At 53.1% G+C, this 58,883-nt stretch overlaps 3 protein-coding genes across 3 annotated transcripts; 2 read left to right on the forward strand and 1 right to left on the reverse strand.

Moving 5' to 3' along the window:
• Nucleotides 1-18,331: 18,331 nt before the first annotated feature.
• ORMDL3 (ORMDL sphingolipid biosynthesis regulator 3) lies at nt 18,332-23,683 on the reverse strand. Its single transcript, XM_038754558.1, has 4 exons — nt 23,649-23,683; nt 20,668-20,871; nt 19,267-19,418; nt 18,332-18,794 (listed from the first exon to the last, which is right to left on the reverse strand). Exons 2-4 carry the CDS (start codon nt 20,839-20,841, stop codon nt 18,659-18,661), a joined length of 462 nt encoding a protein of 153 aa, XP_038610486.1. The 5' UTR covers nt 20,842-20,871; nt 23,649-23,683; the 3' UTR covers nt 18,332-18,658.
• Nucleotides 23,684-24,584: 901 nt separating this feature from the next.
• LRRC3C (leucine rich repeat containing 3C) lies at nt 24,585-34,744 on the forward strand. The gene is made up of 2 exons (XM_038754234.1): nt 24,585-24,983; nt 33,935-34,744. The coding sequence occupies exons 1-2, from the start codon at nt 24,585-24,587 to the stop codon at nt 34,742-34,744; spliced, it is 1,209 nt and encodes a 402-aa protein (XP_038610162.1).
• A 16,931-nt stretch (nt 34,745-51,675) lies between these two features.
• GSDMA (gasdermin A) lies at nt 51,676-58,038 on the forward strand. Its single transcript, XM_038754713.1, has 11 exons — nt 51,676-51,892; nt 53,986-54,166; nt 54,304-54,469; nt 54,947-55,043; nt 55,450-55,497; nt 55,660-55,686; nt 56,306-56,335; nt 56,785-56,939; nt 57,247-57,358; nt 57,444-57,517; nt 57,793-58,038. Exons 1-11 carry the CDS (start codon nt 51,676-51,678, stop codon nt 58,036-58,038), a joined length of 1,353 nt encoding a protein of 450 aa, XP_038610641.1.
• Nucleotides 58,039-58,883: the final 845 nt, after the last annotated feature.

Consider the following 58,883-nt stretch of genomic DNA (forward strand, 5'->3'; position numbering starts at 1 on the left):
ATATTTTGGCCTTCTTGATTCAATTTTGTATTTCCAAGTAGATAGTTCAAGAAATATTCAGACATTTCTTTGGCCCCACAAAAGGGCAGTTGTTTCCTTCCCATGGTTGAAGCTGTTTTTTGGTTTGGTGTGGGTTTGGGTTTTTTTACATTTTGAGTCTGGTTTGCAGGCAGGCATTCATTTGCAACTGAAAAAAAAAAGCCCAAAAGTAAAGGGGATGTTTGCCTTTTACTTGGTTAAAATGTAAACACAGTGAAAGGGGTGAGGAAGCCAAGGCACGTCACCCTCCACATTGCAATGGCTTGGCTGCAACTTTAAGGGACACAGAAAGCCAAGCAAAACCACCACTCATTCAAAGGAAGACATTTAATTGACTCTCTCAGCAAGCTGTTGAGAAGGCAGATGTCAGGCCGATTCTCCTCTTGCTTCTGCTCAGGTACATTTTACGCTAGTGGGAATCAGACTTCACGTTGCCCCCACATCAGTTACCAAAAGCCCCTTTGAACAAATTTGACGTTTTTTGCTGCTCCGGGAGTATTTTCCACAACCTCTGAATGATTAACAGAACAAACTCATGAACATTTTGTTCTCCATCTGTTTGCTTCCCTAGCTATTTCTGTTCTTTGTACTAACTGCACTTGAAGCATTGTGCTTTTGGTTGCAGGTGCTGCGCTTTTATGCTCAGAATTATCTTCTTTTTACTGCAGTTGAAAACCCCGATGGCTTTACTTGATCAGAAAACAAATTAGGAAACAAATTGTCAGATCCTGGGGAGGTAATAGAAGCATTTCACTTATTGGAAAAAAGAGAATCTACAATAATCACCTAATCTTCCAAGAGCAAACCAAATTTTCTGAGGTTAAATTGAGCCTGCCTGCAATCTTAGTTTTGCAAAACCTTCACACTTAGAATAAATGGGATGAAATTCAGATCTGCTAAAGTTTTTTAAAAAGAAACCCAAACTATAAGACAAATCAACTTTTATTCTTTTTTATAGTATTTGTTAAGTGCTTACTATGTACCAGGTGCAGTATAATTCTACTTATTCTGATGGTATTGATACCTGTCTACTTGTTTTGTTGTCTGTCTCTCCCTTCTAGACTGTAAGCCCATTGTTGGGTAGGAATAGGAACCATCTCTATATGTTGCTGATTTGTACTTCCCAAGCGCTTAGTACAGTGCTCTGCACACAGTAAGTCTTGAGTGGTGGTTAGATGCCTACAAGTATGTCCCAGTTCTGAGCAGAACACAAAGGAGTTCTAGTAGAACTAGGCCTTTTTCTGTCCTTGGGGTGATTGGGTGGTACTGTCAGAGGGGAAGCCCGTCCTGCTATGTCTTTGAGCCGTAAGATTCTGATCCCAATACTATTGAATGAATCAATCGATCCGTGGTATTTATTGAGCACTTACTGGGTGCAGGACACTGTACTAAGCACTTGGATCCCATGGTTCCTTCCCTTCGGCCCCAACCCCTCCTTTACCCACCTTCATTCCAAGAAAGTAAAGAATGGCATATGTCTGTTCAGAGATAAAGTTCCCTGCAAAGGCAAGCAGATATTTCAGTATAGTCCCCTCCGCCCCCAAAACTGGCAGCTCTTCAGTGTATAACACCTGATCCATCTACAAGTGGGAGAGGGTATGGGAGGGCCAGGCCTCTTCCCCTACTTCTGCAACAAGACACACCCTAGACCATCCCACACATACTTCACACACATCAATCAATCAATCATATTGATTGAGCAGTTACTGTATGCAGAACACTGTACTAAGCACTTGGGAGAGTACAATATAAGAGTTGGTGGACACATTCCCTGCCCGCAACGAACTGCATCAATCTCTCCCACCTACCACTTCTGCTTCCCCCTAATCATCCCACAGCCCCCCCCCACCTCCCCAAGCCCTGGAGTTATTAATAGTAATAAAACTATGGTATTTGTTAAGTGCTTACTATGTGCCAAGCATTGTTCTAAGCATGGGGGCGGACACAAGCAGATCAGGTTGGACATAGTCCGTGTCCCACATGGGAATCTCTGTCATAATCCTCATTTTCCAGATGAGGAAATCGGGGCCCAGTGAAATGACTTGCCCAAGGTCACACAGCAGACAATTGGCAGAGCCGGGACTAGAACCCAGAGCCTTCTGACTCTCAGGCCCATGCTCTAGCCACTAGGCTACACTGCTTCTCCAGGGGGGTCCATCCGTTTGGTCTCTCACCCGGAATACCAGTCCCTCTGGCCCTGACTGGCCTTGCTCCTACCTGAAGAGTTTCTTAAGGGAGCAGCACATAATCTCCCACATTGCTCTGCACACAGTAACCACTCAATAAATGTTATTGCTTGACTGACTGATAAAACTGAAACGTGAGATATGTTCCCTGCCCACAAGGAGCTTACACTCAAAATGGGGAAGACAGACACAAAAAATAATTTAGAAAGAATGGGCAAAGTAAGAAGAACAAGGATCAGATAAGTACTTGAGCAAATATGCCAGGATGAAGAATCAAATAAAAATGGAATGTGTAGATGAATGTGTATATATACACACGTGTTGAAGATGGGTATAAATAAATCCGTAAGGAATGGATGTTGGGTTAACATGTCCGCAGAAGCAGAGAAGGCTTCCTGGAGGAGCTGGGATTTTAGGAGGGCTCTGAAGGTGGGGAGGACTGAGGACTGACAGATTTGCTGGGGGAGGAGTGACTCCCTGTGACTGAGAAGTTATTTCTACCGAGGTCCCAACCCCACAGCTCATTTCACTGGTTGAAGGGTCGTAAGGGAGAAGCCCCAATTGAGGGACAGTTAGCAGGGTTGGATAAGTCCACAAGCAACACCTTTCTAGGTAGAAACTACAGGGGCATCTGTATGACCCAGTAGAGGTAGAGTACTTCAAACCATGTAGCGTGTATCCTACAGTGTGAGGTACTTCTTGGTGGTTTGCCATCCCCCTACCTGAAGCTGCCTTTTTTAGGGGACCAGAAGCTCCCGATTGTCCAATTACACCCTTCAGTGATGCTTGGGTGAAGCTGCTGGGGGGCACAGGTTAGGGTACCTGGGGATTGGATTAGGCCTGCATGGTCCTCAAGGTGCCCTTTCTACTCAGTATCACTATGCTCATCATCAAAAATAAACACTCCTTCACACTCCTTCAGGAAGTGCCAGCTGAAATGATCAGTTTCATGAAGAGTTGAGATAAATTCACGGATGAGAAGCGCAAAATGGGTTCCTAAAGGGAATGTCAGGAATGTAGAGGGGCAAAAGGGAGAGATGTTAAGAGGATCAAGAGGGACCTACTCGGTCCGTGATGGATTGTTAAAAGGAAAATTAGAACAGAGGATGGATATCCAGGAAGGTGGCAATCATTCCGTTCGCCTGGCATCTTGGGACCACTTATCAGAGACAGATTCTGAGCTGAAAGTTCTCATCTAGTAATACATTTCTTATGTTATCGTCAGCACTGACATTGTTTTTAAAGGACTTACCATAATAATAATAATAATAATAGTATTTGTTAAGCACTTACTATATGCCAAGCACTGTTCTAAGAGCTGGGGTAGGTACAAGGTGATCAGGTTGTCCCACGTGAGGCTCACAGTCTTAATCCCCATTTTCCAGATGAGGTAACTGAGGCCCAGAGAAGTGAAGTGACTTGCCCAAAGTCACACAGCTGACAAGTGGTGGAGCTGGGATTAGAACCCATGACCGCTGACTCCCAAGCCTCGGGCTCTTTCCACTACTGTACTAAGCTCTTGGGAGTCTATAAATAATTAGATTATCTCTACCCTCAAGGAGCCTAACAATCTAAAGAGAAGGTAAGCAAGTTTAGTTGGTAAGTAGAAGGTAGTTCAAAGAATTTGAGAATAGGGAAAAATTTTAAACATGAATGTGTAAACAAAGCAATGAGAAATCCCAGGAAAATACCTATATATCATTACCTTGCATTTACAAAGAAGAATCCACTGCGGTTGAGTTCCACCTCTGAGTTCATATGTGTCTGAAAAAAAAAGAGTTCTAACTAAACCCTGCATATAATCAAAATAGCAATCATAATCAAGTTTTTTTTAGGTACTTACTATGTGCCAAACCCTGTACTGAACACTGGAGTAGGTACAAGGCGCTTAGAACAGTGCTTGGCACATAGTAAGTGCTTAACAAATACCAACATTATTATTATTATTACAAGGCAATCAGAATGGACGCAGTCCCTGTCCTACAAGGGGCTCACAGCCTAAGTAAGAGGGAGAATGGATGTTTAATCCCCATTTTACAGATAAGGAAACTGAGACACGGAGAAGTTAAGTTGAGAAGCAGTGTGGCTTGATGGTTAAAGCACAGTTCTGGGAGTGAGAATAACCTGGATACTACTCCCAGCTCCACCGCTTGTCTGCTGTGTGACCTCATGGGCAAGTCACTTCTCTTCTCTGGGACTCATCTGTAAAATGGGGATTAAAACCGTGAGCCCCATGTGGGACATGGGTTGTGTCCAACCTGATTAGCTTGATCCACCCCCATAGCTTAGAACAGTGCCTGGCACATAGTAGCACTTAAATGCCATTTTTTTAAGAAAAGTGACCTGTCCAAGGCCTCACAATTGACAACTGGTAGAACCAGAACAAGGATCCAGGACTTCTTACTCTCAGGCCTATGCTCTTTCCAATAAGCCGCACTGCTTGTTGTGCTAATATGTTTGCTGTTTGCAGCGTGGGCTGCTGTTTTCACCTTTGCCTCCTGATTATCTCAAAACTTCTGCTCCAGAAGAGTTGCTCCTTTCTTGACCGTGGAGTACCGTACTGATCTATCTGAGGCAGTTGACTCCCATTTTTCAGCAGGGACGCCAAACTGCCTCAGGTTCCGTTTCAGTGTGTTCTTAAAACATTTCCTCTGTCTCCCTTGTTTTTGGTTGCCTAATTACAGTTCAGCAGATTAGCAGCTGGTTGACTGGCCTGTTATTGCTAACCTTTCTGCTCACAAGTCCCTCTCAGTGAAGCCGTGCTGCGGTAAGCGCAGCGTCAGTGCTAAGTGACTGGCTTCATTGTTTGTGATCCCGTCCTACCGTTTGATGTTGAGAACAGCCCATAAGTGACAGTGATGGAGCGACTCAAGTTGTTGGATGTGGTGTCCCTCGGGGGTTCAAGGCTCACAACCAGAGAAAAGACTGGGGAGCTCTACAGCTTTGGAGAACTTTGGTTTGTCTGAAACCTAATACCTCACTGCCACCACATCCTGTTTGACAATCTCTTAAAGGATGTGCTGAACTTTATGATTCAATTTTCTACTTCCTCCCTTATTGTAGTAGCAATTATGTTTATTGTGTGTTCCCTGCAGCACACTGTATTAAGCACTGTTCTAAGATGCAAACTCTCTGTGGGCAGGAAACGTGTCTACCAACAAGTTTGTAGTGTACTCTCCCAAGTGCTTAGGACAGGGCTCTTGCACAGAGTAAGCGCTCAATAAGTACCACCTGGGAAGTACAACAAAAGCAAGAGGCGTGTTCTCTGCCCAGAGGAACTTACGCTCTAGTGGGGAGACAGACATAAAATATTTAAGAAACAGAGCGTTCAGAATTGCTGCATAATTGAAGTGCATAATTGGCTGCATAATTGAAGATGCATATGTAAGGGCTTCATATTCAAAGACACTATTGATGTCACCTTTGAGTGCTTGTGACTAAAAAACCCAATGCAGGATCCACAGTCCCGGCCACAGTGGGCACACAAAAACACTGCCCCTTGTTGTGTTCCTATGTTTGTAGCACCCGGCACTATTTTTTCCTTTGCGTCCTTGTCTTTCTTTCCATACAGATCTTTTGCTCAAGCAGAGTTACTCCCTTCTTGATATCAATGTGCCATGCAAGTCTGTCCTTGCCAATTGACTCCCACTTTTCAGCTGGGACTAGGCATTCTCTGAGGTTTTGTTTTACCATGTCCTCAAAAACGCTTCCCCTGACCTCCTTGCTTTGTGTTTCCTAATTGTAGTTCTCCCTTCAATAACCGTTTGGGTTTCCAGTTTATACTCATTCTTCTACATGTCCAACCCAGAATAACTGTGTTAAAGCGAGCACAGTTTGGATGCTTGGAGGCAAACGACCTTCCAGAGGTTCATTGTTTGTGATCTTGCTTTACATCGGGCATTGAGCATGGGCCCAAAAGTGATGCCAACTGAATAGCTCAAGGCCGAATGGCTGAATGCCTCTGGGGGATTCAGGTTTTACAACCACGGAAGAGCTCTGTAGACCTTTAGTTTGGTCTGGAGCCTGAGATCAGGCTGTCCACCTCACTCCTAAATGATATGCCAGCTTTCTTAATTCTGTTTTCGATTTTCCTGCCTTCCACCGTCTCTCGTTCCTGGAGATGTCTAGAAATATAGATTATGTAAGTGCTACAAAGAGTGACTGGGCTGATCGGACTAGAGGGGTTGGGAATTCATCAAGAAAAGCTCAGTGGAGGAGGTAGGATTTCAGGAGGGCTTTGAAGTTGAGAAGAGCTGGGTGGTTTGTCAGATTTGCTGGGTGAGGGGTTGGCGGTCCAGGTCGGAAACAGTGTGACCAAGGGGATGGAGACGAGGTACATTGAGAAGTTTAGCTTGGGAGGAACCAAGTGTGTGGTACGGGGATAGTTGGCGAAGATTAGAGGCCCGGATTGTCATTTTAAAATGATATGTGCAGTCATTAGCAGAGTACAGAGGGAAGAGACTGAAGAAACAGCACGGCCTGATGGGCAGAGCACAGCCCTGCGAGTCAGAAGGACCTAGGTTCTAATCCAGACTCTACCACTTGTCAGCTGTGTGACTGTGGGCAAGTCACTTAACTTCTCTGTGCCTCAGTTTCATCTGTAAAATGGGGATAGGCTGTGAATCCCAAGTGGGACACAGACTGTGCCCACCTGTCTTGTATCTACTCCAGTGCTTAGTACAGTGCCTGGCACTGGTAAGTACTTAAGAAACACCATTAATAAAAAAGCAAAAAACTGAAGGCAGGAAGACCAGTAAGGAAACTGTCATAGTAGTCCGTCCAGAAGGTGTTGAGAATTTGAACCAGGGTTCTAAAGGTGTATAGGAAGGGGTTTACTCAGAAAATAAATGGGACTTTAGAGACAGATTGAATGCGAGTGGTGAAAGGGAAATCCAAAACGACACCACCTTTGAATCTGTGGTATGAGGTTGGTCATACAGTGTTGGTCAAGTTAGGGAGAGGGACAGTTTAAGGAAGGCGGTTGAGAAGTTCTGTTTGGTACCTATTAAGTTTCGGTGCTATTGGTTCACCTGGGCAACACTGTCAATAAAAGCAGTGTTGCCCAGTGGAAAGAGCATGGGAATCAAAGGACTTGTGTTTTAATCCCACATACCTGCTGTGTGACCCAAGACACTTAACTTCCCTGTCCCTCGGTCTTTCTTCTGCAAAATAGGGATTCAATACTAATTCTCCCTCCTAATTAAACTGTGAGCCCTAGATAGGACCCGATTAACTTGTATCTATCCTGGGGCTTAGTACAGTGCTTGGCGTATAGTGAGCGATTAAGGTATACACCAGTTAGTATTAGAGTTGTCCCAAAAGCCAGTGGAAATACTTGATTTTAGATGAGGTGAGAAGTTAAGACTGAAGGTGTAGATTGAGAGTTACCTACCTTGAGGTCATATCTGAACCCACGTAAGCTCATGGGTACCCCGAGAAAGTGAATGTGAAATGAGGCCTGAGTGGTTCCCACAGTTAAAAGGGAAGGACAGAAAGAGGAGCCATTAAAGGAAATGGAAAAGGAGTGAGTGGAGGAGTGGGATGAGAATGAATGTGTATATACCCAGAAAACCAAGTCCAAATAATTTCTAGGAGGAGAGAATAATCTAACAGGGCAAAGAAGCAGAGAGATCAAGGAGAATTAGGCCAAAAAAAGACCATTACTCAGACAAAAGAGATCATCAAAACCCTTGGAGAGCTAAGGTCTCAGAAGAGTAAGGAAGTGCCTCTCTGCAGGCCCCATGCCAGCTGGAAGTCCAGACTGAAGAAGAATGGAGAGAATCAAATGGAACTTGTAACACATCCACACCCCTGATTTGGTCTGGAATTCCTGGGACCATCCTAGTCTCACCCTCAATGTCCCCCAAATCCTGAGGTGACCCCAGAACCATTCCCATTCTTGGGACTGGGATGACCTCAAACCAGGCTGACCTCATAGACTGCCTTGGACTGGAGTAGATTCCTGGATTCAATAGTCAACTCCCACCCCCAGTATCCAGCCAGGACCAAACCTGTAGAAGCAGATGAGTTGTGAGGCAAGTGGAAAGGGAAGGAAGGAGGAGGGTAGAGAAATAGCCCTTCACCCACACTGCCAGCCATGTGACTACCTGCAGACGTCCCCAGTCTCTTCAAAGGGCATATCACTAGGCTCACTGCTCTCTCCCTTCTCCCACCAACCCCCCAACAACTCACTTCTTCTGTAGGATCTGCAACCATTCTCGGGAAATTCGTGTTGTCTGCCCAAGGATACTGGTGCCTTGAAACAAATCAGCCACACGTGACACATGTACCATGTTCAAGTTGAACCTAATCTTCACACCGACTGTGTCCCCCATCTCAATCATCAATGTGCTCTTATCTAGAAGAGAGAGAAAACACTCCTCAGGGGCTCTTTCAGATTCCCTCACCTCCCCATCTTCCTGCCCAAAAGGGATCACAACCCAGCCTTCCAAACTCTTACCCCAACCCTCTTGATATCTACTCAGGAGCTGGACATTCATTCATTCAGTCAGTCATATTTACTGAGCACTTACTGTGTGCAGAGCACTGTACTAAGTGCTTGTCAGAGTACATTAAAACAATTAACAGCCACATTTCCTTCCTGCAACAAGTTTACAGTCTAGAGCGGGGGAGACAGACATCTATACAAATAAATAAAATAGAATTACAGATACATACTTAAGTGCTGTGGGGCTGGGAGAGGGGAAGGCAATTGGACATAAATGGTAGATAGACGTTCCGTTCCCTTTCTCTCACCCGGGTCTCCAAACTTCAGGTCTCACATCAGAATTGATCTGGCTCAGGGGACCACACCTGTTCTCCCACTTGAAAACTCTTTAAGTGGGGAGGGCTCCAAGCAAAGAGAGAACACAGTGCACAGAGTGGGCCTGAAATGGAGACAGATGGGCCGGGTGTTTGTCCAACTGACCGAGGAGCGAGGGTGTCTGAACATCTCAGAAGCTAGAGGAAGCTGTTACGATTTGTAGCCTCCTTGGAGCAGTGAAGAGTCTGAGCACTGTCCCCTCTAATGACTCTTTTACTCCTTATTTTACCACTGATATTTCATTCTCTGAATTTGTAATTTATTGTTGTTAGAAATTCATTCTTATTATTACATTGTCTTGTCTTCTCCTTTTTATATTGTGAGCTCCGTTTAGGGGAGATGCCATCTGAATCTCTTGCATTTACCACAACGCTTGGCCCTTAGTCAACTCTTTATAAATACCATTACTACTACTACTGCTACTACTTGCCCCTGTGCCATTTGAGGATCACTAAACCCAAATAGTGCTAGACTAACCTATGGCTCAGTGGAAAGAGCCCGGGCTTTGGTGTCAGAGGTCATGGTTTCAAATCCCGGCTCCACCAATTGTCAGCTGTGTGACTTTGGGCAAGTCACTTAATTTCTCTGGGCCTCAGTAACCTCATCTGTAAAATGGTTATTAAGACTGTGAGCCCCCCGTGGGACAACCTGATCACCTTGTAACCTCCCCAGCGCTTAGAACAGTGATTTGCACATAGTAAGCACTTAATAAATGCCATCATTATTATCACTATTATCCAATACACTGAAGACTTTTAAATCAAGCGTTTGGTACTGGTGACTCCAGTGTCATAGAACAGTGTTCTGCACACAGTAAGCACTCAATAAATATGATTGATTGATTATCTTATCTTCAATTTCCACACTTAGAAGCAGCACTGGATATGGACCGAGTTGATTTGTACATATCTATTCTATTTATTTTATTTTGTTAGTATGTTTGGCTTTGTTCTCTGTCTCCCCCTTTTAGACTGTGAGCCCACTGTTGGATAGGGACTGTCTCTATATGTTGCCAACTTGTACTTCCCAAGCACTTAGTACAGTGCTCTGCACACAGTAAGCGCTCAATAAATATGATTGATTGATTGATTGATTAGGCAGTCGTGGAGGATCAAATCCTCTCTGGGGTTAGCTGTTTGACCATGACTTTTGAGATGCACACACCCATGGAGAATATTTTCTGTGAGATTGTTAAGGCAAAACAGAGGCAGGAGAGGAGCCCAGCCTCAGGCTAAAGGTAAGTATGCTTACTGTATGCAGAGCACTGTACTAAACACTTGGGAGCGTACAACAGAATTTGTAGTCATGCTCCCTGCCCACGATGAACTTCTAATCTAGAGATCTGCAGGCAGCTCTGCCTAGCTTAACAAGCCAGCTGGTCACAAGACAGCTAGACTGTAAGCTCCCTGTGGGCAGGGAATGTGTCTGTTATACTGTTGTATTCTCCCAACCACTTAGTAAAGTGCTCTGCACACAGTAAGTGCTCCGTAAATACTGACTGACAAGAAGGCTCCTTGGTACGGAAGTGAAAAAGTCATAGCTGCTTCTGTGTATGGAACCTTAGAGTGGATGTTGACTAATATTTACCTCAGCACACAGCTCTCCACTCCTTGAAAACCTTTAATGACCACCCATCTCCTTGCACATAAAAAAAAACAACCTCCTGACCATTAGCTTCAAGACCCTCCATTTTACAGATCAACTTTATTCCAGGTGACCCTCTTTACTCTTCCCAGGCCTAACTGTTCCTTGCTCTCATGTCTCCTGCCTCTGACCTCTTGCTCCGGTTAGTTTCCCTGGCCTGGAACTTTCCCTGCTTCCCAAATCTGCCAGACCTTAGCCTTCCCCTCTTTCAAAGCCCTCTTAAAAATCCCACCTTCCTCAGATCCTAGCAACCCAACAGCCATGTCTGGCCCTTCTGGATTTATTTATATCCATCCTCCCCCGCTTTTGAATATATTTGTATTCAGTTATTGATTCTGGTACATCATTCTGGCTTTTTTCATTCAACTCCCTAACTGATCATTATTCTTCTTACTGTATTCACTATTTGTAAAAAATTTTTATGACCCTCTCCTCTGTTAGAATATAAGATCTTTAGGGGCAGGGAATGTGTCTTAAGTTTCTGATGAACTTCTTCAAGTGCTTAGTACAACACGCTGAACTCAGTAGGTATTCAGTAAACCAACTTCTATGACTATTACTTCCACCACTGCTATTACTATTCCTCCTACTACTACTGCTAAGCCCTACTGAAAACTCATATATAGTTCCCAAATTTCCTATTGGCAAAGTGCCACTAGGCTACCCCCTGACTCAGTCATCTCCTTTCTGTAGCCTGGTGGGATGCCTGTCCCACGGTCTGGCCTTTGGGTGAAGGGATCCAGGGTGGAGGGGATGTTTGACATTTGTCCTTCCTCAGATGATAGTGTCCCTCCTCCATCCTTCCACTTTACTGCCCAGGTCAGGCTTTACACTCTCCTTCCTTTGTGCCTCTCTATCTGTCATTGTCATTCATTCATTGTCGTATTTAGTGAGCACTTACTGTGTACAGAGTACTGTACTAAGCACTTGGAAAGTACAATTCAGCAATAGAGACAATCCTTGTCCGCAGCAGGCTGCGGGGGGGGGGGGGGAGGACAGACCTCAAAACAAGTAAACAGGCATCAATATAGAGTTATAGATGTACACACATATACGTAAGTGCTGTGGGATGGGAGGAGAGCAAAGGGAATGAGTCGAGGTGACACGGAAGGGAGGGGGAGCTGAGGAAAAGGGGACTTAGTCTGGGAAGGCTTCATGGAGGAGGTGCACCTTCAGTAGGGCTTTGAAGTGGGGAAGAGTGATTGTTTGGCAGATTTGAGGAGGGAGGGCGTTCCAGGCCAGAGGTAGGACGTGGGCCAGGGTCGGCAGCGAGACAGGTGAGATAAAGGCACAGTGAAGAGTTAGCACCAGAGGAGCAGAGTATGTGGGCCGGGATGTAGAAGGAGAGAAGGGAGATGAGGTAAGAAGGGGCAAAGTGTTGGAGAGCTTTGAAGCCAATAGTGAAGAGTTTTTGTTTGATAGGGCGGTTGATAGGCAACCACTGGAGATTTTTGAGGAGGGAGGTGACATGCCCTGAACATTTCTGTAGAAAGATAATCTGGACAGCAGAGTGAAGTATGGACTGAAGTGGAGACAGACAAGAGGTTGGGAGATCAGAAAGGAGGCTGATACAGTAATCCAGTCGGGATAGGATAAGTGACTGTATCAATGTGCAATCTGCTACCAGTTTGCACTGACAGAGGGTACCGACCCTCTGGCCCCCAAGTCTGGGCCATTCAGAATTCCCAAGAGCCTAAAACACACCCCAGAAAGCTGAGTCTGGGCAGCCTGAAAATCCCCCCCTGAAAATGGTTTCCAGAATCAGGTCAGACCATGGACCCCACACTGACTTAGCCAAAAAAAAGGAGCCAAATTTGGACTGGTGAGAAATGCCCCTCTCGGTTAGGGTCTCTGGAGGCCAGAGGGACTAGCGAATGAGCATTAGTCATAAACCACAAACCTAGCAGCCCTCCAGATGTGAGGTTAGAATCCGTGTCAGGTGTTCGGCCAGACTTGGCTAAGAGGTGAATGGAGCAGAAGAGAGGCCGTGGGGGCCAGTTACTCTCTCCCTCCCACACCTTTGAAGGAACTCCCTCCTCCCCGGAGGGCCTCCCATCTGGTAGGATGATGGGAATCCCAAATTCCCTCAACTCACCCCGATGGATGGGGCCTTCTCACCCTGGGAGAAGGGGAAATTGCAGGGAATAGCTTCTGCTCTCTGGTCTTTATTCCAAGAGAACTCTGACGGATACCAATGAAGGGCAGAGAGAAAAGGTGGGTGGAGGGAAGACCCCCCTCTGAAGCTCCCTCTCCGAACATTTGATCTAATAATAATAACTGTGATATTTGTTAAATGCTTACTATATGCCAATCACTGTTCTAAGCACTGGGGCAGATAAACAGTAATCAGGTTGGACACAGTCCCTGTACCACATGGGGCTCACAGTCTTAATCCCCATTTTACAGATGTGGTTGGTAACTGAGGCACAGAGAAGTTAGGCAACTTACCCAAGGTCGCATAGCAGACATGTGGCAGAGGCAGGATTAGAACCCACATCCCCTGACTCCCAAGCCCGTGCTCTTTCCACTAGGCCACACTGTTCTGTCACCAAAACCTGCCGCTCTCCTGTCACTAATAATAATACTAATAACTTCGGTATTTGTTAAGTGCTTAATATGTGCCAAGCACTGTACATAGTGCTGGGCAGATACATGATAATTAAGTCCCACATGAGACTCACAATCCAAGTAGGAGGGAGAACAGATATTGAATACCCATTTTGCAGATGAAGGAACTGAGGTACAGAGAAGTGAAGTGACTCATCCAAAGTCTCACAGCAGCTACATTGTGGAGCCGGGAGCATAGTGGATATATCACAGGTCTGGGAGTCCAGAGGTCATGGGTTCTAATGCCGGCTCCACCACTTGTCTGCTGTGTGACCTTGGGTAAGTCACTTCACTTTTCTGGGCCCCAGTTACTTCATCTGTAAAATGTGGATTGAGACTGTGAACCCCAGGTGAGACAGGGACTGTGTCCAACCCGTTTTGCTTGTATCCACCCCAGACCTTAGTTCAGCGCCTGGCACATAATAAGCACTTAACAAATTATCATCATCACCATCATCATCATCATTATTATTATTACACCCCAGGTCTTCCGACTCCCAGTCCCCTGCTCTTTCCATGAGGCCAAGCTCCTGGATGTCAGGACTGATTACCTCTTCTCTACCCCTTCACTTACCCCAGATGTTGGGTATCTCTTGACTGACTTTCTGTCCCGGGATCCTCCCAGCCTCCCCTTCCCTGATCTCCCCTTCACAACCATCCTAAAATGGAGTTGTCGGGGATAGTTGGACAGAACGCGGTGTCATCGTCCCTTCCACCTCCCCCCAAGCCCAAGCTACTGGCCCTGTAAGGGAAGGCACCAGAGGTAAGGGCAACATGGGCAGTACACAGGCTGAATCCTGAGGCTGGGAGGAGTGAGGGAAAGGGAGGCTGAGGCTCAGGCAAAGAGGGTGGAGCGGATGGGAGGGGGCCTGGTCCGCTTTCCCCTAAACCCTCTTCCTGGACCAAGTCTAGGGTGGGTAGGAAATGTGTCTGTTATTGCTGTAGTGTTATATTGTTATAGTGTACTCTCCCAAGTGCTTAGGACAGTGCTGTGCACACAGTAAGCACTCAATAAATATGATTGATTGAATGAATGAATGAAAAAAAAGGTCAGGAAGGATGCTGAAGGAGTAATCAAGCAGGGATAGGATAAATGCCCGTATTAAATTGGTAGCAGTTTGGATGGAGAGGAAAGGCTGGATTTCAGTTATGTTGTGAAGGTTGAACCGAGAGGATTTAGTGACAGATTGAATATGTGGGTTGAATGAGAGAAACAAGTCGAGGATAATGCCCAGGTTACAGGCTAGTGAGACAGGGAAGGTAGTGGTAGGGAAAGTCAGGGGGAGGACAGGGTTTGGGTGGAAAGATAAGGAACTCTGTTTTGGACATTTTCTGTTCGAGGTGTCAGTGGGACATCCGAGTAGAGATGTCCTGAAGGCATAAAGAAATGTGAGGCTGTAGAGAAGGTGGAGCTGGCTTGGACCAGAAACCTAGCCCACCTCAGACCCATTTCGCTCCAACTTGCATTGGAGGTGGGGAAGGGGTCGGGGGCGGGGGGGGGGGGGGGGGGTAATAATAATGAATAATAATATAATATTATTATACTATACTATAATAATAATAATTAATTAATAATAATGATGGTGTTTGTTAAGCAGTAGGAACAGGGCTTGGGAGTGGAGCATAAATTCATGAATGGGAGCTCTAGGGAGACGCTGAGATCGAGGCGGAAGCCTAGATGGAAATCTATAGATCATTCCCAAGGGCAACTCAATTTCCAGGCACCCCAGGCCCTCGGTTCCCACACAGACCACTCGGTCCCTCCTCTCCCACGTCAGAAGTGCGTCTGCTCGGGTTGGTCCTCCCCTTCCTTGTCTACACTATCTCAGTTCACGTCCAACCTTCCCAGGGGGTAGCCCTGGAGCCAAGGGTGGCTTTTCAATCTGAGAGCAAAGCTGCTGCCACATTCTCTTCCCCAGACAACTAGAAATTGCAGGAAAAGGATGACGGGGCTGGGGGCAGCTGCAGACCTTCAAGGACTTTATTCTGGGCCAACACCTCAATTTCTAAAGCTCACCAGTTTGGTTTTGTCCCTGGTTTCCCTTCTACTCCTCCATCTCAGTAGGTCTGGGCAAAACCCCCTCCCTCCTCCTTCCATCTGCTTGCCCTCCCCCACCCCCCCAATTTTGAGACCACAACTACCCAGGCAACAAAAAGTGAAAGTGTCCAGGTATCCGGACCTTGGGGCAGATTAGAATTGGACCCTGTCTCAGGGTCCAGTGACTTTGGTCCATCCCTACATGGCAGTTGGGCCCAGGGCTAAAGGTCCCATCTCACTGGGGCATGTAGGTGGAAGCAGGCACCTCCCTGGCATTTCCTCACCTAGGCAAGGGAGTGAGGGGGATAAGACCAGCAGCGTGGTCAGTATGAAGGGCATATTACCAGAGGAAGGGGCGCAGAGGGAAATTGAGAGGATTTGAGGAGGCAGGAGGGACCCTTCTTGATCCACTTGGAGACTCAGACCAAGAAGGAATGGCCCTCAAGGAAAGGTCCAGCTCAGCCCCCTGGGGACCCAGAGAGGGCAGGCCGTGACCCGTCTGTTTCCTCCCTTTCCCTCTATCTAGAACTCAGCAGCCAGACTGTTGTAGCCTCCATGCTACCGCCTCCTACCCACCCCGATATCCACGGACACCCACATCATCTCGGTTTCTGTCCGCCAATCATCTTCCTCCCTTCCCATATATCCCAGTTCCGATGCCACCTCCTCCAGGAGGTCTTCTCTGATTCACGCCCCCTACGCCTCCAGCCCCCTCCCTCGAGCCTCTTCTCCTCCAGTCATTCCCATCAGACCCGATCTGCATGGATTGGGGCCGTCCAAGTACTTGTCTGTCATCCCCGCGGGCAGGGAGTAGGGTCCAGTCTCCGCCAGGAATCCCCAGCTCCTGCCCAGAGCCTCAAAAGAGGTCATCCATTATGGCCAAACAGCTCCCCACCCACACCGCAGGCGCAGCAAGAAAGAGGCCAAGTAGGGGAAACGGGAATACTGCTCTTTATCCACTGCTTACAGAATACTGTACAAAGGGGGAGTAAAAATCCTATTCACACTTTGTCTTAGAAAGAGGGTCAGAGTAGGGGTTGGGGTGAGAACGAACCAGAGGGGGCCAGGCCTTTCCCCAGTTCCCACACAAAGGGATCCAGGGGGCGGGCACACACGCACACACACAAACACACATACTCACCCCCTCTCCATCCCCTCATGCCCTCATCCAGTGAACAGTCCCCCAACCCCCAATTCTTTGCAAGACTAGGGTCCGATGCCAAACTGCCTTCAGCTGAAGGGGCAAAACAAAGGAGCGATGACTGGGGGCAATGCCCACCCAGTGGGCAGACAAGCACTAGGCCTCCCAACCCCCATTCTTGCCTGTACGGACCCAGTCTCCACAGAAACCGAGGGGTGGCCAGCGCGTTCCACCAACACCCCGGCTCAGCCCCAACGCCCTAGTTGGGGTGCTCTTCTTTGGGGTGGTAAAAAGCGGCAACTGTCCAAGGGGCTCATTCTAAACCAATCACAAGGGGGCCCGAATACCCAGTTCGCTTCCAGTGGGAATTCTCCGGGGAGGTGGGGGAGACTTCTGATCCCCACCCTCTCCTACCCCACGTCCCTGGCTCCCTTGATGGCCCTTTGGAAAGTCTGACCCAGGACCTGGCTTCTTCTAAGAGAATCCTTGCATTCCACCTCCCTCCTTAAAACAGGGGGTGGAGGGGTGGCAGGGAATTCACCCCAAAGACCAGGCTGCTGTTCCCACCTGCCCTGTGCCCCCCTGGACCTGTTCCCGGCCACCTAGCCTAGAGTGGAGAGGACGGCGACGAGGGTCTCAAGCGTCCTCCTCCCTTGGGGAAGTCCCGAAGCCCACCTAAGCCCTGCCCCAGGCCCTCGGGACACAATCACACACAGGGAGCCTGGGTCACAGGTGTTTATTGGGGCGGGGGCACACACGGCCCCCTGGGCTGAAAGAGGCAGCCCCACACCTCTTGCCTAAAGAAAGCCCCCAGCCCCAAGATTGGGCAGACTCCGGTGCAACAACCGGCCAGCAAAGCGATCGGACGAGATTGTCATTTCCAGTCAGTCTCCGCCTCCCTCTTGCTTTTCCTGGGGGGTTCTGGGCAGGCAGGTGGGGTTTGGGGCCGGGGATGCGGGCTGGTACCCCAGTGCACGGCCCTGCCCCTCTCCCTCCAGCCCGTGAGGAAGAAGGTCCCTCGGAAACGTGGGCCAGGCTTTTCACGCAGGCAGGGAAACCAGCCTCCCCTGATGGCCCAAGTCAAACACAGGCTCCCGGGGCCTGGGGCAGGGGACAGGACAGCCCCTTCCTCAGACGTGACCACTGCCGCAACTAGCAGCCGCCGCCCCCCGACCCTTCAGCGCGGGCCAGGTGGGGATATGCCCTGCCCCCCACCCCCACTCCTTCCCACCCCCATCTCGGGCTACTGAGGGGCCCGGGACCCCTAAGACCCTCCGTTGCCACCCCACTCCCCCCACTGAGGCTGCTGTGCAGGCCTCGGAGTCAGACACAGCGCCGGCCCGGCCAGGCTCCCCATCCTCTCCCCCCACAAAAAAAATGCATATCCCATTCATAGCCCTCCCCCTCCTTCCTTTCCCCCCCACCAACCTGCATGGGCTTAGGGGTGGAGAGGAGGACCAGTCAAGGCCCACCCTAGGATTGAGGAGAGCCAAGTCCAACCTGGCTCAATTCCCTGAAAAGGAGATGTGGAGGGGAACAGCTCCCCTTCCCAGGAAAGCCTTCCCCGGGGAGTCTCCACATGAAGCAAACACACGACTGGCAACTTGCATCCAAAGAGCCAAACTCTGGGGGGAGGGAGAGGGTTGAAAACACAATCCCCTCTGCTCTCTTCCTCCAAGGAAGGGTTGCGCTCCTTCACCCCTATTTGTTGCCCTGAAGCAACACACACGCACACACGCACACACACACACAGACCCTCCCACACTCACCCCTAGTGCCCCCTGACAAAACTAAAGTGAACATAATCTAGAACAAGTACCTTACCCCTGATCCCCTCCCCACCCACCCCCACCCCCAGGCCTCTTGTCCAGCCTCCCCCGGGGTCATGAGGGTTAGGGGCCACAAAGGGGTGGGGGGGGTCAGGGGACTCCCCCTACCCTGCCCCACACAGCCTGGAAGGCCAGTGGCCCTGGCCAGCCCCTCCTCAGACATCCCCCATCAGCTCCAGTTTCCAAAAGGGAAAGGGAGAGGGGAAGCAGGTTCCTGTTTCGGGGGCTCCTTTTCTGGGGGCTCCTTGGGCTTCACCCGATCCATCAGCTGCAGGATGGAGGCCGGGTCCGGGCTGGGCCAGTCTTCACCTCTCGCCAGCCCTTGGGGAGGGCAAGGAGGGCCGGGCGAGCTCAGTACTTGTTGATCCCAAAGATGCGGACCCCGTGAAGCTGGGGTAACTTGGGGATGAGGACGCTCATGAGGGAGACAGTGTTGACGATGAAGTGGAACCGGTCGTACTTAGTGTAAAAGCTGGTAAGGAAGTACCTGGAAGAGGGAAAGGGAGGGGAAAAAGCAGGAAGCAAGACTGAGGCCCCCGAGGGGCAAAGCCCAGGGCCTTGCTCCCCCAAACCCAGGTGCAACCCTCATCCCTGCCAGCCAGGGAGGAGGAAGGAAATCTCCCCCTCTCCCCTCCCACTTTCCCTCCTCTTCTCTCCCCTATTGGTTCCACACTGCAGGGAGGCCTCCGGGCAGAAACCTACCCCCAGCCCATGCACGTTCTGATAAGGCTAAAGGTCCGATGGGGATCCCAGGGACCAGAGAGAAAACCGGACAGGCCCCAAGACCCTCAGCCCAAGCGGGGGACAACCCCTCCCAGAGTAGCTTTGCCCCTGCCCCAGGGCCTGGACAGACGGGGTTGGGGCCGGAGGAGCTCCTCACATCCTCGCCCCACTGGGCAAGCCTAAGCCCACTCCAAGCCGGCACCGTCCCCCAGAAGCCCGGCCCTCCGGACACTCACAGCACAATGGGGGTGATGGTCAGGAACTTGCGTGAGGCTGTAAACTGGACGCCATAGTCCATCTGCTCCCAGTGGGTCAGCAGCCGGGCTTTGCCCTGGTCCGGGGTCTCAAATGGCGTCCCCTTCACCGTGTGCAGGAAGATGTACATGCCCTAGGGGCGGCCAAAGGCTAATCAGACCTGGCAGTGAGGGACTAAAGTTGTCAGACCGGGTTGCACAGACGGGATCTGGCTTGCCCCTTGGCTATTTCTGAGCGTGGGGCAGCCCAAGCACTTAGTACACTGCTCCGCACATGGTCAGCGCTCAATAAATCCCAGTGTTTGAAGCGGAATAGGGGCCTGGTGGAGATCAGGGTCATCTTGGCTCCGTCCCAACTCCTAAGAGCACAGGGGCAGCTGCAGGAGGATGACCCTCCTCCTCCTACCACCCACTCACCCAGCACTCAGACAACGGAGGAAGAGCCCTCACGGGTCTGATCCCCACTGACCCCTATTCCCAATTCCATTATGGGCAGGGAACATGTCTACCAACTCTGTAGTACTGTGCTCTTCACATGGTAAGCACAATCAATCAATAATATTGACTTGATTGATTACCAGGCCCAAGGCAGTGGAAGTCAGGGCCAAGGGACACACCCAGAGAAGGCACTTCGAGTCTCCCTGGCCCCCACATCCCACTAACCTGGGCAAAGCTGGGAATTGCGGGGGGGGTGGGGGGGGTGGAGGCTGGATTCTTGGCCGATCCATCCGGGGCTGGTGAGGCCATGCTGATTTCTGCCAAGTCAGCCAGAGCCCTGGCAGATGGCTCCCTCAGGAAGGGGGAGGGTGGGAGGCTGAGCTATATTCCCGCTCATCTACCCCAGGAACGGGAACAGGGTTGGTGAGGGAGGAGATACGGTTGCAGGGGACAAAGAAGGGTTACCAGGAGGGAGAGAGATTCAACTCAGGGCTGGCACCAGAGGCCCCTTTTTGTTCCCACTGGTCTGCTCCTCAGGTCTCTGCAGACCTCACCCTCCTCCACTTCCCCCAAGGCTGCACTAAACCTGGCATAAGTCTGCTAGGTGATGCAACCTGCTCAACACCTACCCTCCGTCGCTGAAGGGCCCAAAACTTGGGACTCTGCCTTCTGCCTGGAAGGAATTTGGGGAGCTGTGAAGGGGGATACATCGAAAATACAGAAACATAGGGAGTCTGGGGGTTTATGTGAGTCTGTCTGGTCCATACAACGGGGCTCAATTTCCCCCTAGGGCCTGGGGGGTGGGGAGGGAAGAGAAATGGGGTGGGAAGGCGGGGTGGGAAGCAAGGCCTAGCTCAGTACCAAACCCCGACCCGGTTTCTTTTGCCCCCTCGCCGGGGGCAAGCGGCCAGGAGGTGGTGGGTGGCGGCGGGCAAGAGCACTCACCATGTTATGGATGAGATTGGTGAGGGTCCAGACGACGGCGACGCTGAAGAAGGGGATGCTGAGCAACACGACGTGCAGCAGCCCGATGGCCAGCACGTAGGAGAGCCAGATGCCCCGGCTGTTCATCACCCGCGTGTTGGGGTTCACCTCGCTGTGGGCTGTGCCCACGTTCATCCTGCCCAGCGAGCCGCCGCCGCCGCCACCCTGAAACCCAAGGCCCGGAGAGGAGGTTGAGGGGAGGGAGGGGTCACGTGGGGGCCCCCCAGGGAGCCGCAGAGGAGGAGAAGGAGGCCGGAACGGATCCCTTTCTGGAATCAGGGGAGTTAAATGTCCGCTCTGCGGACCGGACCGTGCTCTCCGGCCTACTGGGAGCGCTCCCTGGGGAAGCCAATCCGGAAGCAGAGGAGAATGTCATTCCCAGACTCTCCTCCCGCTTCCCCCCAGGGGACACTCGCCTCACCACTGGAGTCTGCCCAACGCCAAACCGGCAAAACCCCAGCCCCGCGGCACCCCTGCCCAGCCTCCCGGCTCAGCCTCGGTGCCACGGCCGTGGTCTGGGGGCGGGGGGGGGGGTCCCCCACAGGAGGAGGCCAAAACACCGAGCTCTCCCAATGGGATCTTCGCCACCCTCTGCTAAAAAAAAACATAAGGGCTCCAAGAAGATCCCGCAGGTGGAGGAAGGAAAGAGGATGAGAGAGGTCAGTGATCCCAATGCTGAGTAAGAAGGCAGAGAGAGGGGGAAGGGCAGACTAGGTGTCAGGGAGGAGGCAAGGGGAGCAGACAGCTCGGGCCCCCTCCCTCGAGCATAGCACATTCTTGACCCTGCCAGATGTTCCTTAAATAGCCACTGCTCCCAGACTGCTAATCCCATTAACCCTCTTGGCTACTCTAAGTAGTCAACACCAACCAGGACAGCAGCAGCTGCAAACCCAGCCCGTCTTTTCCCACCACTAAGGCAGGCCTCGCCTCCCACTCCCCAGTGGAAGGGGTAATGGGAGCTGGGCCCGGTCGCCTCCCCAAAACCGCCTTTCAAATCCTCCTCAGCCTTCCCGCTCCCTCCCGGGCCAATTACCACAGGCCCTGGTGGGGCCAGGGCTGCAAAAGGTCACGGGTTCAAACCCGGGCTCCGCCAACTGTCAGCTGTGTGACTTTGGGCAAGTCACTTCACTTCTCTGGGCCTCGGCTGGAAAATGGGGATTAAGACTGTGAGCCCCCCGTGGGCCAACCTGATCACCTTGTATCCTCCCCAGCGCTTAGAACAGTGCTTTGCACATAGTAAACGCTTAACAAATATTATTATTAAAAGTGAAACCGCTCCCTACCCATGGGGGTCCCGTTCCTGGCAGTGGGCCCAACGCTGCCGCCCTCTCCCATCCCCTCCCTGGAGGTTAGGGCGACGTTGGGCACCCTGTCTGGGTCACTTTACCAGGGGACCTGAGGAGGTGGGGACCGGTGGTGTTTATCCCTCTACTCAGACACCAAGGGCAGCAACGTGGCTGTCCCTGTGGCAACGATCCTGCCTCTGCCTGGGCCGGTTGGACACCAATGTGGGGGCCCAGACCCTGGGCCACCTTGGCAAGGGCCAGCCTGGGCCCCTTTGGGGCAAGAAAGGCCCTGCCCCACTGCCCATCCCACCCACCCACCCCCCAAGCCCCGTGCCGTTTCCCTGGTGGGTCCAAGGACAGGCAAGGCCTCGGGGGAGACGCGACCCACTGGGGCCAGGCTTGTTTACATCCCACAGCCTCGGGGGTGGGGAGGATCCCTGTTGCCCACGGGCACAGTGCCCAGCGCTGGGAGCACACGGACCATAGCCGGCCCAGGGGAGGGGATGGCACCCACCTGCCATTCATTCATTCATTCATTGAGCGCTTACTGTGTGCAGAGCACTGTACTAAGCGCTTGGGAAAGTCCAAGTCGGCAACATATAGAGCCGGTCCCTACCCAACAGTGGGCTCACAGTCTAGAGGGGGGGAGACAGAGAACACAACAAAACCTATTAACAAAACTAAATAAGTAGAATAAATACGTACAAGTAAAATAGAGTAATAAATACGTACAAACACATATACAGGTGCCGTGGGGAAGGGAAGGAGGTAAGGCGGGGGGGGGATCATCATCATCATCAATCGTATTTATTGAGCGCTTACTATGTGCAGAGCACTGTACTAAGCGCTTGGGAAGTCCAAGTTGGCAACATATAGAGACAGTCCCTACCCAACAGTGGGCTCACAGTCTAAAAGGGGGAGACACAGAACAAAACCAAACATACTAACAAAATAAAATAGAGTAGATATGTACAGGTAAAATAAATACAGTAATAAATATGTACAAACATATATACATATATACAGGCGCTGTGGGGAAGAGAAGGAGGTAAGATGGGGGGGATGGAGAGGGGGAGAGGAAGGGGGCTCAGTCTGCGCTCAGGGGCAAATCATCATCATCAATCGGATTTATTGAGCGCTTACTGTGTGCAGAGCACTGTACTAAGCGCTTGGGAAGTCCAAGCTGGCAACATATAGAGACGGTCCCTACCCAACGGTGGGCTCACAGTCTAAATGGTTAACCCCCTCACCGGCTGCTGGAGGCCTGACCTCACAGAGACACCCCCTCCTCTCCCAATCGATGCCCAGGTGCCCAAAGCCGCCGGGCTCCGGCGGGAGAGTCGGTGTGCGTGGACGGGGCCCGCGCTTGGCACATAGTAAGCGCCTAATAAAAGCCCTCAACATCATCATCATCATCATCATCTTCTCTCTCTCTGCCCCTCCGTCCCTCCCCTGGGAGGCTTCGGCAGGTCCCTGCGAACCGCTCTCCGCCCCCGGCCGCCGGGAACCCGGAGATAAGGCCGGAGGGCGGGGGGGGAGCGGGCCCCGCCGCGCAGGAGGAGGAGGAGGAGGAGGAGGAGGAGGAGGGTGACGTGGTTGTCGGGGCCCGGGCCCTCCCGCTCCCCTCGGATGGGTCCCCATCCAGCCCCGACTCACCGCTCGGCGGGCCGGGCCGGGCCGGGCCGGGCAGCCCCGGCACAAGGAGGGGGGCGGGGACGGACGGAGGGACGGAGGGAGGGAGGGAGGGGTGGTCAGGGGAGGGGAGGGGGCCCGCCGCCACCGCCACCGCCCCTCCTCCTCCTCCTCCTCCGCCTGCTCCTCCCAGCAGCTGACAAGCGGCGGCCGCTCCGCTCCCGCGTCACCGGCCCGCGCCGCCGCCGCCCGCCCCGCGGCCTTCTGGGAGTTGTAGTCCCCGCGCCGCCTGGCCTGAGGCCGCCCCGACACGCCCCCTGCTGCGGGACACCTGCTACAGGCTCCCTGCGGGGCCCGCCCCGGCACGCCCCCTGTTGCGGGCCCCCTGCTGCAGGCTCCCTGCGGGCTCCCCGCGGGCCCCCTGCTACAGGCCCCCTGCTGGCCCCCTGCTACACGCTCCCTGCGGGCCCCGCCCCGACACGCCCCCTGCTGCGGGCCCCCTGCTATAGGCTCCCTGCGGGCCCCGCCCCGACACGCCCCCTGCTGCGGGCCCCGCCCCGCTCCGCCCCCTGCTGCGGGCCCCCTGCTGTAGGCTCCCTGCGGGGCCCGCCCCGCCCCGCCCCCTGCTGCGGGCCCCCTGCCGCGGGCCCCCTGCCGCGGGCCCCCTGCCATAGGCTCCCTGCGGGCCCCGCCCCGACACGCCCCCTACTATAGGCTCCCTGCGGGCCCCGCCCCGACACGCCCCCTGCTGCGGGCCCCCTGCTATAGGCTCCCGGCAGGCCCCGCCACGCCCCCTGCTGCGGGCCCCCTGCAACACGCCCCCTGCTGGCCCCCCCGTTATAGGCTCCCTGCGGGCCCCGCCCCGACACGCCCCCTGTTGGCCCCCTGCTACAGGCTCCCTGCGGGCCCCGCCCCGACACGCCCCCTGCTGGCCCTGACACTCCCCCTGCTGGCCCCCTGATGCAGGTCACGTCCCGACACGCCCCCTGCAGGCCCCGCCCCGACACTCCCCCTGCTGGCCCCCTGATGCAGGCCACGTCCCGACACGCCCCCTGCTGGCGCCCTGCTATAGGCTCCCTGCGGACCCCGCCCCGACACGCCCCCTGCTGGACCCCTGATGCAGGCCACGTCCCGACACGCCCCCTGCTGGCGCCCTGCTATAGGCTCTCTGCGGACCCCGCCCCGGCACGCCCCCTGCTGGCGCCCTGCTGCCGGCTCCCTGCGGACCCCGCCCCGACACGCCCCCTGCTGGCCCGCGATGCAGGCCACGTCCCGCCGCGCCCCCTGCCGGCCCCCTGCTGCAGGCCCCCCTGCTGCCGGCCCCCGCTGCGCCCCCTGCCGGCCCCGGCCACGTCATTGGTCCAGAGGTCGCCCCCCACCGAGGAGGCCACCACGTCACCGCCTAATAATAATAATAATAATAATGGCATCTATTAAGCGCTTACTATGTGCAAAGCACTGTTCTAAGCGCTGGGGAGATACAAGGTCATGAGGTTGTCCCACGGGGGGCTCACAGTCTTCATCCCCATTCTACAGATGAGATTTCTGAGGCTCAGAGAAGTTAAGTGACTTACCCAAAGTCACACAGCTGACAAGTGGCGGAGCCGGGATTTGAACCCATGACCTCTGACTCCAAACCCCGGGTTCTTTTCCACTGAGCCACGCTGCGGGTGCCCGTGGCCCCTGCCCTCCCCCCCGTCCAGTGGCCCTCATTCATTCATTCATTCAATCAATCGTATTTATTGAGCGCTCACTGTGTGCATCCCCGGCTTCGCTGCTCCGACCCTTACTAATAGCAATGATGATGATGGCATTTGTTAAGCGCTTACTACGGGCCAAGCACCGTTCTAAGCGCTGGGGCAGACACAAGGCCATCACGTTGTCCCACGTGGGGCTCACAGTCTTCACCCCCATTTTACAGATGAGGCCACTGAGGCACGGAGAATCAATCAATCAATCAATCAATCGTATTTATTGAGCGCTTACTATGTGCAGAGCACTGTACTAAGCGCTTGGGAAGTACAAATTGGCAACACATAGAGACAGTCCCTACCCAACAGTGGGCTCACAGTCTAAAAGGGGGAGACAGAGAACAGAACCAAACATACCAACAAAATAAAATAAATAGGATAGAAATGTACAAGTAAAATAAATAAATAAATACAGTAATAAATATGTACAACCATATATACATATATACAGGTGCTGTGGGGAAGGGAAGGAGGTAAGACGGGGGGATGGAGAGGGGGACGAGGGGGAGAGGAAAGAAGGGGCTCAGTCTGGGAAGGCCTCCTGGAGGAGGTGAGCTCTCAGCAGGGCCTTGAAGGGAGGAAGAGAGCTAGCTTGGCGGATGGGCAGAGGGAGGGCATTCCAGGCCCTGGGGATGACGTGGGCCGGGGGTCGATGGCGGGACAGGCGAGAGCGAGGTACAATGAGGAGATTAGCGGTGGAGGAGCGGAGGGTGCGGGCTGGGCAGTAGAAGGAGAGAAGGGAGGTGAGGTAGGAGGGGGCGAGGGGATGGACAGCCTTGAAGCCCAGGGTGAGGAGTTTCTGCCTGATGCGCAGATTGATTGGTAGCCACTGGAGATTTTTGAGGAGGGGATTAACATGCCCAGAGCGTTTCTGGACAAAGACAATCCAGGCAGCAGCATGAAGTATGGATTGAAGTGAGGAGAGACACGAGGATGGGAGATCAGAAAGAAGGCTGGTGCAGTAGTCCAGACGGGATAGGATGAGAGCTTGAACGAGCAGGGTAGCGGTTTGGATGGAGAGGAAAGGGCGGATCTTGGCAATGTTGCGGAGCTGAGACCGGCAGGTTTTGGTGACGGCTTAGATGTGAGGGGTGAATGAGAGAGCGGAGTCGAGGATGACACCAAGGTTGCGGGCTTGTGAGACGGGAAGGATGGTAGTGCCGTCAACAGAGATGGAGAAGCTAAATGACTCGTCCAAAGTCACACAGCTAACGAGCGGCAGGGACCGGATTAGAACCCACGACCCCTGGCTCCCAAGCCTGGGCTCTATCGACTAAGCCACGCTGCTTCTCTAGGGTACCGTTTTCCTTTTCCAGAAGTTCAGCGTTCACTCTCCCCTACTGCCCCCTTTACTTCTCCCTTCTGGCCTTTCTCAAGACCACAAGACTGTCACAAGACCCCCCCAGCCCCAATGTCCTCAAATTATGGAAGGCTTCGGGCTTCCTCTCCCAGGGGAGGGTGGCCCGGGCAAGTTTGAGTCCCTTCGGGGCCTCGAGCCCACTCCGAGCAGGTGCCAACCCCGAGTGGGCCTAGCCTGCCCTGTCTCTCTCCCCCGACCCTCTGCCCTCCCTAATGGATGGAGCTGAAGGGAGGGATGGCCCCAGCCTGCCCCATCCATCACCACCTTCACCCATCACCATCCGTCCACCCATTTATTCCGCGCTTATTACGTGCAAGAGCACTGTACTAAGCGCTGGGGAAAGCACAGGGTAATAGAGTCGGCAGCCTCGTTCCCCGCTCCCAACGAGCTTAAAGTGTTGGTGTTTGTCAAGCGCTTAATATGTGGCAAGGCTGTACTCAGAGCTGGGGCAGATGCTTAGTAGAAATCAATCAATCAATCAATCGTATTTATTGAGCGCTTACTGTGTGCAGAGCACTGTACTACAAGTTGGCAACATATAGAGACAGTCCCTACCCAACAGTGGGCTCACAGTCTAGAAGACCCCGGACTTGGGAGCCAGAGGTCATGGGTTCTAATCCCTGCTCCGCCACTTGTCAGCTGTATGATTTTGGGCAAGTCACTTCACTTCTCAGTTACCTCATCTGTAAAATGGGAATGAAGACCGTGAGCCCCACGTGGGACAACCTGATTGATGACCTTGTATCTCCCCCAGCGCTTGGAACAGTGCTTGGCACACAGTAAGCACTTAACAAATACCATTATTATCAGCGCTTCGAACAGTGCTCGGCACGTAGTAAGTGCTTAACAAATGCCATCGTTATTATACAGGATAATCGGGTCGCACGTGGGGCTCACAGTCTAAGTAGGAGGGAGAACGAGTATTGAAATCCCATTGTGGAAATGAGGAAACTGGTGCGCAAAGAAGTCAAGTGACAGGTCCAAGATCACATAGCAGACGAGTGCTTATTGTACGCCAAGCACTGAACTAAGCACTAGAGTAGATACAAGCAAACGGGTTGGACACGGTCCCTGTCCCACTTGGGAGTCGCAGTCTCATTCCCCATTTGGCAGGTGAGGGAACTGAGGCACGGAGAAGTGAAGTGACACAGCTGACACATGGTGAGGCCAGGATTAGAATCCACGACCTAATTTCCAGGCCTGCGCTCCATCCATCACAGCATGCCGTGGCAAAGCCGGGATTAGAACCCAGGTCTTCAGACTTCCAGGCCCAGCCTCGCTTTTGGGGGGTTCGAGAAACCAGCTTGGGGAGTGGTGAGGAGGAGGAGGAGGAGTAAATTAATCAATCAATTTTATTTACTGAGCGCTTACTGTGTGCAGAGCTGTAGTGTAGTAGTAGAGGTAGAGGAATCTATTGACCTCCCACTGGATGCAGTGCACTGTACTAAGCTCTTGGGAAAGGTCAACCAGGAGCACAAGGGGCTGAAATTCTTGCAAGGGAGGCCAACACCAAAAATAATTCCAAATCGGATAGTCAGAATAAATCATTGAATGTTCACATATAAGCACTAAGGAAGGGTATAAATAAATAAATAGGGAAGCGTTAGAAGTGGCTGATGGGTTCATGTGACTCTGGATCTCTTGGAAGTTAAGTGGGGAAGGCTTCTTGCGGGTGGAGGGATTTTAGGAGGGCTTTGATCGTGGCTATGGTCTGTCATCATCATCATCGTCATCAGTCGTATTTATTGAGCGCTTACTGTGTGCAGAGCACTGTACTAAGCGCTTGGGAAGTACAAATTGTCAGGTTAGCCGGGAGGAAGGTGGGCTAGGGTGACTGAGGAGCAGTTAGAAATCTAGCTGGGGAAGGACAAAGAGAAGCAGCGTGGCTCAGTGGAAGGAGCCCGGGCTTTGGAGTCAGAGGTCATGGGTTCGAATCCCCGCTCCGCCAACTGTCAGCTGTGTGACTTTGGGCAAGTCACTTCACTTCTCTGAGCCTCAGTTCCTTCATCTGTAAAATGGGGATTAAGACTGTGAGCCCCCCGTGGGACAACCTGATCACCTTGTTACCTCCCCAGCTCTTAGAATAGTGCTTTGCACATAGTAAGTGCTTAACAAATGCCATTATTGTTATTATTAAAGAGGAACCTGGTTGGGGAGGAGCAGGCAAAGGGGCCTGATTTTCCCCCCTCTCACTCACTACATTCTAGTCAGTAAACTCATTTGGGGCAGGGAATATGTCTGCTAATTAATAATAATTACCGTATTTGTTAAGCATTTACTATGTGCCATGCACTGCTCTAAGCGCTGGGGTAGATACAAGGTAATCAGGTTGTCCCACGTGGGGTTCACGGTCTTCATCCCCATTTTACAGGTGAGGTAACTAAGGAATGGAGAAGTGAAGTGACTTTTCCAAGGTCACACAGCAGACAAGTGGCAGAGCTGGGATCAGAACCCACGTCCTCTGACTCCTAAGCCCATGCTCTCGCCACTAGGCCAGGCTGCTTCTGTTTATTCTGTTGCCTGATTATTGTTTTATTGTACTCTCCCAAACGCTTAGTACAGTGCTCTGCACATAGTAAGCACTTAAGAAATACGATTGACTGATTGATCTGTAGCGTGGAGAGAGAACTGAGGGGTACAGGGTCATTCTGCTGCCTCTGGACGTTGGGGAGCTTCCCTCCAGAATTCCCATTTAATAATAATAATAATAACGGCATTTATTAAGCGCTTACTATGTGCATAGCACTGTTCTAAGGGCTGGGGTTATAAGGTTGTCCCACGGGGGGCTCACAGCCTTCATCCCCATTTTACAGATGAGGGAACTGAAGCAGAGACTAAAAATAATAATAATAATAATAATAATGGCATTTATTAAGCAGTTACTATGTGCCAAGCACTGTTCCAAGCGCTGGGGAGGTTACAAGATGATCAGGTTGTCCCACGGTGGGGGCTCACAGGCTTCATTCCCATTTTACAGATGAGGGAACTGATCTTCGGAACTGGAAATGGAACTGATCCATTTCTCTTCCTCCTGTAGTCCCACCCTGCCCCAACCCCAACGTGGACATTCCCACTTCCCGAAGGGACCAAGCTCCTTGGGCTGGGGCTGGAGCAGCCAGGGCCCCCCCACCGTGGGAGGCTAAAACGCCCCCATTTAGGGTGGAGCAGGGTGGGTCCCGGGAATTAGGGGACAAGATCCGCCCTTTCCTCTCCATCCAAACCGCTACCCTGCTGGTTCAATCTCTCATCCTCTCCCGACTGGATTACTGCATCAGCCTCCTCTCTGATCTCCTATCCTCCTGTCTCTCCCCACTTGAATCTATAGTTCACGCTGCTGCCCGGATCATCTCTGTGCAGAAGTGCTCTGGGCATGTTACTCCCCTCCTCAAAAATCTCCAGTGGCTACGGATCAACCTACACAACAGGCAAAAACTCACTCTCGGCTTCAAGGCTGTCCATCACCTCACCCCCTCCTACCTCACCTCCCTTCTTTTCTTCTCCAGCCCATCCCTCACCCTCCACTCCTCTGCCTCTCACCTCCTCATTGTACCTCGTTCTCGCCTGTCCCACCGTCGACCCCCTGCCCACATCCTCCCCCTGGCCTGAAATGCCCTCCCTCCACACATCCGCCAAGCTAGCTCTCTTCCTCCCTTCAAAACCCTACTGAGAGCTCACCTCCTCCAGGAGGCCTTCCCAGACTGAACCCCCTCCTTTCTCTCTCCTTCCTCCCCATCCCCCCCGCCTTACCTCCTTCCCCTCCCCACAGCAGCTGTATATATATTTGTACAGATTTGTTACTCAATTTATTTTACTTGTACGTATTTATTGCTCTATTTTACTTGTACGTAGTTACTATTCTAGTTATTTTATTTTGTTAATATGTTTTGTTTTGTTGTCTGTCTCCCCCTTCTAGACTGTGAGCCCACTGTTGGGTAGGGACCGTCTCCCTATGTTGCCAACTTGTACTTCCCAAGCGCTTAGTCCAGTGCTCTGCACCCAGTAAGAGCTCAATAAATACGATTGAATGGATGGATGGATGGATGAATGAATGAATGAATGAATGAATGACTCTTGCCACACAAAAGCACCAGTGCGATGCCCTGAAAGGTTGGAGGCGGTGAGGCGTCTTCGGGGCTGGGCAGGGGAGAATCGGCCTCCCGGGGGCTGGGTAAGAGAAGCAGCGTGGCTCCGTGGAAAGAGCCCGGGCTCTGGAGTCAGAGATCATGGGTTCGAATCCCAGCCCTGCCAACTGCCAGCTGTGTGACTTTGGGCGAGTCACTTAACTTCTCTGTGCCTCAGTTTCCTCATCTGTAAAATGGGGATTAAGACTGGGAGCCCCCCGAGGGACAACCTGATCACCTTGTAACCTCCCCAGCGCTTAGAACAGTGCTTTGCACATGGTAAGCGCTTAATAAATGCCATCATTAGTATTATTTTTATAGGATGGGGGGAGGAGAGGAAGGGAGGGACCCGAATGGGCGTGGAGGGGACCCAGCTGCCACTGTCCACGGTCCTGAAAACCGACACCTTTTTTTTCTTTAAATAGTATCCGTTAAGCGTTTATTATGTACCAGGCACTGTACTGAGCGCTAGGGTTGATATAAGCTAATCAGGTTGGACACAGTGGGGCTCACAGACTTAAACCCCATTTTACAGGTGAGGGAACTGAGACACAGAGAAGTTAAATGACTCGCCCAAGATCACAGAGCAGACAGGTGGCGGAGCCGGGATTAGAACCCAGGTCCTTCTGACTCATGGGTTCACGTTCCATCCACTAGGCCCCACTGCTTCAGGGAAAGGGTCATCTGGTCGATGTCTCTGCTACCCAGGCCGGCCTGAGGGATTTGTCATTCCCTGTTGCCGTTCCCTCCACCATAGATGGCTCGCACTTGGAATCTGGGAACAGTTGGTGAAGCAGAGACAGGGAGAGAGAGACCCTAACCATCCTGTGCCCATGAGGCACCCCCTGTAGCTGTCATTCCCCTCCTCCCTGACCACGCCCGGGAGGAAGCCCGAAGCCTTCCATAATTTGAGAACTTTGGGGCTGGGGATCTTGTGGTCTTGGGCCCACTCTTCCAAATCAACTCGTTTCGATTGTATCTGAGGGAAACAATCAAGCTCACAGCTGATTTAAAATGAAAAAGGGCCTAATGATTGAACCCCAAGCCCTGCTTCAATGAGACTAAAACACAGGCATCAGGTAAGCGCTCAATGAATACCAATGATTGATGGATGGATTGATTAGATGGAATAATAATAATGATGATGGCATTTATTAAGCACTTACTATGTGCAAAGCACTGTTCTAAGCGCTTGGGAGATTACAAGGTGATCAGGTTGTCACCTTGGTTGTCACCAGGTTGTTGGAAGACACGGGGGCAGCACTGGAGGGTTGATTTACCTATCTGGAAAAAGGAGGATGGAGAAAATAGCTTTTTGATAATCTTTCTAACTCTGGGCAACAGGATGGCTCTAGGAATCAGGAGACTGAGCCTAGACTGAGTCCCCCTTTTCTTCTGCTTCTCCTCCCCTCCCCATCACCCCTACTCCTTTTTTGGGTAGGGATTATCTCTATCTGTTACCTAACTGTATTTTCCAAGCGCTTAGTACAGTGTTCTGCGCATAGTAAGTGCTCAATAAATACGATTGAATTGAATTGAATTGAGAAAGGACAGAAGGGAGAAGCAGAGAAGTAAAGGGGGCAGTAGGGGAGAGTGAAAAGGGAAAGTAAAATGGGACCCTAGGATGAGAAGGGTCGGAGAAGAGAAGCCGGCCTTTCTCTTCGCCATGTGGAGTGAGGCCGTGTTCATTTATTGTATGTTATGGTATTTGTTAAGTGCTTAGTGTGTGCCAAGCACTGCTCTAAGCGCTAGGGTAGATACAAGCTAATCAGGTTGGCCAGAGTCCATCTCACTTGGGGCTCACAGTCTAAGTAGGAGGGAGAGAACAGATGTTGAATCCCCGTTTTACAGTTGAGGAACCTGAGGCGTAGAGAAATGAAGTGACTTGCCCTAGGTCACACAGCAAACAAGTGGCAGAGCTAGTATTAGAACCCAGGTCTTCTGATTCCCTGGCCTGTCTCCTATCCATTAGGCCATACTGTCAGTGTGGAGGAGATAGGGGATCGGGGCCAGACTAAGATCAGTAAAAAGGGGACCTTGAAAGGAAAAAGTGGAGGAAATGAGGTGGGGTCTGGGTGGGGAGGATAGGACCCCAAATCTCCCCTTTTCCTGGGAGCACTGTACCTCGATCCCATCCATCTGGCACTCCCTCCCTCTTCATATCCGACAGACGATCACTCTCCCCACCTCCAAAGCTAAAATCGCATCTGCTCCAAGGGACCTTCCCCGACCAAGCCCATCTTTCCTCTACTCCCTCTCCCTTGTGTCACCATGCGCTTGGATTCGCTCCCTTTGATCCACCCCACCCTCAGCCCCCCAGCGCTTACGTCCACATCCATAATTTTAATGCCTGCCTCCCCCTCTAGGCCGCAAGCTCGCTGTGGGCAAGGAATATTGTGCTCGCCCAAGAACTTAATACCGTGCTCTGCACGCAGTAAGTGCTCAATAAATACAATTGATTGATGGAGTGATCGAGCACAGGCTGGACAGGGTTAATTGGAGCTGGTCTGGCTGCGGATGCGATCAGGCATCTCTGCCCCCGCCCTCCCCCAACCCACCCATCCACTCACACCCTGTGTTGCCCGGGTTCCCGTTTCCCAGTGTCCAGTGTCACCCGCCAGGTCCCTGAGACATCTCCACAGGTAGATATGGGCAAAGGTCAACGCCGGCGGGGAGAGGAGGGAGAGTGCGGAGCCGGGCCTACAGGAAGGGTTGGTCGGGGCAGGTGTGAGGGGGCTTCATAGCTGGGCAACCAGAGTCATCCTGGACCCCAGGTCTACCTGGGACTCCTGGAGCACAGTCTGGGGGTGGGGGGGAGCAGAGATGAGGAGGAGAGCCAAGATGTGCTGTTAGTATGTTTGGTTTTGTTCTCCATCTCCCCCTTTTAGACTGTGAGCCCACTGTTGGGTAGGGACTGTCTCTATATGTTGCCAATTTGTACTTCCCAAGCGCTTAGTACAGTGCTCTGCACTCAGTAAGCGCTCAATAAATACGATTGATGATGATGATGATGTGCCTCTGTCTAGGGTTGTACCTTGATCTCCTCTAGATCCCATCACCAAGCTGGAACGCCGCTAGCTTGCGGTCATGCTCCACGCTGCCAGACACCTCCTCCTCCTCCTCCTCCTCTTGGCGCTGGGCACGGGGGGCTCCCTGCTTACTCCCCCACCCACCTGGACTCCTGCCCGAGGCTGCTACCGGGCAGAGGAGGATGGCGAGCCAACTTTCCGCTGCAGCTACGCAGGCCTCAGTGCCATCCCCGAAGGCATCCCCAACGACACCCGCAGACTCTTCCTGGATGCCAACCGGCTGGGGGAGGTGCCCGCGGGGGCTTTTGAGCATCTGCCCGTGCTGTCCGAGCTGGACCTCTCCCACAATACCATCGCCCGCCTCTCCGGTGCCGCGTTCCGGGGCCTGGAGAGCAGCCTGCGTCTCCTCGACCTCTCTGCCAACCTGCTGGCCGCGTTGCCCGCCGAGGCCTTCTCGGGGTTGCAGGCCGCCACCAACCTGTCCGCCAACCCCTGGCGCTGCGACTGTGCCCTGCAGCGGGTGCTCCGGAGGATGAAGCTGGCGGAGGGCACGGGGGCAGGCATCGTGTGCGCCACGGCCGTCCGGCCGGAGCTCGTGGGAAGGCCGCTCCTGGGCCTGGCGGGCGAGGCCGGGCCTTGCGGGGCACGGCAGGGGCGGCGGGGCACGGATGCTGCCCTGCTGGTGACAGTGGGTGGGTGGCTGGCACTGGTGGGCGCCTCTTTGGCCCATTACGTGCGGCGGAACCACGAGGAGGCCCGGTGGCCCCACCACTACCGGGGCCTAGCACGTCCTGGCCAACCACCACCGGCTGGCTCTGAGGAGTCATCCACCCTCAGCACGGCTCTCACAGCACTTTGACCTCTCCCCTCCTGGCCTAAGAGGGGTCTCGCTCCCTCCAATCCCCCCCGGTTCCCCTCCTCCTGTCCCACTGGTCTTCCTTCTTCTCCGCCACCTCCAGCCCCTGGATTCCCCTTACACACACACACAGACACACACACCACAACACACACACCCCCACTGAGGGTCCTGGGGACAGACTTGGAGTTTGGAGCCCCTTCCCACCGCCCACACCAACCTGGGCAGCAACAATGACCGCCTCTTGAACCATCTGCTGCCTGGGATGGGGCGCCGTGGGGGGCGTGGAGGGGCACTCCGACTTGTGTTAAGGCTGGTTTGGGGGGCAGAATGGTCATCGCCCCCCCACACACACACCTGCCAGCTTCAGACATCGGATCCCCTGATCCGAGCCCCAGCTGGAAACCCAAACCAGTCTGTGAATTAGTGATGAGCCCGAGGTGGCTGAGAGGGGAAGCCAGGGGAGGGGGAGTTAGGAAAGGGGAGGGAAGGGGAAGAGAAGTTATTGTCCCTCCATCCTCCCCCCTTCCCAAAGCCATCGCATCTGAGCCCATCCAGGGTCTGGCTGCCACCTCGGGAGATGGGGGAATCCCTACCCACCTGTGTCCTGGGGTGGGGGCGGGAGTTCCTGCATCAGCCTCCTCTCTGATCTCCCATCCTCCTGTCTCTCCCCACTTCACTCTGCTGCCCGGATCATCTTTGTGCAGAAACGCTCTGGGCACGTTACTCCTCTCCTCAAAAATCTCCAGTGGCTGTCTGTCAACCTACGAATCAAGCAAAAACTCCTCACTCTCGACTTCAAGGCTGTCCATCACCTGGCCCCCTCCTACCTCACCTTCCTTCTCTCCTTCTCCAGCCCAGCCCGCACCCTCCGCTCCCCTGCTGCCGCTAACCTCCTCACTGTACCTCGTTCTCGCCTATCCCGACATCGACCCCCGGCCCACGTCCTCCCCCTGGCCCGGAATGCCCTCCCTCCGCACATCCGCCAAGCTAGCTCTCTTCCTCCCTTCAAAGCCCTACTGAGAGCTCACCTCCTCCAAGAGGCCTTCCCAGACTAAGCCCCCTTTTTCCTCTACCCTTCCCCATCCCCCCGCCCTACCTCCTTCCCCTCCCCACAGCACTTGTATATATATTTGTACAGATTTATTACTCTATTTATTTTACTTGTACATATTTACTATTCTATTTTGTTAATGATGTGCATATAGCTTTAATTCTATTTGTTCTGACGACTTTGACACCTGTCTACATGTTTTGTTTTGTTGTCTGTCTCCCCCTTCTAGACTGTGAGCCCGTTGTTGGGTAGGGACCATCTTTATATGTTGCCAACTTGTACTTCCCAAGCGCTTAGTACAGTGCTCTGCACACAGGAAGCGCTCAATAAATATGATTGAATGAATGAATGAATGAATGACCCTGTCCATGTCCCACTTGGGGCTCACAGTCTTAATCCCCGTTTTACAGAGGAGGTGACTGAGGCCTAGAAAAGTTAAGTGACTTGCCCACGGTCACTGCAGACAAGTGGCATAGCAGGATTAGAACCCAGGTCCTTCATACCTCCACTAGACCCAGTGCCTCTCTACTGGTTCTATCTACCTCTTCCTCCTCCTCCTCTCCCATGGTCGGAGCCCCCTTCCTTCCCCGAGAGAACCTGATCCCAAAACGGCAGTGCAGAAATGAAGAAGAAAGAAAGATGGTATTTATTAAGTAATTACTATGTGCCAGGCACTGTACTAAGCACTGGGGTGGATACAATTGAGAAGCAGCGTGGCTCAGTGGAAAGAGCTCGGGCTTTGGAGTCAGAGGTCATGGGTTCAAATCCCCGCTCCGCCACTTGTCAGCTGTGCGACTTTGGACAAGTCATTTAACTTCTCTGGGCCTCAGTTCCCTCATCTGTAAAATGGGGATTAAGGCTGTGAGCCCCCCGTGGGACAACCTCATCACCTTGTAACCTCCTCAGTGCTTAGAACAGTGCTTTGCACGTAGTAAGCACTTAATAAATGCTATCATTATTATTATTATTATTATTATTATTATTATTATTATTATTACAACCAAATGGAGTTGGACATAGTCCCCGTCCCATGCAGGGCTCACAGTCCCTCCCATCTCCCCACTCCCCGCTCCACGCTGGTTCTCTGGGTTTGGTACATCAACTGCAGGCTTCAGAAAGAGGAGGGGCTCCTAGGAGCTGGACCCCCCCCAACCCCACCTTGGCGCTCACCAAGTAGCCCCAGAGTTTGAGCCCAGCCTCCCTCCCTCTCGGAAATCACCAGCCTCCAGGGGTTGGCACCCTGAATAACAATAATAATAATGATGGCATTTGTTAAGCACTTACTATGTGCAAAGCACTGTTCTCAGCGCTGGGGAGGTTACAAGGTGATCAGGTTGTCCCACGGGGGGCTCACAGTTTTCATCCCTATTTTCCAGATGAGGCAACTGAGGCACAGAGAAGCAAAGTGACTTGCCCAAAGCCACACAGCTGACAGTTGGCAGAGCTGGGATTTGAACCCGTGACCTCTGACTCCAAAGCCCGGGCTCTTTCCACTGAGCCACGCTGCTTCTCCTAAGCATCGTGACCTTGTTGGACTAGCCCTGGCCTGGGAATCAGGGGGCCTGGGTCCTAATCCCCGCTCTGCCACTGCCTGCTGGGAACCTTGGGCCTGTCACTTCACTTCTCTGGGCCTCAGTATCCTCATCTGTGAAATGGGGATTCAGTTCCTCCTCTCCCTCCTATTTGTGCCTAATCTCGTAACCTTGTATCTCCCCCAGCGCTTAGAACATTCATTCATTCAACCATGTTTGAGCACTTACTGTGTGCAGAGCACTGTACCAAGTGCTTGGGAGAGTACAATGTAACAATAAGCAGACACATTCTCTGCCCGCAACCAGCTTGAACAGTGCTTGGCACATAGAAAGTGCTTAACAAATACCGTATTTTTTTACTTAGATTTTGAGTCCTATATGGGACGAGGCCTGTGTCCAACCTGATTATCTTGTATTCTCTCCCAAAGTTGAGGACCATGCCTGGCACATGGGTAAGCTCTTAACAAATACCACAAGTATTATTATTATTTCTACTATTAATAGTAGTATTAGTAGTATTAAATAATGACATTTATTAAGCGCTTACTATGTGTCAAGCACTTTTCTAGGCGCTGGGCTAGATAGAATTTAATCAGGTTGGACACAGTCACTGGACCACAGCGTGGCTTAGTGGAAGGAGCCTGGGCTTGGGAATCAGGTCTTAAGTTCCGATCCCAACTCCACCACTTATCAGCTGTGTCTCTGTGCCTCAGTTACCCCATCTGTAAAATGGGGATTAAGACAGTGAGCAACCTGATTACCCTGTATCTACCCCAGCACTCAGAACAGTGTTTGGCATAAGTGCTGAACAAAAACCATCATTATTATTAGTATTACCACAGGAGGCTCATAGTCTAAGGAGGAGGGAAAAGAGGCATTGAATCCCCATTTTATAGATGAGAAAACTGAAGTACAGAGAAGTGAAGTGACTTGCCCAAAGTCACACATCAGACATGTGGCAGACCCAGGATTAGAACCCAGGTCCTCTCATTCTCAGGCCCAGGCTCTTTACGATTATTATTGTTATTATTATTATTATTATCATCATCTGTAAGGTGCCTGCAGCAGCTGGAGGCCCTAGTGGAAGGGCAGAGAAGGAGGAGGAGGGACCTGAGAGATAGTTTGCAGGACTGGATTTCCACCCCACAGTTCTGAGCTGTGTGTACCTCCTCCAACCCCCTGCCCTGCCAAGCCCAGCCTTAGGTGAGGGCTGCCAAGGAGGGGACAAAATGGGAGGGGAGAAGGGACCCAGGCCACTGGCCACTGCAGCAAGCAAAGGAACCAATTGCACCTCTCACTTGGCAACCAGTGGGGTTTGAGCCATGGCCCTGCTGCCCAGCCTGCTCATCCCCGGCCCCAGAGGAGCCTCAGGGCCCCTCTCACCCCTCAGCCCTGGCTCCTCCCGGCCTGCGGCCCCAGTCCCCCCTCATCCCTCCAAACCACTTTCTTGCCCAGCCTCCAGACTCCCCTGACCGGAATGACCTCGAAGGAAGGCGAGGACCCATAGGGAAGATTAAGGGAGGTTCAAAAGGCAATGGTTAATGGTCCCGGGCCCTTCCGGGGCTGGGGGCACATTAGGGGGACTCGTGGAGGGCCCGGGAGGCCTCAGGGATGTCACAGGGGACAACCACCAAGACAGTAACACCAGGAGATGGAGGATCTGTACTCCACCCGCACCCCAAACTCCTCCTTCCTTCCCTCCCGCCCCCCAGCCACGCCAGCCATGTCCCCTCAGTGGGCTCCTAATCTCCTTCAGACAGAAACTGCCCTGCCCACCCCACATCTGCCCACACCCGCTCTGGGCCAAGCCTCCTCGGCTGCTGGACAGAGAGCAGATCCTACCACCTCTCCGGGGAGATGTGGGGTCCCCGGACTTGGGTCTGGGCCAGGGAGAAGCCCATATTGGAGGGTGAGGAGGGTGAGGCCGTGGGCTCTCTTGATCCCTGTACAGGCCCTGTCACCCCGGATCTGACCTCCCTCCCCCTCAAAAGGCCCCACACTTACCTCCTTTGTTCTGCTCTTCCCAAGAAGCCGACTTCCTTTCTGGATGAACCCTTCAGCTCTAAGCCAAGACCCGCCCCCGCACCCTCATGTCCCCTTCTCCCTTCCTGGGCTGGATGGTGGTCTCCATGGTGGTCCCCTTGGAGGGGAGCGAGAGCAGAAATCAAGCCAAGCCAGGGGGACAGCTTGGGGAAAACACGTGGATCCTCTCTTCATTTCGATGCTCACCCTCTAGACTAAACCTGCTGTGGAGAGGGAACATGACTTCCAGTTCTGTTGTATCGTACTCTTGCAAGCGCTTAGTACAGTGCTCTCACACAGAAAACGTTCAATAAACATGACGGATCAAGAGATGAATTAATTGGTCCAGTCCCACTCCGGGGCCCCGGCTTCACTCTGCCCTGCTCTTCCCCTGGGTGCAGAGGCCTCTGCTTCCAGCCTCCCTCTCTCTTATCCCCACCTCCATAAAAATTATTATAATTATTATGATTATTGTAACTATTACTATGAAAGTATTTGTTAAGCACTTCCTCTGTGCCAAACACTGTTGTAAGCACTGAGGTAGATAATAATAATAGTAATGATGACATTTATTAAGCGCTTACTATGTGCAAAGCACTGTTCTAAGCGCTGGGGAGGTTACAAGATGATTACCTAGGAGAACCCAACATGCATGAGTCTGTGCAGGCATGCAGAGCCGTGTTTGGCCGCCCTGAGACTTGGCAGGTCATGCCAGCATGCACGAGGGCACGAGGAGGGCAGCTTGGCTGGGTGGGGAGAGGGGTACTGGGCGGGCAAGAGGCCCAGGCTCCCAGGCGCAGGGTCTTCAGGATGGCACCATCTCTGCTGCAGAGACGAGGAAAGGCCCCAAGATCACCATCCAAGGGCGCAAAGATGGGCAACTGGAAGGCGGGGTGGATGTGCCTGGCATCGGTCTGCCCATCAAGATCACCATGAAGGCTGGGAGCTCTCAGGGCAATATCCTGGCAGTCCAGAAAGTCAGCGTCCCTCAGGAGGGCCTGGACTCTCTGACCAAGAAGATGTGCGGGGCGGGGGGCCACTAGCTCCAGGTGCCCTGATGCTCCCGCAGGTCCAGCCTTGGGGAAGAGATCCAGAGGACGGAGAAGCCGATAGGCCCTGGGGGAGACGGTCAGACAGATCTGGAACCGAGAACCTATCAATCAATCAATCATATTTATTGAGCGCTTACTGTGTGCAGAGCACTGTACTAAGCGCTTGGGAAGTACAGGTTGGCAACATATAGAGATAGTCCCTACCCAACAGTGGGCTTACAGTCTAAAAGGGGGAGACAGAGAGCAAAACCAAACATACTAACAAAATAAAATAAATAGAATAGATATGGACAAATAAAATAAATAAATAAATAAATAGAGTAATAAATATGTACAAACATATATACATATATACTGGTGCTGTGGGGAAGGGAAGGAGGTAAGAGCCCAGAAGTCCAACCGACATCCCCCTCCCCACCCCACCAAACACAAATACACACACTCACACACTCACTCACACACCCACTCAAAATGGCTTAATGGACAGACTTGGGAGTCAGAAGGACCTGGGTTCTAATCCTGGCTCTGCCACTCATCTGCTGGGTGACCCTGGGCAAGTCACTTCACTTATCTTGAGCCTCAGTTACCTCATCGGGAAAATGGGTATTAAGGCTGTGATGCCTATGTGGGACAGGGACTGTGTCCAACCCCATTACCTTGTAACTACCCCGGCACTCAGTACGGCACCGGGCATATAGGGAGAGCTAAACAAATACCAGAGTTATTATTATCATTAAATACATAGGCAGGGACTCCGGGCAGTGGCCTGGGTTGGGGTGGCTCTGTGGGGAACTCCCAGGGACTGGATGGAGTATGTGGCAGGGTGGGGCGATAGCCAGGAATCACCCAGAAGGTTGGAGTGACCCGCTCCCGCTCCCCGGCCCTAAATGTCTCCCCTCGGACCCTCCCAGCAAGCTGAAGAAGCTGGAGCTGTCGTTTCTGCAGAAGTTGCGAGAGCGGGGTGAGAACTTGTACGTGGTGAAAGAGGCGGTGCAGACCCTGAAGGAGGTGGAGGTGGAGTTGGCCCAGACGGCCAGCGCAGGCCTCTCCCTCCCGCTGCTCAACAGCATCGGACTCAAAGTCCACTCTCCCCCCCAGAGGGGCAGGCAGCACGACCCCCAATCCCTGTTTCCTGCCCCTTTCCTTCTCCGGCCTGCAACCCACGCATCCCTCCTCTCCCTGCCCCTCAATATTCCTTGTTCCTCTCCCCCGCAACAACCCACCCCATGCCACATCCCCCTCTCTCCCCTCGGGAGCTCCAAAGGTTCTCACTTTCATATCCAGCTTTAGGGCTCTTTCAAGTTCAACACGTCCATGCAGCTGGCCCTGGGCTCCATCCTGGCCATCTCACTGAGGCAGCTAGTGATATGGGAGAAGGATTGGGTCCCTGGGTCCTCCCCACACACATACACCGCTCCCCCACTCTCAGAATACATTCGGTGGGGGGCTCGCAGTGGGGGCGTGGGTAGGCTGTCCTCCATTCCCCAGCTGCAGAAGGGTCCTGGGCCCGGCTCTGCCCCCCAGCACCCTAAGATAAGGCTCTGAAGCTTTGGGGCAAAACAGATTCTCGTCCCTCCCGGAAGGCAGGGTGGAGAGACAAACAGTCTGAACCCCGAATCTCCATCATCATCTCATCTGTCTCTCTCTCTCCAATCTCCACCTACTGCAGACATTCCTTACATTGAGGACAAGAGGCAGAAAATTTTCTCTTTGGAAAGTGAGTGTGGAGGTTCCTTCTCCCTACTTCCCTTCTCTCCCCCCTCCCCGCTCCTTCTGCCTCATCCTTTCTCCCTGGTCCTCCACCTGCTCCAGTCTCAGGGTTACACCCCCACCCCATTTCTCAGTTGCGCCTGTCTCAACTCCCCAAGGTACATCCCTCTAGGCTAAAGCACCCTAGAGTCCCAGCTTTCCTCAGACTCTGGCCCTGATTCCCAATCCCCAGTCTGCCATCTAGCCAAAAGGGCAGCAGGAGGAGGAAGAAGAAGAGGAGGAGGAGGAGAGGGAGAGGAGGAGGAGAAGGAGAAGAGAAGGAGGAGGAAAAGGAGAAGGAGGAGGAAGAGAAGGAGGAGGGAAGAAGGAAGATGGGAGTGAAGAAGAAAGAGGACGAGGAGGAGGAGAAAGAAGGAGGAAGAGGAGGACGAGAATGAAAAGGGGAGGAGAAATGAAGAAGAAAGGGGGAGGAAAGAGGAAGAGGTCAGTCAATCGTATTTGTTGAGCACTTACTGTATGCAGAGCACTGTACTAAGTGCTTGGGAGGGTACAGTATAACAATTTAATAGACACAGTCCCTGCCCATAATGAGCTTACAGTCTAGAGGTGGAGGGGAGGAGGGTAAGGAGGAGGAGGAGGAAGAAGAGGAGTGGGGGTGAAAGAGGAGGAAGTATAAAGAGGAGGAAGAAAAATGCACTCTACTAAGCACTTGGGAAGTAGAAAATAAGCAAAAGACACATTTCTTGCCCACAGGAAGTTTACAGTCTCAAGGGCAAGATAAACATAAAGGTATTTACAACTGGAGGAGAACCCACTCAGCTAAGAGCCAAAGTCATCTGGACAGGAATCCAAGAGAGGATTAGGAGAGCCCCAATCTCTAACCCGGCCAGCCTGCCCCTCTCCGATGCTTTCCAGTGGTGGGGATTGTCTCTCATGGGTCTGGGTTCTCCCTTTAGGCAAGGAGATATCCTGTAAAGCCTTCATCAGAAGTAAGGAACTGGACCGCATCCCCCAACCCCAGCCCCTGGGCAATGACCAGCTCTCCTGCTCTCCATCAAATCACACTCAGGCAGAGAGAGGAATGAAGGCCGGAGTGGGTCTGAGGGGGTTACGGGGTCTCAGAACAAGGGAGGGATTCAGGGAGGGCCTCCTTGAGGGGTAGCTGGACTAGGGGCCCAGGTCCCAATCAATCAAAGGACCCTGCTCCTTGACCTACAGCATTAGGACGCAAATCTCCTCCTCCTCCTCTGGAGCGATGGGACTTTGGGGCCCTGCACGCTGAGGTAGAAGGGGAGATGTCCGTGCTGAGGACTCTGACCCTGGGACAGTGGGAAGGCTTGCTGACCGCACTCCTGGGCATCATGGGACAAGCCAAGCCGCTGCAGACCCTGGAGGACACGGTGAACCTGGAGGAGGGGCACAGAGGGGAAGGGGGAAGGGGGTGTCCAGAGGGCAGGAGGACGGTGGGATGCCAGGAGCAGAGAGTTGGTCGCTGGGAAAACGGAGAGAGGGCTCCCTAGGGCTATAGTTCAGGCCTCTGTCCAATTTGGGCCCCTTCTCCCTGGAGACCACACCATCATTAGAGAAGTAGCATGGCATAGTGGGTAGAGCCCAGGCCTGAGAGAGTGAGGTCCCAGTTCCACCACTTGTCTGCTGTGTGACCTTGGGCGAATCACTTCACTTCTCTGGGCCTCAGTCCCCTCATCTGTAAAATGGGGATTGAGACTGCGAGCCCCACGTGGGACAATCTCCCCCAGCTCTTAGAACAGTGCTTGGCACATAGTAAGCGCTTAACAAATACCATTATTATAATTATCATCATTGTCGTCATCATTGCCACTATGATCAGGCCATCCTCAGGTCACAGCTCTTGCCTAGTATTGACAGTCTCGTCCCCCGCTGGCCCATCCTGTGCCCTGCTCTCTGCCCCCAAGGTGACCGGTGCCCACCCTCTCCCCACAAGTGGAGCAGGCCCTGGACACGGAGGAGCCAGTGCAGCTAGCAGGGCCGGGTGGCTCTGTCCTGGCCAGGTTGCAGGAGGCCTCAGGAATACTGCACCCCACGCTCTTGGGCACCGTCCTCTACCTGCTGGGGATGCTGCGGGGTGAGGAGGGCTGAGGCCTGCCCAGAGAGGAGAGCTCCCCATCCCGCCCCCCGACCCCGGCTTACCTCCAAGCCTCCGAGCCCCTGCCGCCCTGACTCCACTGACCTCTCCCTCCCCTGCTCCCAGAGCTGAGTGAGGAGCAGCAATCAATCAATCAATCAATCGTATTTATTGAGCGCTTACTATGTGCAGAGCACTGTACTAAGCGCTTGGGAAGTACAAATCTGCAACACATAGAGACAGTCCCTACCCAACAGTGGGCTCACAGTCTAAAAGGGGGAGACAGAGAACAAAACCAAACATAACAACAAAATAAAATAAATAGGATAGAAATGTACAAGTAAAATAAATAAATAAATAAATAAATAAATAGAGTAATAAATATGTGCAACCATATATACATATATACAGGTGCTGGGGGGAAGGGAAGGAGGTAAGATGGGGGGATGGAGAGGGGGACGAGGGGGAGAGGAAGGAAGGGGCTCAGTCTGGGAAGGCCTCCTGGAGGAGGTGAAGGAGGTGAAGGTGATGGCCAGCAGCAGCTGTTGGCCATGTCGGTGGAGAAGAGGATCCTGCCCGGCAGATGCAGCTGGTGAGAGTGAGGACCTGGGACCCCAGGGGAGCTCCCAGAAATGTCCCCTTCCCCTCTTAGTGGGCAGACATCCCTCCCCACCCCCACCCTGCCGCCCCCTCTGAGTTCTCTCCTCTCCCCGAACCTCGTGCTTGCCTTCACCGAGGCCCCACTTCCTGCCGTCCCGCAGCTGGAGACCATCCTGGAGCAGTCCGGCCCGGGGCGGCTGCACTCGGCATTGCTGGAGGGCCTCGGGGTGAGGACCGGACCATCACCCAGGCCCTCCTGGGCCTGAGCGGGCTAGACCTGGATGGGAATGGGCATATCACTCCCCTCCTCAAAAATCTCCAGTGGCTACCAATCAATCTGCGCATCAGGCAGAAACTCCTCACCCTGGGCTTCAAGGCTGTCCATCACCTCGCCCCCTCCTACCTCACCTCCCTTCTCTCCTTCTACTGCCCAGCCCGCACCCTCCTCCTCCACCGCTAATCTCCTCACTGTACCTCGTTTTCGCCTGTCCCGCCGTCGACCCCCAGCCCACGTCATCCCCCAGGCCTGGAATGCCCTCCCTCTGCCCCTCCGCCAAGCTATCTCTCTTCCTCCCTTCAAGGCCCTGCTGAGAGCTCACCTCCTCCAGGAGGCCTTCCCAGACTGAGCCCCTTCCTTCCTCTCCCCCTCTCCATCCCCCCATCTTACCTCCTTCCCTTCCCCATAGCACCTGTATATATGTATATATGGTTGTACATATTTATTACTCTATTTATTTATTTATTTATTTATTTTACTTGTACATTTCTATCCTATTTTATTTTGTTGGTATGTTTGGTTCTGTTCTCTGTCTCCCCCTTTTAGACTGTGAGCCCACTGTTGGGTAGGGACTGTCTCTATGTGTTGCCAATTTGTACTTCCCAAGCGCTTAGTACAGTGCTCTGCATATAGTAAGCGTTCAATAAATACGATTGATTGATTGATTGAATGGGCCCCTGTTCACCTTTGACCCCGAAGCCCTGCCCCAGCTCTCAGTCTTCCACCTGCTGTCCAAGACATCCCCCTTCTCCAGCCCCCTGCTCCCAGCCCGGGCCGCCCCACCCCACCCGGGATTCTGGCTTCCCTCCTCCCCCAGGCCCGGGCTGGGGGCAAGGGGTAGTGGCCTGCTCTCCAAGATGGTCCATCCTGACTGGGTGGTCAGGGACGGGCCAGCCGGCTGGGAGGTGACGGCCGGCAGGTCCCTCTGCTTCTCCCAGGTGAGCCACGAGGCCCGGGGGTCGGTCCGGGCCCAGGCCAGCCTGCTGGGCACTGGGGGGCTGGTCCCAGCGGGGCCTGCAAACCCAGGTGGAAGACTTGATGGATTTAGCCAAGATAGGTCTCGAGGCCAGAGGGAAAGGCCTTGGACCCCCGAGCCCGCTGAGGCTGAGCCTGCGGGGGCTGCAGGGGCTGGGGCCTGTCGATGCGAGGGCTAAGGAGATCGTCTCCGAATTCGACTAGAAATCTCAGGGGGTCTTCTGGGAGGGGAGGCAGTTCCTAGCAGGGGGTGCGCTGGGCCCCAAAGCTGGTTTGGGAATACGGGAGGGGCCCCCAAAGTTTTTCTAAGGCCTTATCGGGGGGCTCCCCCGGCCCCGGACTCGCTCTGGCCATTCGGGAGGGGGCTCGGGGCTTGGGGGAGCGAGGCAGATCCTGATTGAGGAAATGGAGGCTGGGGACTGCTTCATTTGGAGGGGCTCCTTAGGACAGTACCAAGACCCTCTTCAACTCCCAAGGGAAGGGGGCTGGGGGGGGGCCAAAGCCGAAGAAACCCTTCCCACTACCGCTTCCTGCCCTCGACCCAAAGCCCCTCCCGCCTCCTGCCTTTCTCTCGCACCCCCCTGCTCACCTTCACTGCCCACCCTGGCTGCACCCCAAATTTATTTTCCTCTTCCCTCCTCTCTTGCAGGGAGAGCAATAATAAAAAGGGGGAAACTAAACACTGTACTAAGCGCTTGGGAAAGTCCAATACAGCAACAAAGAGTGATTATCCCTGCCCACAATGAGCTCTCCATCTGTGGGGGGTGGGGAAGGCGGAGGGGGGAAAGACATACATCAATACAAATAGACATCAACGTATATAAATAAATTAAAATTACATAATAATGGTATTTGTTAAGCGCTTACTATGTGTCAAGCACTGTTCTAAGTGCTGGGGTAGATACAAGGCAATGAGGTTGTCCCACGTGAGGCTCACAGTCTTAATCCCCATTTTACAGATGAGGTAACTGAGGCCCAGAGAAGTGACTTGCCCAAAGTCACACAGCTGATAAGTGGCGGAGTCGGGATTAGAAAATAGACATCAATGTAAATAAATAAATTAAAATTACATAATAATGGTATTTGTTAAGTGCTTACTATGTGTCAAGCACTGTTCTAAGTGCTGGGGTAGATACAAGGCAATGAGGTTGTCCCACGTGAGGCTCACAGTCTTAATCCCCATTTTACAGATGAGGTAACTGAGGCCCAGAGAAGTGACTTGCCCAAAGTCACACCGCTGATAAGTGGCGGAGTTGGGATTAGAACCCATGACCTCCGATTTCCGGGCTCTTTCCAGAGTGCTGCGGGGTGAGGAGAGGGGGAAAAAGAGCAAAGGGAGCAAGTCAGGGCGATGCAAAGGGGAGTGGGAGATGAAGAAAAGTGGGGCTTAGTCTGGTCTATTGCTATATTGAATTCTTCCAAGCGCTTAATTCAGTAAGCGCTCAATAAATACGATTGATTGATTGACTGATTGATTCCCAGCATCCTCGGGCTCCTTCTCTCCGTCCAGGGTCAAGGCCACAGGGCTGGGAATGTCAATCAATCAATCAATCAATCGTATTTATTGAGCGCTTACCGTGTGCAGAGCACTGTACTAAGCGCTTGGGAAGTACAATTTGGCAACATCTAGAGACAGTGTCCAGCAGAGGAGGTCAGCAGGCCGGCCGGCGCTGCCCAGGGATCCCGGCAGCCTCCGCGGCCGGAGAGTTGCCAAACCAGCAGCCCCCCACCCCCAGCCCCTAGCCCACCGGACTGTCGCCAACCCTCTCGCCTCGCCCACCATCAGACCTCTCCATGGAAGGCAGCAGGCCTCGGCCTCCTGAAAAGTAATCTCCTTCCTGCCCCACCTAGAGCCTGTCAGAACCATAATGATAATAATGGCATTTGCTAAGCACTTACTGTGTGCCAAGCACTGTTCTAAGCGCTGGGGTGGACACAAGGTGATCAGGTTGTCCCACGCGGGGCTCACAGTCTCAATTCCCATTTTACAGCTGAGGGAAGTGAGGCACAGTGATATGCCTGAGGTCACATGGTAATAATAATAATAATGATGGCATTTATTAAGCGCTTACTATGTGCAATGCACTGTTCTAAGTGCTGGGGAGGTTACAAGGTGATCAGGTTGTCCCACAGGGGACTCACAGTCTCAATTCCCATTTTACAGATGAGGTAATAATAATAATAATGATGTTATTTGTTAAGTGCTTACTATATGCCAAGCACTGTTTCTAAGCGCTGGGGAGGATACAAGGTGATCAGGTTGTCCCACGTGGGGCTCACAGTCTCAATTCCCATTTTACAGATGAGGGAAGTGAGGCACAGTGATATGCCCGAGGTCACATGGTAATAATAATAATAATGATGGCATTTATTAAGCGCTTACTATGTGCAATGCACTGTTCTAAGCGCTGGGGAGGTTACAAGGTGATCAGGTTGTCCCACAGGGGACTCACAGTCTTCATCCCCATTTTACAGATGAGGTAATAATAATAATAATGATGTTATTTGTTAAGCGCTTACTATGTGCCAAGCACTGTTTCTAAGCGCTGGGGAGGATACAAGGTGATCAGGTTGTCCCACCTGGGGCTCACAGTCTCAATTCCCATTTTACAGATGAGGGAAGTGAGGCACAGTGATGTGCCCGAGGTCACATGGTAATAATAATGATGGCATTTATTAAGCGCTATGTGCAATGCACTGTTCTAAGCGCTGGGGTGGTTAAAAGGTGATCAGGTTGTCCCACAGTGGGCTCACATTCTCAATTCCCATTTTACAGATGAGGTAATAATAATAATAATGATGTTATTTGTTAAGTGCTTACTATGTAGCGCTGTTTTTAAGCACTGGGGAGGATACAAAGTCATCAGGTTGTCCCACGTGGGGCTCACAGTCTCAATTCCCATTTTACAGATGAGGGAAGTGAGGCACAGTGTTGTGCCCGAGGTCACATGGTAATAATGACAATAGTGATGGCATTCATTAAGCGCGGATTATGTGCAATGCACTGTTCTAAGTGCTGGGGAGGTTATAAAGTGATCAGGTTGTCCCACAGGGGACTCACAGTCTCAATTCCCATTTTAGAGATGAGGGAAGTGAGGTGCAGTACCGTGCCCGAGGTCACACGGTAGAGACGTGGCGGAGCTGGAATTAGAACCCACAACCTCTGACTCTGAAGCCCGTGCTGTTGCCACTAGCCAATGCTGCTTCCTCTTGAGCGGAGCAGGAGGGGAGTGGAGAGAGCGGAGAGAAAATCGGTGGACCCTGGGCTCTGCCTACAGTTCTCCAGGCCTCTGTGCTCCCTTCCCAAAATCCCTGGAGCGGGGAACTCTAAAATGGGGAGAAATCAGGGACTGGACCCCCCTGGACCCCACCACCACCCCCAGCTGGAGTCCCACTTTGGGTGCCAGCCGGACCCAATCAAGAAAAGCAGCGTGCCTTAGTGGATAGGGCACAGGCTGGGAGTCAGAAGGACCTGGTTTCTAATTCTGGTTCCACCCCAAGTCTGCTGTGTGACCCCGGGCAAGCCACTTCACCTCTCTGGGCCTCAGTTTCATTCAATCGTATTTACTGAGCGCTTACTGTGTGCAGAGCACTGTACAGTTTCCTTATCTGTAAAATGAGGATTGAGACAGTGAGCCCCACGCGGGACAGGGACTGCGTCCAACACGTTTTGCTTTTTTAACCACCCCAGATTTTAGCATAGCGCCTGGCACATAGTAAGCCCTTAACAAATCCCATCATCATCATCAGGTCATCATCATCATCATCAATCGTATTTATTGAGCGCTTACTATGTGCAGAGCACTGTACTAAGCACTTGGGAAGTACAAATTGGCAACATATACAGTCCCTACCCAACAGTGGGCTCACAGTCTAAGGTCCTCATCTGTAAAACGATGGTGATGATGGGATTTGTTAAGTGCTTACTATGTGCCAAGCACTGTTCTCAGCGCTGGGGTAGATACAAGGTCAACGGGTTGTCCCACGTGGGGCTCACCGTCTCCATCCCCATTTTACAGATGAGGGAACTGAGGCTTAATTTTAATCAAGATTAAAATGGAGATTAAGGCTGTGAGTCCCATGTGGGACAGGGACTATGCCCAACCCGATTAGCTTTGTATCTACCCCAGCGCTTACCTCCCTCCCTTCCCCACAGCACCTGTATATATGTATATATGTTTGTACATATTTTTTACTCTATTTATTTATTTATTTAATTTATTTGTACATATCTATTCTATTTATTTTATTTTGTTAGTATGTTTGGTCTCTGTCTCCCCCTTTTAGACTGTGAGCCCACTGTTGGGTAGGGACTGTCTCTATATGTTGCCAATTTGTACTTCCCAAGCGCTCAGTACAGTGCTCTGCACATAGTAAGCGCTCAATAAATACGATTGATGATGGTGATGTTGCCTGGCACAGAGTAAGCACTTCATAAATGCCATTATTATTAGTACAGTGCTCTGCACACAGTAAGCGCTCAATAAATACGATTGAATGAATGAATGAATGACATTTTTTAAAAAATCACTTCTCCCTGCCAGAATCTGTTGAGGCGGCCAATTTTCTCACCCTCAAAGCACCATTCCATGTCTCTGGGAGCCCAGCACACCTCCAGTTATCCCCGCCACCTCCACTCTTCCCCGAGGGGAGGAAACCAAGTGACCACCCACTCTGGCCCGGCCGCAAACCTCCTCCCTTCCACCCCCGCTGCCCCGCAGCGGGCCATGCTCCGGCAAACAGGTCCATGCTGTTTTCCCAGAAGAAGGGCCCCCGCCGAGGGCGAGGAGGAGGGATGAGCCAACCCCGACAGAGGCGGGCCTCTGCCAGGGCCCGTCCCCCATGGGGCATAAAGCTGGGCAGGCGACACCTGGACAGCATCTGGACCGGCCCCAAGACCTGGCTATCCAAGCTCAACGCCACCTCCTTCTCAGCTCACCAGTAAGGGGCCAAGGGGCAGGGGTGGGGTGTTGAGCCCACTGTTGGGTAGGGACTGTCTCTATGTGTTGCCAACTTGTACTTCCCAAGCGCTTAGTACAGTGCTCTGCACACTGTAAGCGCTCAAGAAATACGATTGATGATGATGATGTTGGCCCTTCCCTCCTGGCAGGGATCGGGGCTGTGGTTCTGTTGGACTGGGGGGAAGAGAAGGACCCCCAAGTTGAATGTCTCGACCCAAAGGTCCAGGACCCGGCCCCTGGCCAGAGCTAGCCCTCCTCCCTGAGGTTCTGGGGATTGCTGGGCTAGTAGGGGAGGGCCCGGACCCCAGATGGGACGAGGCTCCAAGGGAGTCATCCCCTCCCTGCCTGGGTTGGATGGGTGACCCTCACCAGCGGGTAAAAGCTGAGGTGGATTCCCAGAGGCCTGAACGCTCTGGAGTTGGCTGGATCCAGGGTTAGGGAAGGGCAAACGTGCCCCTGGTAGGACGAGGGGAGAGACCCCCCGGCCCTCTGGGACCCCACCCCTGCCCGTCACCCTGCTCAGCTTCTGTTGGCACCCCCTCCTCAGGCCTGAGGGCAGCGAGCCCTGAGGGGGTGGAGATGGGCTGCTCTGCCGGTGCCCGCCCCTCGCCACCGACTGCTCCCCTCGCCCCCGCAGCTCCGGGACGATGACTGCCATGTTTGATAATGTGACGAGGGCACTGGCACGCCAGCTGAACCCCCAGGGCGACCTGATCCCGCTCGACAGCCTCATCGACTTCAAGCGCTTCCGCCCCCTCTGCCTGGTTTTGCAGAAGCGTAAGGGGACGCTTTTCTGGGGGGCCCGCTACCTACCCACCGACTATGCCCTCCTGGATCTGCTGGAGCCGGGCGCTGCGCCCACAGGTCAGTGTGGTTCTGGGGAGCCCCGGAAACCTCAGGGCCCAGAGGCTCCCGGGCGGCGGGGATGGCAAGAAGAGTCAGTCAGTTGCCAATCATATTAATTGAGCACTTACTACGGGCAAAGCGCTGTACTAAACGCTTGGGAGAGTACAATAAAAACAATAAGCAGACATGTTCAAGAAGACTGGGGTCACCTTCTCCAAGACCAGGAGGATGGTGAGGTCAAGAGGCTAAGGGGCGACGCAGAGAGGGTGAGATGGCTGGAAGGGGGCAGAAGGTCGAAGGAGCTGAGATCAGCAATCCTGGGAAGAGAAGCAGCGTGGTCTTAATCAATCAATCAATCAATCGTATTTATTGAGCGCTTACTGTGTGCAGAGCACTGTACTAAGCACTTGGGAAGTACAAGTCGGCAACACGTAGAGACAGTCCCTACCCAACAGCGGGCTCACAGTCTAGAAGGGGGAGACAGAGAACAAAACCAAACATACTAACAAAATAAAATAAATAGAATAGATATGTACAAGATAAATAAATAGAGTAATAAATATGTACAAACATATATACAGGTGCTGTGGGGAAGGGAAGGTCTTAAGCAGTGTGGCCTAGTGGAAAGAGCCCAGGGCCTGGGAGGGCCTGGGAATCAGAAGACCCGGGTTCTCATCCCGGCTCCGCCACTTGTCTACTGCCTGACTTGGGGCGAGTCCCTTAACTTCTCTGTGCCTCAGTTACCTCATCTGTAAAATGGGGATTAAGGATGTGAGCCCTATGTGGGACAGGGATTGTGTCCAATCTAATTATCTTGTATCTTCCCCATCATTTAGTACAGTCCCTGGCACATAATAAGTGCTTAAGTACCATTTAAAAAAAAAAGAGGGAATTAAGTTAGAAATGGGAAGCAGCATGGCCTAGTGGAAAGAGCACAGGTCTGAGTTTCAGAGGACCTGGGTTCTAATCTCGGCTCTGCCACTTGTCTGCTGCTGTGTGACCCTGGACAAGTCGCTTAACTTCTCTGGGCTTCGGTTACCCCACCTGTAAAATGAGGATTGAGCCTGTAAGCACCATGTAAGACATGCTTGAATCTACCCCACTGCTTAGTACAGTGCCTGGCACGTAGTAAGAGCTTAACAAATACCATTAAAAAAAAATCAGGAAGGATTTTCTGCTCAAGATGGGAGTAGAGCAAGGCTGGGGGTTCCTGTCCTTCTGTGACAGATTAGGGGAGGGGATGTGGATAATAATAATAATAATGGAATTTGTTAAGCACTTACTATGTACCAAGCATTGTTCTAAGCACTGGGGAGGATACAAGGTGGTCAGGTTGTCCCACATGGGGCTCACGGTCTTAATCCCCATTTTACGGATGAGGTAACTGAGGCACAGAGAAATTGTGACTTTTTTTAATGGCATTTATTAAGCGCTTACTATGTGCAAAGCACTGTTCTAAGTGCTGGTAGGGTTACAAGGTGATCAGGTTGTCCCACGTGGGGCTCACAGACGGGCCATATGTATATATGGTTGTACATATTTATTACTCTATTTATTTATTTATTTATTTATTTATTTATTTTTATTTTTATTTTACTTGTACATTTCTATCCTACTTATTTTATTTTGTTGGTATGTTTGGTTCTGTTCTCTGTCTCCCCCTTTTAGACTGTGAGCCCACTGTTGGGTAGGGACTGTCTCTATGTGATGCCAATTTGTACTTCCCAAGCGCTTAGTACAGTGCTCTGCACATAGTAAGCGCTCAATAAATACGATTGATTGATTGATTGATTGATTGACAGATGAGGTAACTGAGGCCCAGAGAAGTGAAGTGACTTCACTTGCCCAAAGTCACACAGCTGACAAGTTGTGGAGCCGAGACTAGAACCCATGACCTCTGACTCCCAAGCCCAGACAGGGGGTGGGATGAGCGAGCCAACTGTGGGCTCTGATTCTCTACAGGGGGGGACCATCCGGCCCTGACTCCTCCCCGCTCCTGGATACAGATGGGGTTCCAAGATTAGATGGGGTTGGAGCTGTCTCATCCCAAACCAGGAATGGGGTTAGGGGGGTGCCCCCTGGTCCGTTCCATGGGTTCCTCTCACCTTTAGAGTCGACGGACAACCCGCACTTTCGCTTCAAGAAGCTGCTGGACCTGCGGCTGGAGGGCAAGGTGGACATGCCCAGAACTGTCAGGGTCACTGCGGGGGCTGGGCTGACCAAGAGCAGTCAACTGGAGGTGCAGACCCTCAGCGTGGCGCCCAAGGCCCTGGACACCCTGAGAGATGAGCGGTGAGGCCGAGGGGCTGCCGTGTCCCCCGCCCCGGGAGAGAGCTGGGAGTTACCGGGTCCCACCTGGCCCTGAGAGAACCCCATCCTGCCCCCCGGGCTCCCTCCCTCAGAGCTGACCAGGGTCCCACCCCCTCCAGGAAGCTGCTCCCCGACCACCCGTTCCTGCAGGAACTGCGTCCGCGAGGGGAGAACCTCTACGTGGTGATGGAGGCGGTGGAGACGGTGAAGGAGGTGACCCTGGAGCAAGCCGGACAGGCCCACGGGGGCTTCTCCATCCCACTTTTAGCTCCCCTAGGGCTGCAGGTGGGGAGCTTTCCCAAGTCCATTCCTGGCCCCGGCTTTGACTCCCGGCCCCATTCCAAACACGAGCCTCCCTCTCTGTTGCCCAGTCCCACGTTTCACCTTCTGTCCCTCCTCATCATGGTTCTCGGCACAGAACACCGGGAAAGCCAGGTCCTGGCTGTTGGGTTGGGTCCAATTTGCTCCAGGCTGGTTGGGCAGTTTCTCCGCAACCCCACGGACTAGAGCGCGCTGGTCATTGAGGCCTGGCCCCTGGGCCCCGCCGATGGGACAACTGCACGTTTGTGTCAGCATCTCCCCATCCTGTATGCCCTGAGCTCCCTTCTGGTCCAACTTGACTCCGAGAATTGAAACCGGACTGAGCCACTTGCCTCTGTTAGGGTCTGGCTCTCCTTCCCAGAACCCCCCACCCCTCCAACTTCTTCCCCCTGACTCGGTCTCCGAGAATCTCTCACGCTTCATTTCTCCGCCTTCTCTCAGGGCTCCCTAAACCACCAAGAAGCTGTGACTGTCCCCCAGGGCTGTGTCCTGGCCTTCCGGGTCCGGCAGCTGGTCACCAAGGGGAATGGAGAGTGGGGTAAGCGGAGGGTGGGGCCTGCAGGGGCAGATGCAATCTCTGGGGAACTGGGGAGGGGCTGGGAATGAGGGGGAGGGAGGAAAAACTGAGCCGGATGGGCGGATCCCAACCTGGAGGGTCCAGAACTAATAATAATAATAACAATAATAAAAATTATGGTATCTGTTAAGTGTTTAGTATGTGCCAGGCACTGTATTAAGCACTAAAAGTGGGGAGAGGCTCAAAGTAGAGGGAGATCAAACTACTGGACTGCTGACCTGAACCCTGTGGGCTGCCCAGTGGCCTGAGACCTGTCGGGAGGATTTTTTCCGTTGCTCATCGGCTCCAGGCCCGCAGAGTCTGAGGGCAGTATGGATGGGCAGTTAAATCTTTCTCTCCATCTTTCTCATCCCCTCCCCTCCTCCAGACATTCCTCATGTCTGCAATGAGAAGCTGAAAACTTTCCCACCTGAAGGTGAGACGGAGCATCCTCTCCCATGCCTGCCCACCCCCCGACCCCTTCCCCATCTCCCTCCCTCGGCACCCTCTCCTTCCCGGCCCAGTGACCCCGACAGGCCATCCAGGAGAGGGGCTTAGCAGCACTTGGGCTCTAATTCTCCATTGTTTTGGCTTTCAGACAAAACCGAAGAGGAGAAATTTACCTGTGAGTGTGTGTGGAGGGAAGTGGGGGCACCCTCCTGCCTCACTTCTCTTGACCCTATGGGCTCCTAATCCCAAACCTGCCCATTTCCAGAGAGGGCTGGGGATCTGGGGAACAGGAAGTGAAGTGTCAGCCCTTTGGGGAGGGAGAGTTGGGGAGAAAGAAACGATCTTGGGGAACTCACCAGGAAGCCAGGGATGGGGTAGAGATTCTGGGGTTTTGGTTCTGGGGTGAGTGAGACTTTGTCTTTCTCGGGTTGCCAACCCCAAAGGCAGCACCCCCCACCCCTGCCCCGCACCCCACAGCCCAATTTTCCTTTCTCTCCCATCTCTTTTTTTTATATATAATGGCATTTATTAAGCGCTTACTAGGTGCAAAGCACGGTTCTAAGCGCTGGAAACCTCTTTATGGAAAGAGCTGCCCAGAAATGCTTGGAGGGGTGGGGGCGATGCAGAAGGGCTGAAATTATAGTGGTGGGATGGAATAGGGTGGGAAGATGAAAGATGATCTTGGTTTCCCCTGCGACCCGGGGGAAGGGAGAGGAGGGGAGGATGGGGATGGGGGTCTCAGACTGATTTTCCTCATTGGTCTCTCCATTTCTCTCTCCCTTTTCCATTGGCAGTGATCCAGGGGGCAGACTGTAAGGAAATCTGTGAGTTCCTTCCCCTCCTACCCACTCCAGCTCAGGAGAGTGGAGGCGGGGAAGGGGGCGGGTTGGTCAAAGCCAGGTGTGGTTAGGGCTAAGCCCGGGGTGAGGAACGGGTCAGGATCAGAAAAGGGCTCAAGATCAAGGTTTGGAGTCAGAATCGGTAGGAGTCGGTTGGGTCCAAAATCGGAAAGGGTAGTTCCGCAGTCGTTTTAAGTTTGACGTTGAGGTCAGGGCCCGGGCTGGGGGCAAGATCCCACTGAGGCTGGGGTCAAGGTTGGGTGGAAAACACTCTGAGACTCAGATGTCCTGAGTCAGGGTCTGGTGCGGGGGGTGTGGGGACTCCCCTCTTGGGGGGCTGTACATTCTCCAGGGCAATGGGGTGTGGGGCTGGGCTTGGGACCTTGAAGGGGAGGGGGAGGCCTCCTGCATCTCTCTTCCAACCGCCCCACCAGCGGAGGTTCCCGAGGACTTTGCAACCCTGCGGCAGGAGGTGGAAGATGAGGCCCGTCAGCTGGCCCAGCTGACCCCGCAGGCCCAGGCCACTCTGCTCCGCTCCCTCCATGCCCTCCTGGGCAAGAACCACCAGCTACAACTCCTAGAGGGCTCGGTGAGGCCGGGCAGGGATCGGGAGGAACCCGGGGAAAGGCTGGGGGCAGCTGGGCCGGGGTGGCCACAGAGTGGCCACAGTCTTTTAGACTGTGAGCCCACCTTTTAGACTGTGAGCCCACTGTTGGGTAGGGACTGTCTCTATATGTTGCCAACTTGTACTTCCCAAGCGCTTAGTACAGTGCTCTGCACACAGTAAGCGCTCAATAAATACAATTGATTGACTGATTGATTGGTGGGGGCGGGGGAATCAGAGTTCAGGAGCTGAGGTCAAGGCCCAGCCTGCTCACCCCATCCTTCCCCCTCAGCTGGAGGAGGCTCTGAACAAAGCCAAACCCGGGGCCTTCGAAGTCCTGGGCAACGTGACTCTGAGCCCTCAGGCCATGGGCTCCATCCTCTACTTCCTGGGAGCCCTATCCGGTAAGGAGAGAATTAGGAGTTAGAGGGAGATGGGGTTGACTGGGCTTTCAGTAGCCACCAGTCACACCCTCGTCCCCGTCCCCAGAACTGAGTGAGGCCCAACAGAAGCTGCTGGCTCAGTCCATGGAGAAAAAGATCCTGCTGGCTCAGCTGAAACTGGTGAGAAAGAGGGATCCCTCCCGAGGGCCTGGCCCCAAGGAGGTGAGGTCGGGGGCTGCTGGGGACCCAGGACGTTGCTGCTTCGGGCTCTCTCTTCTTGCCTGTCTCTGCCACAGAGCTACCAGAGGCCCTGGCAGGAGGGAGAGGGAGGGAAGGAGGAAAGGAGAAGGAGGGAGGGTGGAAAGGAGAGGGAGGAAGGGAGAGAGGGGGGCTGTTCAGTCTCCTGGGCCTCAGAGCTCAGGGTGTCACTGAACCCTCCTGCCTCGGGGCCCTAGGTGGAGAGGGTCATGGAGGAGAACTTCCCGCAGAGCCAGAGCGGGGACTTCCCCCTCCCACCCCAGCTGCTCTCCTCACTTGGGGACGAGGAGCTGACCATGACGGAAGCCCTGGTGGGCCTCAGCGGTCTGGAACTGCACAGGGCTGGGCCCCGCTACACCTGGGAGCCCGCCACCCTGCCCCGGCTGTGCGCACTCTACGCCGGCCTCTCCGTCCTTCATCTGCTGGCTGCCCCGGCCTCCTGAATGGCCCCCGCCCACCTCCGCCCCTTCCCTGGCCTGCTTCTTCCTCCTGACTCCTGCCCCCGTGCTTCACCTGTTCTCCCCATGCTGGCTCCAGGAGGGGCCCTGGAGGACCAGAGAGTCTGGGATGGATGGAGAGAAAATGGCTCCGGCTCTGGAGGCAGGGGGGTCTGGGCAGATATCCTTTGGTGGGGTGGGGAGGGAGAGGGGATCTCTTTTAGCTCTAGGATTCTGGGGTACCGGAAGGCTGGCCTGGGAACCCCAAGTAGCCCATGAGGGAGAAGCAGCTGGGCTTTTAACCTCCCGGTCTGCTGACGGTCCTGTCTCTCTCAGCTGGGCGGTGAGGGGAGAGGGACTGGCGGAGGGATGGGCTGACAGGGTGGGTCGGTGGTGGGCCCCCGGCTCCTCTTCAAACAGCGAGCAGTCCAATAAAGCCGTTTGATGCACGGTGGGTCGTCATTTTGGAACTGAATCTATTTACATACACGGAGAGGGGAGGGACTTTCTTTTGGCAAGCGACCTAGAGGACATAAGGATTCCTGAATCCCAGAGCAGCCAAACCTGAGACGCAGGACTGAGAGAGTTTGCGTATCAGGGGCCTTTTAGCAGTAAAACCCGTGCCCCTGCATCTTTGGTGGGTTGGGCAGAGTGGGCAGAATCATCATCATCATCAATCGTATTTATTGAGCGCTTACTGTGTGCAGAGCACTGTACTAAGCGCTTGGGAAGTCCAAGTTGGCAACATATAGAGACAGTCCCTACCCAATAGTGGGCTCACAGGCTAAAAGGGAGAGACAGAGAACAAAACCAAACATACTAACAAAATAAAATAAATAGAATAGATATGT

This window comes from Tachyglossus aculeatus, chromosome 11, assembly GCF_015852505.1.
Source record: "Tachyglossus aculeatus isolate mTacAcu1 chromosome 11, mTacAcu1.pri, whole genome shotgun sequence".
In the NCBI taxonomy this organism is placed as follows: Eukaryota; Metazoa; Chordata; class Mammalia; order Monotremata; family Tachyglossidae; genus Tachyglossus; species Tachyglossus aculeatus.

Coding starts and splice junctions, on each gene's coding strand:
- ORMDL3 (XM_038754558.1), bottom strand. CDS start 20,841: ATGAACGTGGGCACAGCCCACAGCGAGGTGAACCCCAACACGCGGGTG. Junction 19,419..20,667: donor CCAATCTCATCCATAACATG/GTGAGTGCTCTT, acceptor GGCCGCCCCTAG/GGCATGTACATCTTCCTGCA. Junction 18,795..19,266: donor ACCATCACCCCCATTGTGCT/GTGAGTGTCCGG, acceptor TCCCTCTTCCAG/GTACTTCCTTACCAGCTTTT.
- LRRC3C (XM_038754234.1), top strand. CDS start 24,585: ATGCAGGTCACGTCCCGACACGCCCCCTGCAGGCCCCGCCCCGACACT. Junction 24,984..33,934: donor CGGCCCCGGCCACGTCATTG/GTCCAGAGGTCG, acceptor GAACGCCGCTAG/CTTGCGGTCATGCTCCACGC.
- GSDMA (XM_038754713.1), top strand. CDS start 51,676: ATGACTGCCATGTTTGATAATGTGACGAGGGCACTGGCACGCCAGCTG. Junction 54,470..54,946: donor TAGCTCCCCTAGGGCTGCAG/GTGGGGAGCTTT, acceptor GCCTTCTCTCAG/GGCTCCCTAAACCACCAAGA. Junction 57,359..57,443: donor CTTCCTGGGAGCCCTATCCG/GTAAGGAGAGAA, acceptor CCCCGTCCCCAG/AACTGAGTGAGGCCCAACAG.